Source organism: Lactuca serriola, chromosome 6 (assembly GCF_051521515.1).
Source record: "Lactuca serriola cultivar US96UC23 chromosome 6, Lser_US96UC23_V15, whole genome shotgun sequence".
NCBI lineage: Eukaryota > Viridiplantae > Streptophyta > Magnoliopsida > Asterales > Asteraceae > Lactuca > Lactuca serriola.
Genome location: NC_136413.1, coordinates 133,343,397 through 133,415,485, shown reverse-complemented (window position 1 = coordinate 133,415,485; position 72,089 = coordinate 133,343,397). Strand labels below are relative to the sequence as shown.

General features: G+C 36.6%; 3 protein-coding genes across 3 annotated transcripts; 2 read left to right on the top strand and 1 right to left on the bottom strand.

The window, feature by feature from the left end:
* Positions 1-3,415: 3,415 nt before the first annotated feature.
* LOC145056871 (beta-xylosidase/alpha-L-arabinofuranosidase 1-like) lies at positions 3,416-7,506 on the bottom strand. Its single transcript, XM_079004594.1, has 7 exons — positions 7,062-7,506; positions 6,699-6,986; positions 6,422-6,591; positions 5,182-5,279; positions 4,753-5,103; positions 4,254-4,664; positions 3,416-4,180 (listed from the first exon to the last, which is right to left on the bottom strand). The coding sequence occupies exons 1-7, from the start codon at positions 7,473-7,475 to the stop codon at positions 3,609-3,611; spliced, it is 2,304 nt and encodes a 767-aa protein (XP_078860720.1). The 5' UTR covers positions 7,476-7,506; the 3' UTR covers positions 3,416-3,608.
* A 37,984-nt stretch (positions 7,507-45,490) lies between these two features.
* LOC145056870 (RING-H2 finger protein ATL2-like) lies at positions 45,491-46,821 on the top strand. The gene has a single exon (XM_079004593.1). It carries the CDS (start codon positions 45,623-45,625, stop codon positions 46,526-46,528), a length of 906 nt encoding a protein of 301 aa, XP_078860719.1. The 5' UTR covers positions 45,491-45,622; the 3' UTR covers positions 46,529-46,821.
* Positions 46,822-50,081: 3,260 nt separating this feature from the next.
* LOC145060173 (uncharacterized) lies at positions 50,082-50,675 on the top strand. The gene has a single exon (XM_079007885.1). It carries the CDS (start codon positions 50,082-50,084, stop codon positions 50,673-50,675), a length of 594 nt encoding a protein of 197 aa, XP_078864011.1.
* The last annotated feature ends 21,414 nt before the right edge of the window (positions 50,676-72,089 follow it).

The following is a 72,089-nucleotide window of genomic DNA, read 5'->3' as shown; positions in this document are numbered from 1 at the left end:
GTGAAAATTCTTGGGGGAGCTGTTAGTAGAGATGCTAGTTTTATTAGCAGCTTAGCTATAAAGAGAGACGAAAATGTTGTGAATTTGATACGCCTTCTTCCACAATTGTCTGACCCCCAAAGTGAGCTTCTTCTGCTTCAGTCTTGTATGGATATTGTTAATCTTTTCTTTGGGCCAAGGATGTGCCAACCCATTCACTTGGAGAAGGTGGCATTATTCTTTGATAATGGGTTGTGCAGGGCGATTAAGGACATTGTGGTTTGTGGTGGCCCTTTTCTTTGGCGACTTAGAGTAGTGAATTGCTTCCCTACCCATTAGGCTAGTGGTTTGGGTTTATACTCGGTAGTAGAGACTACCTCATATGCTTTTGTTGCCTCAAGGATCCAATCTTGGGTATTGCAAGACCACATCTTACGGGATAGTGACATATATGGTATGGATTCTGATTATGATTGTGCCTTGGCTTCTCTTCGTAACAAGATTTCAGATATTGACCATAGCAGTTTCACTACTAAATACCCCCCCCCCCCCAATCCCAGAATACATTGGTGAGTGCCCTTTTCGTAACATTATCCAAGATATGGAAGTGCATCTCGACATGACGGCTCGGCAGAAAACAATTTTCCAGTGCTTATGTGCACCACATGCTCAAGATTTTCTTCTAGTTATCCCTATAAATGAGCTTGGCCAACATGTGTCTCATGTGGAGTATCATACTATCCTCAAATATTGACTCATGATACCAATATTCCTAACTGACGAGATATGTCTGGTGTGTCGCAAGGCATGTTCAAACTCTTTTGGAGAACATGCAGTTCACTGTAAAGAACTTCCGGTGTTCAAATACAGGCACGATATGGTTAGAGATGTTTTGTTTAACATATTTAAGCGTGCTAGGGTTTCCGCCAATAAAGAGGCATTTGTGAATTTCTTGACTGACCTGGCAGAAGGAATGTCAACCCTTAGACCGACTAACGTTTTGATTTTTATATGGTTTGAAAGAAACACGCATGTGTGGACCTTACAGGGGTATCCCCTCTCATGGGCTTGAGGGTTGAGGGGTTCACGGCGAGACAAGTTGCTTTTGAAGCTTCTACATACAAAGTCACCAAATATGAGAAATTGTGCATGGAAAATCAACAAGTATTTATATCATTTGCATTTGATACGTTTGATTTCCTCGCACCGGATGGGGGGGGGGGGGGGGGGGGCTTCTTATTAGAGTACAACGGATCATGCATAGCAATGTTATATCTCTTAGATCTATGGATGTAGTCTTCTAAAGAACTAGTTTTACCATACAAAAAGGCTTAGTTGTGCAACTTATTTCCTATTTGTCATCTCACTCGTTGTATGATGATAATTAATCTCTTTATGAAAAAAAAATTGTAGCATACAACATAATGTTGGTGTCTTATGTTTCATCCTTTGTGTGTGTCTGTGTGTTTCAGGACTTGGATCTTGTTTTATGATATTGTAATCTGTAACGAAGCTCAATGCAAGTGTGGCCCTTCTTTATCGCTAGAGCGACCACCGACCCCGTCTTCGGTAATGTTCTTGATTTTTTTCAAAACCACGGATTCTTCCACTTCTCTATTTTTAATTATAGGTAAGCATTCTTGACCTAAAGATTATCATAATATGATGTATAAAACACATCTATTTGCTCATGATTTAGGTAATGCTTGGAAAGGAACAACAACCCAAAAACCATGTGATGCTATCATGCTGCCTATCGCCACTTATTTTGACTTTTGACAATTTAAATCACAAAGAGGTAATTTGCAACTTTCATTTTGACAGCTATATGATGAGGTAACTAACCACTTTCTTTTAGTTTGGACTTGCTTTATTTTAATCAGGAAAACAAAATCTTTATAGAAAATTATTTTTTGGTAGTTTTTTTTTAAGTGGAGTGGGAGTGTATCACTGTGGAAATCGAAGAGAGGAACAAGAACTTTGTTGCCCTGAAAGCATAAAGATGCTTTGAAGAGGCTTTTTCCTTTGCTTTTTCGAACCCTAGCCCTAAGTATAAAGATGTTTCAAAGAGCAACAAAATCTTCCTTTTTATCCTAGCCTAAGTATACTAAACGTATCTTGATTTATTTATAATTTGTGTTTAAGAAAACTTTCTGCACTTTTGGTTGATTTTTTACTTTCCCTATGTAGATTTGGAGATCATCTCAAGTCTACAGAGTTCAAAGTTCATAAGATGATACACACCTGGTTCTTTTTCCATTCTATATCTTTGATTGGTTTTGACATGTCTTTTTTCATGCAATTGAGTTTATCTCTTGGTTCTATGTCTGTTCTTATTATGACCAAACTGGAAATAGCAAGGTCACAGGCTATTGGATTATTTTCATTGATTTTTGTATTAGTTTTTCTATGTAAAATGTATGTGGAGGAAAAATATGGATAAAAAATAAATGTCCATGTAAATTAATAGATGGAATATGATGATGCTTACATGGCCAATAAAGTCACAATGACTAAATCATATGGGTAGAAAAGAGATTTCATTTTGGTTGTAGTTTTTTTGCCATGTAATTTGCATAAAAGTTGAAGGATAGTCTCATATGGCATAAGGAAAGAAATGATAACAAGAAAGAGAGAGGGTGGGTATGGGCATGTGCTTTGGCCCCATGGCATATAAAAACCGTGTAGAATTATTTAAATAAAAATGTCAATAAAGTTTTTACAAAGGTTAAATATGTCATTAAGGACAATCTTCGTGATAGTTCAAATTCTTTGTTACCTATGAATATACACATTTACAGCATAAGGGCTTGCAACTTCAGTCTCATCATTTTGTGAATATCTTGCTTTGTAAGTTTTTTTTTTTTAATTTTTCCATTAGATATTATTTGGATAAATGATGTTCAAATGACATATAAAACTAGGAAAGAAAAATTAAATAAGGGCAAATTTGTAAAATGGTAAGACTAAATGGGAAGAGCCTCATTTCCCAAGTTTACTTTGCATTCACTCAACAAATCTGATATTTTTTAATTTTAAAAATTTTAAAAATGGAAAATTTGCAAAATGGTATGATTTAATGGCAAATTTGTAAATTTTGTCCTCGCAGCTCCAATATTTTTAATTGTTTTAATCTTGAAAGATGATTTGATTTTCTCTCGTTAGCATTTAGAAGGTGTGATCAAATCAAGAAAAAAAAATGTATATAATATTAACAATGGCTTTGCACATGGATGACATTGTCATGGTTGAATCGATTTTTAGAAGCACAATGTCATAATATAATAATTGATCAAGGAAAGAAATTTCAAATTGGACCAATATTGCCAAATTTTGGTGTTGTAACTACATAAGTTCCCAACCCTTCTAAGAATGATTACGCTGTTTTAGATCATATTATTCTTTTTCCTTGGCTTCTTATCGAAGAGACAAACTATTGAAAATAGAAATGTGCCACAGAAAAACAATTTAATCCATGGTCTTAGTAGTTTAGTGGGGTACAACTTAAGTATAACTACAATTTTGCCTTTGAATGCATTAATTCAATTTAATCCATCATTACAATTCTCTCTCATATCCTCTTTAATTTTCGTTCCATATCATAAATCATAAAAGCTAAAACACCCACATCAAATCTTTAGATTTAGAGAGTGTTGAAGATCTCCAACATGAAGAACATGTACTCCCAAAGGAACCTTCTTATTGCCATCTTCATCAACCACACTTAGATGGTTGCATACATCAACCTTGAAGCTAACCACTGTCCATTGTCGCGAAGCCAAGACCACCTTCTGAAAATCCAATAACTTCTTTTGAGGTGCATCATGGATGGTTGGAGGAGATGAGAACAAGAACACTATATGGCTTCCCTCCATGTTTCCCACATTCATTACCCTAAGCTTAACTTCAAATACTAAATTTCTACAAACATGTTCCAATGCATCGAGCGATTTACATTCAGATGACCAACAAACGTGACCTTCTTCTAGTGGGATTGACACAAACTTTGGCGCTTTAACTAGATGATGAGCATGTGAAGAATAGCTTAGTCCATGTCCAAATGGGTAAACTGTTTCTCCTTTGTAGAACCTGTAGGTGTAGCCAGGGTGACCTGTGGTTAGATCGGGTCTCATGTTCATGTTAGTCATGGCCACCTTCTCAGCAAAAGATTGTGGATACCATGTCATGGGTAGTCTTCCACCTACAAATATATGCAAAACCTCTAAAACTTCGAACAAAAAATTAGGGTTCATGTGAAAGATGACAAATCTTACTTGGATTAAATCGACCGAAAACAATGTCAGCTAAAGCAGCTCCACCAGCTTCACCAGGAAACCCGACCCATAAAATGCTTGTTACATTTGGATTATCCTTTGCAAACTGGATATCCATTCCTCCTCCCGACATTATAACAAGAATCACAGGTCCTCTAGACACGGATGCAACTTGTGAGACAAGAAAGCTTTGTTGACCAGGTAGGGTTATATCGATTCTATCTATAGTTTCAGCCTCTATAGAGAGATCCGAACCCATTACTAGAACAACCGCATCTGCTTCAGCTGCTACTTTCTTGGCCTCTGCGATTCGCACAATCAAGCAGGTCACATTTACACAACCTGGTTCGTATATGGTTTTAACTGATTCTGATAACCCTTGTAGAGGAGTTGTATATTGACATGGAACACCTGGATTCGATCAATACTCTGAACCTTTAGTAACACAACACAAAACCCTATTGAATGTAAATGGTCAATTGATATATTATGTATATACCTGCATAGTTGCCGATCATGGTTTCTGTGGCATTAGCATTGGGTCCGATTACAGCTAGAGACTTGATGGATGTCGACATGAGTGGCAATGATCCAGGCGTGTTTTTCAGCAGCACAATTCCTTGTCTAGCAGCTTCACGAGCTAGCTCCTGGTTAGTCGGGGTGCACACGTCTTTGGGACCTAGACTCCCATAAACTTGCTTACTTGGGTTACCATCGAAAAACCCGAGTCTCATAAGTGTCTCGAAGTTGTTGGAAACGGCTCTATCAACTACTGATTCTTTCACTAATCCAGCTTTTATAGCACCTTCTGTGTGGAATCTTAGTGAATTGCCACAGTTTAGGTCTACTCCTGAAAAGTTACTCGATGTGTTTGGTATGTTTCGTAACGTTTAATTATTTATGTACATGTACAACTTTTGTTAATTACCTGCATTTAAAGCATCAGCCGCGATTTCCTCTGGCGTTTTCTCCCAATGATGTGATGTAAGCATGACATCTAATGAATCGCAGTCAGAACTTATGTATCTGCAAAACGTTTATTTAACATATTTTTTAGAGTATGTAAAGTGACTGTTTTCCTTAGTAAAAAAGTAAAAGAAATCAAGACTCGAACATATAGACAACATATAGGCTTATGGGGATTCGAATAGATATGACAAATGACCTTCGGGAAAATGACTTAAAAGCCCAACGAAGTTTCCAAACCATTCAAAAAACCCCATCATGTTTTGTCTGTTCAAAAAAACCCAACGAACTTAACCTTTTGTCTAAAAAGTCCCAAAAAGTTCCAAAACATTCAAAAAATCCCAATTTTGTTTTGTTTAAGTTATGTTGGGTTTTTTTTAATAGTCAAAACATGATTAGAGTTTTTTAAACGTTTTGGAAACTTCGTTGGCCTAACAAGTCATTTTCCCGATACGGTAATAAGACACGTCATTTGTTTCTCTTATTTGACTTTCTAAAAAGTGTAACTTAGTTGGGCTTTTTACACAAAATGTTAAGTTTGTTGGGTTTTTTTGAACAGACAAAACATGATTGAGGTTTTTTGAACAGTTTGAAAACTTCGTTGGGCTTTTAAGTCATTTTCCCAATGACCTTCTATGGGGACTTCAATAATCCCACTGGGAGTGTGAGTACTTAGCCCCCAGAAAAATAAGAAATGGAGTTAGAAAAGTTTTATTGTTCTCAATTAATTTGAAGTTTGACCCCTCGATTTTTGAGAAGTTAATAAATTAAGAAGCTGTAAATTTTGGAGATAATCATAAGCCTTTTTTAAGCTTTATAAAGCCCCACAAGGCATCAACAATCCTGTATTTCACAAACAACCGACGTGGGACTTAATGTCGCGGGTCTTTTATTTCGTGTTGCTTTGAAAATACATAAAGCCTTGACACTTCTTGAATTTCTGTTGTCACAATATATACCTTATAATTTTACATGTTAAAATTAAAAATAATATAATGTTTTTTAAAAAAGTCAAAAGAATGTTCAATCAAAATTTGGTTTAAAAACACTGTCGATCACTAGTGAAATTCTGGGTCAGCCCATGAACATGACCCATTAGATAGACATTGTCATATTAGAGAAGACATATGTTGAGCCCCTAGGTGAGATAAACAAAAGAGCCTCAATGAGAGAGAAATAAAAGATTCGCATTTAAAAGTTACCCATTTAATTCCCATTTTCCCCGAATCACCCCTTTTAAAAGATCAGGATCACCACAGGTTGGCTTCCCGTTAACTGCGTTGTAAGAACACATAACACTTGCAACATTTCCATCCAAGACACAACTTTTAAATGGAGGTTGAAATGTATCCTCCATATCTTGCTTTGTAACCTTAAAGATCAAAACAAACAAAATGGTAAATATTCTTTATATAAAAATATACATATTTAAAACATTATAAATAACAAGGTCTTATTTTTTAAAAAAATAAAATGTACCACAGCATTGAAATGGTACCGATCGGTGCGATTCCAATTATCAACATCATATGCAGTGTAATGCTTACAACAAGCTCCAACTTTGAGTCGTTTTTTATCGCCATCATCTCTTTCTTGTAAACCTTGAACAAAAGCCACTGCGTATTTGCTTGTTAAAGTCGGGTCTTCTCCTGGAGTTTCCTGCCCTCTTCCCCATCTAGGGTCTCGAAAAATGTTTACATTCGGTGACCAAAATGTTAACCCCGCTAAACCCATATTGTACATGGCTCGTGCTTCAGTAGAAACCACCTACTAATCAAAGAATCATAACTAAAATAACAAAAATTTTGACAGTTTCTTTGTAGAATTAGAAAGATCGATCACCTCTCCAATGGTTCTAAACAAAGTTTCATTGAATGAGGCTGCGGTGAGGATGACTTGAGGGAAGCTGGTGGCTCCGGGGACCAGACTAGAGAAGAAGGTTGCGGGTCCGGTTTTAGAAACACCATGCAAAGCCTCGGACCACCACCCGTAGCCTGGTATCCCAAGACGATCAACACTAGTAGCGTTGTTAATCAAGTTTCCTATCTTCTCTTCCAAAGTCAATCTCTTTACAAGATCACTCACCCTCGTTTTTATATCCAATGAAGCATCACAGAACGAAAATTTCTTCAAGGTTGGATCTTTATCGATGTCGCAAGCAAAAAGAGGTGGATTCTGTGCCGCAGCATACATCCACTGTGATGATAAAACAGAAAGAATAAAGACAATGGCGAGAACATGAGGATTCACAGCCATATTGCTACTATTCTGGAGTGGAAGACAGAGAGTGAAGGAATGGCGGGTTTTTTATAGAAAGAATTGTTTGGTAGCCACCCGTGATGGAGTGAGATTAGGGTTCGCGACAGGCTGGTTTTCGTGTGATTCGCTCTCATCTGTTTCTTATATCTATCTTGTTACCTTAATAGATCAATTTGAGTGCGATAATAATGACGATCAGTATTCATAATACTCGGTAAGATCAATCTTTCAGAAAATTAAACGGCTTATTTAGAGTTCTTCGGATATCTAAAATGAATATTATCTATTTAAAGTCGATATGTAGCATGGTCTCTATGTATTGTTTGCAACCTTTTGTCATTGAATACATATATGTCGAGGATCACATGGTTTCTATATCTATTATTTTAAAAGAATATATATAGTAATAAAAATCATTATTCGTTTCCCTCCCAATGGTATTATTGCCTTCAAATACATAAAAAGCTTGTGTTGTCATGCAATTTATCTTTTGCTTTCATGCCATTTTTGTTAAATACAAAATGCATGAGGAAATAATGGCATATATTTCACGTGGTCTTGTTGGTATATGTTAAAGTAACTTAATTATATTATCGTAGGCATATATAATATGAAAGGAGGCCTCTACAGTTTATAAAAAGATTTAAAAAGAGCACACAACTATTATAAAACGTTAATAGCCCGTTTCTGAGTTCAACTTAACGAGAGAAAACAAATGAAATGAATGAAAGTGAAAGGAAAGTAAAAGAAATTAGTGTTCCCGAGTTTCATGAAAGGAAGGAATTTGAGGGAAATGAAATGATTACTTTTCCTCCTAACTTTCCTTCCGATTTGGACGGATTTGGAGAGAAAGAACAAAAAGTTTAACTTTACTTTTACTTCTTTCTGACTAGGAAACACGAAAGACAAATTTATTTTTTACTTTCTTTTCTCTCTCTCTTTATTTATTTATTTATTTATTATTTTTTTTTTTGCTAAAACTCGAGAACGAGGCATAAAAGTGGCCAATAAAGTTTTCAAAAGATCTCAAAAAGACTAATATAAAGAAGAAGAGTCGACCAAGGTATATATAAGGTGCTATCTATCTATGTCAAATCAACATGTTTTTGGTACATGTAAAGTGGAAATATATTTCGTCGGGGACACTACAAAAGGAATTTGACAAATTGGTTACATAGAAAGTAAAGGAGGGGACCTTTTAAGCATTTTGTTTGATGGTATATATATATAAATCATGTTCAAACCCAGAACCTTCAACATATTAAGACAACTGTGCTAACTGTTACACCTCGATCACTGCTGCAAACTCGGCCATAAACCTGACTGAGAAGTCACTCCACGTCATCGCATCAATAGCTGCATAATCTCCAATAGTATGTCCAACTTCCTCCCACCAATCACGTACTTTGTCCATCAGAAGACAGGAGGCGAGTCGGACATTGTCCCCCTCAGGACACCGGCTAGTACGAAAAGCGTTGGCAACATCTGTCAACCACTGGCTGCTTGCAATGGGGTCCTTAGCCCCATGATAGTCTGGAGCTCCACAGGCTCTGTGACATCCCCATTTTCACGGCCAGAAAAGCCCGATTTGTTTATGCTTTATTTTGGAAAACAGAGTATCATTTTAAAGAAAAATGTTGTGGAATTTGTTCCCAGAAAAAACATGATAAATACGTTATCAAAGCATTCCCGAAAAAATGTATTTTATTCATTTTAAAACATTGGGATGTCATTGTCAATACAGAAACATAAGCATAAACAGATCTTACATTCATTTACACTAGTGTTTTCAACCCACAATAATATAATTATTATGTTTAAACATCAAACAATTAACTCAATTACCCATCACTATTATCTTTTTTATTCCTAAGTATCTTCCCTATGAATAATCTATTCCTCATTATTTATTCCTAAGGAATAGGCAATAAGTCCATCGTTGCCAGGGTTTATTCAACAGGCACTAAGTCCATAGTTGCCAGGGTTCATCCAACGGGCGCTAAGTCCATAGCTGCAAGGGTGATCTTATTTATTGACAATATTATTTTTGGGAGTCCACCCACAATACGTGTCAATGGGTTTTTTTAGTACACCGGGTGAACGTCTCATTCACAACACCTACAGGTTGCGAGCCTGCTAGTGTTCCACCGGACTGTCTAGAATAGTCTGTGGTTGTCATCCATACTCTGCTAGATGACGGGGCCAACGATTGGGTAAAGGCTCCTTACATTTTTCACCTATCACCCTTATCTCATGATCTTTATCACCTTTCACCTCATCATCCAACTCATCTTTCATCTATCCGTCTTTACCTATCATAATTATAAGTATAAAATACATGTACAGTTTAAAACAATTAAAACATGTATATTTTTATTCATCCAGCAAAAATATTAAGTACACAAATAATATGCACACATAGCACGCAACTTATATTAAATACTTCATATCTATGTGTAAGATGAAAGTAACAACGCACTCACTTATCAAAGTGATAATTCCAAACTCGGGCAGCGCTTCGCTTCTAATGATTCTATTTTCCTTCGACGAAACCTAGCATTATTATCGCTAAGTCTTAGTCTAATCTTTATTGCGACTAATTATTAGTCTAGATTCATCATTAACTCGAATTCTACTTTCATGATCTATCAAGTAAGGAACAACCAGGTAGGATTATATCGGAGGTAGGGTCCGTTTGGTATACAAAGTATACTGTTTTGGAAATCTTACTTTAAACATCTCACTAAATCACAGCCTAGACATCATCCCCGTAAGTAGATCAATCAGTATAACGACTTAGAATCACTGATAAATCATGTTTATAAGTTCATAATAATGATAATGAAATTAAACATAAGTTATACTTAAAGTAGGGTAACCATAACTCACTTACCGGGGGGTTTAGCTAGGAACCGGGCTCTGCGGGCAGAACTTCCGAGCCGAAAAGCTCTTTTTCTCGGAACTGTCAGGCACTCCGAAGCTTTCTTTTAGCGCTAGGGGAGTTTCCTAGGGCTTTAGGGCAGCCAGTGGGGGTGGGAGGTTTAGAAAGAGTTTAGAGTGAGAAAGAAAGAGTGGAAGGTGTAAGAAATGAAGGCACCTTCGCATGCTATTTATAGGCTGAAATACTGGTCAACTCGTCGAGTTGGTGCCACATGTCACCCTCTGGTGGCAAGGCTTGGGGAGAAAGCAATGGCCCAGATTCAGCCACGTCAACCTCTTCGTAGCAGCACCCTGTCGACTTCTAAACCGCGTAACTTTCATAAACGATCTCGGTTTTGACGTTCTTTATATCCACACGTAGGTGGAGACATAATCTACAACTTTCATTTAGACTCAGTCGACTGACCGGTTTTAAATTTAATGGTATGAGAATATTACACTATTTACGACCGTGTAAAATTCATAACTTCTACATACGGACTCCGTTTTCAACTATCTTTTTATCGTTGAGCTCCAATTAATGATATATTCAATTCTCATTTAGGTTGTGTCAGCTAAAAATTTCTTGATCTAAAATTCGAATTCCGGGCTGTATACTACTATGCAAAATTTTAGAAAAATGATAACTTCCTCATACGAAGTCAAATTTTGACGTTCTTTTTATGCATGCTATCAGTTTAACATATACTACAACTTTCATTTAGGTATCTAAGGGTAAAAAGCAGTTTATAAAAAAATCACTTTTTACGATTCTCGGTGACGTGTCGGTTTTGTTGTAAAACTTCGACGGGTCATAACTTCTTCGTTATAACTCGGATTTCAGAGTTCTTTAGATGTACGGAACCCTTGTGACATATACTATAACTTAGTTAAGATTATTTAATCTAAATCATCTTATATTAAAAAGTCATTTTTGACGCTTATTGTCTCCAAATTGACTAGCCCGAATCTACGGGCGTTACAGGCTCTAAACTCTCTGAATGTCAACGTGTGCGCCCCCATCATGACCGTCATCTCAGTGCGGAACGCACCCACCTCTCTTTTGGATGTAACATGCAGAATTTCAGGTATGTTATCATATGGTTGAATTCTTGAGGTTTATGGAGTGACTCGACAAGTTGGGAGTCCAACTCGCCGAGTAGGGTCGAGTTGCTGTGTGGGATTTAATGAATGGACTCGACGAGTCTCGTTGAGTTGGTGCTGAGCAGAGAAACCCTAATTTCCTGGGGTTGGGGCCTATATATGGGAACTTATGCCCCTATTTACGCCTCATCAGTTACCCTACACCCCTGAGAGCAAACCCTAATTGCTATTTCAGCTAGAGAGTGAGAGAGAAGCTCATATTGTGGTTCTTGTGCATCATCTGAGGAAGAGGATGAGGTTATCAAGTAAGAAGCTGGAGGTGAGGCAGTTGGATCCAGTGATTTCCTGTCCAAGGCTCCTGAGGAAGGTATGAAGTCTTCACCTTTCTTCTTATTTTGGATAGATCTTATATCTATAGAGTTTTAGGGGTTTTGCCATCTTTTGTTTGGGTTTTTGAGTATAAATTATCAAAGAGTCTAGACCTCAGATCTGGACCTTGTAAGGTCCTTAGAGTCTAGTTGTCCCAGTTTATTCATCCATAGGAGGGTTTTAGGGCTTAATCACTCATGAAGGGCATGTATTAGCATTTTTGGAGCAATAACATCATGCATGAACGTAAAGATGGAAGCTTTACGTCACTATTAAGCCTTGAGATGGCAGATCTAGTATTTGGAGTGATAGATCTGCTTTAAATCGTTTAAATAGGCTTTGGGTCTGAATGAACTCTTTGAGTCGGTGAACCAGCTCGACGAGTTGGTTAGGGTTTGTCCAAAAGAAATGAATCGTGCGATGACTCGGCGAGTTGGAGGTCAACTCGACGAGCTGAACTGGACCTTCACGAGACTTCTGAGAATGTGAGTTGACTCGACGAGTTGCATGAGTGCACTCGACGAGTCGGGTCAAACATGGATTGTTGACTCGAGTTTGACTTCTGTTGACTATGGGGTTTGGTCAACATGAGTAATGGAGACCACGGAGGGGTAAAATGGTCTTTTACCTGATTCAAGAGTTAGAGAGAGAAAGAATAGCCCTCAATTATTAGGGTTGTGTAAAAGTGTATTAATTAGAGATATTCATCCCTTATGTTAGGCGGAGGCTAGCTCGAGATTCGGGTACGAGGTTATTTACTTGCTGCTTGTTAGGTAAGTCTTCTCACTATACATACCTAGAGTGGTAATCAGAGTTGTGTGACAGAGTATCTTATATGTTATTTGTGTACTATGATATAATGCATTATTTCTATGTGATTTATGTTATATATTATTCAGATTTTATAGAGTTAGGACCGGAAGGTCCACAGAGTTAGGACCAGAAGGTCCATAGAGTTAGGACCGGAGGGTCCACCAGAGTTGTGGGAATGGAGGGTCCCACTGAGACACATTGACCAGAGGGTCATATAGAATTATAGCCTCGAGTGCCTAATTTGTTGTATGTGGTATTTTAGGGAACTCATTAAGCTTCGTGCTTACTGTGTTATGTGTTATGTGTTATGTGTTTCAGGTTTTTCTCAAGATCACGGGAAGGCACCGGCTTGATTGTACACACCAATGGAAGAGTTATGTCTTTGAGGATCCTGGATTTTTAACTGAATAATTGTGGAGTTGCAAAGTGTAAATTAAATTAATGAGACTTTTATGAAATGTGTTACGAGGATTAAGTGATTTTAAATGAAAATTTTTGTTTTGAAAATTTACGGTGTTACAAGTTGGTATCAGAGCCTTGGTTTGAGGAATTCGGATGCACCTTCGGGTAGTCTGGACTCAAACTGAGGATTTGTGAAAAGTTTTCAAAAAGAAAATATTTTTCTAAAACGAGTAGGAGTTTCTAAGAGAAAAACAATAAGGAGTAATGTGTACAATCAGCCAGAGCCCGAACGATGATTTCCCAAAATACCCATACTTTTGAGTTATTATTGAGATATTTTGCATGTTAGATGATAGGCTATGTACTTCATATTTTAGGACTAGAGTGGCCAGATTTGTGATTCCTTAGCCTAGGAATTGTTGTTATTTGTGATGTGATTTGAGTATGTGCTAAGTAAGAGTATCCATCAGGAATCTTTTAGAGAGAAACCTTGAGTAGAGGAGTAATCTAGGAGAGATACCTAGATGAACATTGGAGGAGCCTATTGAGAGAGTAGTTAGATGCCCATGTGGGGTAGTGTTGCTTGAGTTCGGTGACACCTGTTGAGTGTGAGTAGAGCAAATAGAGTTGAAACATAGAGATGTTTTTACGTGCTGGTAGAGATTATTTGATGCCTGAATGTTGCTTGTTTCATGCTTTGTGGAGCTCTCGATGATGGGAGTCAGCTACCAAGAAAATATGACGATATTCAGGAGGTAGATGGTTGGCATCATATGGAGTTTTTCAGCAGCTGGTGGCGGAGGAGTGTGAGAACCTAGAAAAAAACCTAAGGAGTGACCTTAGTCAGATGAGTGCGCTGACAGAGTAAAGCATTTCGCTGGGGGGTGAACTCGCGTAACAGGATTGGTGATCGAGAAAGTTGAGAAGCTACTTGGGAACTTTGGGATGGTCCGTGTAGAATGTATGGGATGTTGGTTGGAAATTCGAAGATGAGAAGTCTGAGAATTCATTATTCCCAGATTGAGAGTCATGACAACTACGGGACGATTGAGATGACTGGTAGTGTGTCAGTATGAAATTTTAGATGACACGGTGGAGAGTCTTCGAGGATTTTATCTGAGATTCGGGATGTTTGGAGTTGCATGGTCTCTATTAGGAAGATCATCGAGTGTATGTGGTACTTTCCAATAGTGAGTGTGATGTGCCTGGTGAAGCAGTCTGTGGAATAGGTTGTTGTTGTACCCAAACTGGTGATGGTTCAAACCCTGAGTGGGGGAGAACCAAATATTTTATTGAGTGAATCAAGAATTTGTTCTAAGGCGGTTAGTGGACCAAATATAGTGATTTGTGGAATGGATGCATGAAACCAAGGTTATTGGGGGTCGAGGCGAGGTGCAAAACGAGATAGTTCATGTTGTACGTGTTCAGTGAAGGATGAGTGTCCCCACGGCAAGTGGCCGTTGGTCGAGGATCCTGTGGCGGCTAGAAATTCCTCGGGGTTCTGATGAAAAATTCAAGGTGTGAGGCTCGTAAGGATAATTTCGGCGATTGAGAATTCCTGGTTCAATGTATGGATTGCTATATGCTCTTTGGGAAGGGTAGGAGGTGATCGGGCAGCCAACTCACGGGTCGGTATGTGTAATCTTGCTTGGGTTTTCAGCAATAGAGGAAAGAGTTTCGGATGATCTTCAACATGTTCTGATTCATTAACGATTCCTCTGTGTTCCAATTGAGAGTTGGGATACTCTGAAGTTGCACGTTATGTGAAATTAGTTATCAGATTATGAGGGAATGCATTAATGTATCTGTGTATGATGCCGTAAGTAGGGGATCAGTGGTTGAGGCAGGACATCGTGATGTCCTATGATGGTGTGCTGAGGTATCCGATTATAATGCCCTGAATTTCGAATTATTTTTGAGTCTTGAGTTTGAGACGACAAGTGGTGCATCAAGTATCTATGGTTCCAGGGGGAGCCCTTTGGTCATTGACATCAAGTGGGATTATTTAAGAATATGGATTGCAGCGGGGAGAGGTGTTTTGTTATGACGGTTGTCGTCAGAAATAGTGATGCATAATTTGGATGAGTGTGAGCACCTATCTATGTTGGTCCGCGGAGCATAAGTTAGTGGACGCAATGTGGTGTTGACGTGAGGATGAGATTGTGGGGAAATAAGAGAGGGTGTTGTGATTCTACGGGAATCCGTAGTACTCACTAGTCAGCGAGAGGATGTTGTGATGCTACGGGGATCCGTAGTACTCACTAGTCAGTGAGAGAGTGTTGTGATGCTACGGGGAGCCGTAGTATTCACTAGTCAGCGATAGAGTGTTGTGATATTGTGGGGAGACGTAGTATTCACTAGTCAGCGAGAAAGTGTTGTGATACTATGGGGAGTCGTATTATACACTAGTCAGAGCATGATGCAGAAGAGTTTTAGGCTTGGGTAGCCCTAATATTTGAGTGTTTAGAAGCCTGGTGGTCGGACCAGGGGCGAGACTGGGGTCTCCTCATTGATCGGGAATCGTTGTAGTCTGAGTAAGGTGTGAGTATCACAATCAGAAGAAATTAGATAAGTGATGTACGCAGGGGTTGCGGGTCATGGGTCATGAGTTGAGTGGTTCATTGCGACGAGGGGTTCTAATTATGGGGCGGACCAGACTCTCGGGTTTTAGTTTAGCTCTGGTGGTGCGTTGGGCAGGTGAGATGAGATTCCATATTCAGAGATGGGTCCATGTTGAGGGGTATTGTTTTTCATTTGATGTCTTAGACCTAAGTAGGTCAGTGCTTTGGTACGGGAGGTACCGCGAGACGCATGGAACTAATGAGCAGTACACGATAGAGGTCGGGGGTGAGTTGATCTTCGGTTGGGATTGTAGTATTCGCTTGGGGTAAAGAGAACTTCGTGACTTGTGTGTTACAACGGGCTGAGATAATTGTTATGAGAAGGAAGTCGGCGAGACGTTCTAGGGCATGCTTTGGGTAACCTTTGGAGGTTCAACTGATGGGTTGGGAGTTGACATGGTGCTTAAGTGTTGAATGGAATATTAAGGAGGAAGCTGGAGCTTATGATTTTAGACGACAGAGGATATTTTTGAGTAAGCATGATTATTTTCTTGTCTCTGAGGACAGGGCGTTAAGAGTTCATTGATCCGATGGGTTTCGATTGCAGAGCAGTGAATGGGTCTCTGGTGTAATGTGACCCTTTTCGTTCCTTAGAGTATGATTTGGATCATTTAGTATGTCTGTTATGAGTGATCAGTAGCCGATTATCGGACCTTGTTTTGTGAGAATCGGAGGGGAAGTGAGTTATCGGGGTCTGTTATTCATGGAGTGAATAACATAGTAATATCTTCATAGGGCGCTCTGGCAGTGGGTCAGGCAACTAGAGTTTCCAGACTTTCGAAAGCCAGAAGGAGGTATCTTAGTGGCAGAGGGGTCGGTTTTGTTCCGGATTTAGGAGTTCTTGTTTAGATTCAGGTGTCCATGGAGAAGGATATCGGGTTTGGTACGAGATCCTTTCAGTGGTGCTTTTTGGGTTATAGGTTTCGAGCTATGTGTGGTTGAGGAGTGATTTCAAGGGCGAAATCTAATTCAAGTGGAGGAGCATTGTAACATCCATAATTTTAGGTATGTTATCGTATGGTTGAATTCTTGAGGTTTATGGAGTGACTCAACGAGTTGGGAGTCCAACTCGCCGAGTAGGGTCGAGTTGTCGTATGGGATTTAATGAATGGACTCAACGAGTTGGGAGACAGACTTGTCGAGTTGGTGCTGGGCAGAGAAACCCTAATTTCTCGGGGTTGGTGCCTATATAAGTGAACTTATGCCCCCATTTCCGCCTCATCAGTAACCCTACACCCTTGAGAGCAAACCCTAATTGCTATTTGAGTTAAAGAGTGAGAGAGAAGTTCATATTGTGGTTCTTGTGCATCATCTGAGGAAGAGGATGAGGTTATCAAGCAAGGAGCTGGAGGTGAGGCTGTTGGATCCAGTGATTTCCTGTCCAGAGCTCCTGAGGAAGGTATGAAGTCTTCACCTTTCTTCTTATTTTGGATAGATCTCATATCTATGGAGTTTTAGGGCTTTTTGCCATCTTTTGTTTGGGTTTTTAAGTAGATTTTATCAAAGAGTCTAGACCTCAGATCTAGACCTTGTGAGGTCCTTAGAGTCTAGGTGTCCCAGTTTATTCATCTATAGGAGGGTTTTGGGGCTTAATCACTCATGAAGGACATGTATTAACATTTTTGGAGCAATACATCTTGCATGAATGTAAAGATCGAAGCTTTACGTGACTATTGAGCCTTGAGATGACAGATCTAGTGTTTGGATTGATAGATCGTTTTTAAATCGTCTAAATGAGCTTTGGTTCTGAATGTACTCGCCGAGTCGGTGAGCCGACTCAACGAGTTGGTTAGGGTTTGTCCCGAAGAAATGAATTGTGTGATGTCTCGGCGAGTTGGAGGTCAACTCGATGAGCTGAGCTGGACCTTCACGAGACTTCTGAGAATGTGAGTGGACTCGACGAGTTGCATGAGTGCACTCGATGAGTCAGGTCAAACATGGACTATTGACTCGAGGTTGACTTTTGTTGACTCTGGGGTTTGGTCAACATGAGTAACTGAGACCATGGAGGGGTAAATTGGTCTTTTACCCGATTGAAGAGTTAGAGAGAGAAATAATATCCCTCAATTATTAGGTTCGTGTAAAAGAGTATTAATTAGAGATATTCATCCCTTATGTTAGGCGGAGGCTAGCTCGAGATTCGGGTACGAGGTTATTTACTTGCTGCTTGTCAGGTGAGTCTTCTCACTATACATACCTAGAGTGGTAATCAGAGTTGTGTGACAGAGTATCTTATATGTTATTTGTGTACTATGATATAATGCATTATTTCAATGTCATTTATTCTATGTATTATTCAGAGTTTACAGAGTTATGACCGGAAGGTCCATAGAGTTAGGACCGTAGGGTCTACCAGAGTTGTGGGACTGGAGGGTTACACTGAGACACATTGACCAGAGGGTCATACAGAGTTATAGCCTCGAATGGCTAATTTTTCGTATGTGGTATTTTAAGGAACTCATTAAGCTTCGTTCTTACCGTGTTATGTGTTATGTGTTTCAGGTTTTTTCTCAGGATCGCGGGAAGGCACCGGCTTGATTGTACACACCAGTGGAAGAGTTATGTTTTTGAGGATCCTGGATTTTTAACTAAATAATTATGGAGTTTCAAAGTGTAAATTAAATTAATGAGATTTTTATGAAACGTGTTACTAGGATTAAGTGATTTTAAATGAAAAAATTTTTGTTTTGAAAATTTACGGTGTTACATTGGATTAGGTGTCTAAGCCCATAACTATATTTGCTATGTACTTGACCCAAGAGTAGCATGGTCCTTTTGGGTTGCCTTCACCAAAGCAACTTGACTGGTTGAGTTATGGAGAAAGAGGTTGATTATTATTTATTAATATATTATGTGAATAATATATTAAAATAGAAATCATATTATTTAATTAATATTGGTCAAGAATTAATTTAGAATTAATTTTATGGTCAAAAGAGATTAATTAAATTAAGGGACTTTAATTATATGATAATTGCTAAATGGGTTGAGGATCCCTATAGATAGTGGTAGACAAAATCTTATTGGTAGCCCATACGGATGTCGTCCATGATAAGGATTCTGGAAGGATCTTATGGGCTGCTTAGAGCCTAAGAAACGAGATTAGGTCTTTGACTGAAACCCTAATTCTTCAGTTATATAAGGACCCCCTTGGCATCATATTTTCGGATACATGAAACCCTAGAAGGATCTTATAGCCGATTTTGAGCCTCTTCCTCTCTCTCATATTCTCCAACTTGCTTCTTGGTGTTTGTGATCGATTAGAGGTGTTAAACTTGTGATACAAAAGCTCTCAAAGGTTAAAGATCAAGCTATAATTGAAAGTTAACATCCTAACTTTGTTTTAGTTATGATTTTCGATTCAAAGTATGCTAGATTATGGTTTACAGGCTTTGGATGATTATTGCATGTATAAATAGAGAAAACTAGATCCAAAACTTTAGGGTTGCATGTGCACCATAGAATTGTTGTTATGCTCAAAACCCATTAGTGGTATCAGAGCCTAGGTTGTTTTTCTATTGTATTTGATGCTATACTTAATTGTTCAAAGCAAAAGTTTTTCGATTTTGCATCTGCCTGATGACCACGACGTGACATGGACTGCCATGACGTGGTAGCGGGTCAGAATGCATTTTCGAGTTTTTGACTTAATTTGATTTGGATAATTACCATATGTTATGTTGCAAATAAAAAAATCCGATTTTTTATTATGGTAATTGATATCCTAATCAAATTAGAAGATACTTGTCAGTTAATAAGATAATTACAAGTTTATATGATAAAATTAATTATTTGTATTTTTTATTTGAATTATCTTGTCATAAAGAAAGATTAGGTCAAATTTTGTGATAAATATTAATTATATGATTATTTAACTATTTTTCAAATTTGATCTAAAAGATATTTTGAAAAGTTTCAAAATTTGCCCTCAAGTTTTGGAATTTAAATTTTAATAAAAAAAGATTTAATTTTGAAAGATTTAAATTCTAAACCCTAGAGTTTTAGAAGTTTAAAATTATACCATTATACTATTATAATATTAAAAGATTAATTATTATATATATGTATAACACGAGTCAGTCTTATCGTTAGTAGACCTCATTCATGAAGTCGATCTATAAGGGGGGTATAAGGAAACTACCTATAAAATGGTGGTTGAATGAGTGTTCACTCTCACCCATCGCTTCCTTGATTGATGGAGGGTCGTTAGCCGAACGGGTAGGATAGGACAACTAATTCCTCATTAATAAGTATAATGATTATATAAAGTAACTAAATGTTTTATAAAATTCCTAATCTTAGTTACTTTAGGAAAAATGTGAAAATGTATGCTATTCCACGAAATTGCACTTTGCACCATGCCAAGTCGTTAGTGGAGTGTGTGTGGTTAACCGGCACACTAATTTGGGACTAGCAAAGGTGGCAAAGGGTAGCTCAATGTTTATCATAGATCAATGGAGCGTGTGTGGATAACCGGCACATTGATTAGACATCGAGAGTACCAAGCACATTTGCATGGTTATTCACACCATGTTTGTGATCCTCGGTATCGCAGTCACAAACTTAAAGGGCATAATCGAGATTTAAACATGTCGTTGAAAAGTTCAATGAATCTCAAAAGAATCTAAAATTTCCAATTCATTTAAAACTTAATATCTTTTTTCATTTTTCATGGTGGAAATTGGTAAATTGTCATTTACCTACCTTCAAATTATTTTCAATTAGATTACGACATCCATCTTCTGAATTGTAAATAATTGTGTTGGGTCCTAGCCCTAATTTTTCGTTTGGATATTAAATTGGGGATTCTTATCTAATCTAAACTTTGTCTCTTTTCTTTTTTAGATGTCTACTTCAAACAACAATGCTTCTGGCTCAAACCCTTCTGGCTCATTCTTACTCATGAACTTGTGTGGGAGGGTGATCTTTGATGGATCCAATTTTAATTCTTGGATTCGCAACATTCGCATGGTCACCCATTACGAGGACAAAGAGTATGTATTCGACAAGGAACTGAAGGAAATTGATCACAACACTACTACTCCCGAGGAAGTTTTTGCGTACGAAACTCATGAGAGAGATGCTACGAAGGTTCATTGCATCATGCTCGCAACAATGACTGCTGAACTTGAAAAGTCCTAGGATGACACTATCCATTCGAGAAGCACGAAGATTTGGTGGAGAGGTACCATCAAAGTGCTAGGCAGGAAAGGTATAAGATCATCGTTGCGATGATCACTACCAAAATGAAGGATGGAGAGTCCATCACGGCCCACTTGCAGAAAATGCAAAGGTTTATGGACCGCTTACTGAAGTTGAATGTCAACTTCGATGAGGAGCTGGCCATAGATATCATTCAACACTCGTTTCCTCCTTGTTATGACCAGTTTCGTATGACCTATAATATGAAAAAGGAGGAGCTCACTCTGAGCAAGCTTCAAGGCCCGCTAAGGACTGCTGAAAGTAGTCTAAAAGGCAAATCTGTTGCACCAACTCCGATTGTTGCTGCCCCTATCTTGGCTATTGGGCAAGGAAAAGGAAAGAAGAGGAAGGCTCCTTCTAAGAGCCACAAAGGAAAGTCCCACGATGATACCTCTTCTAGTGGAACCAAAGGTGGTCTTGCTGCTCCCTCTTCCAACCCGAAGGATGCAGAGTGCTTCCACTGCCACGACAAAGGGCATTGGAAATGAAGCTGCATGAAGTATTTGCAAGACATCAAGGATGGGAAGATAAACCCACCTTCGCAGGTATTTATACTATTCAATCTAATAACTCATCACATGCTATTTCTTAGGTCCTTGATACAGGATGTGGTTTTCACATTTGTTCTGATTTGCAAGGTCTAAGAAGAAGTAGGCATGTGGAGTATAGGAAGATGAACTTGATCATGGGGAATAGGAAAGTGTCGCTTGTCACCAAGATTGGAGTTTACTCTTTAGTGCTTAGTAGTGGGTTAGGTTTAGAGTAGTATAATTGTTGCTATTCGTCAGAAATGACACGAAACATTATTTCCTTTCATGGTTTGTATAAATAGGAAAACTGGTTCTGGTTTCGAACCGGTCCGGTTCTAAAGCTCATCCCTACCCTAAAGTGCTTGGCCAAGCCTGGATTGATTTTATTTGTTCAATTAGTCAGTCGTCTTAAATCGAGAAACAACATATATATATATATATATATATATATATATATATATATATAAAGATAATGATTATAATCCATGTCTTATGTCTATACGATATCTTGGAGGAATATATGATCCCTTATCTTAAGGACGCGTTGCTGATAAGATCAGAGTTCGACAGCGGCTTTTGAAAGCTATGATTGCAAATCAGATTCTGAAGTCGTACTTGCAATAATAGTTATTAGACTTACCCAAGTGGGAGACTGTTGGATTATGTGTCTAGGCCCATAACTATTTTTGGTTTGTACTTGATTTGATTATGAGCATGGTCCTTTTGGGTTGCCTTCACTCATGAAACTTGATAGGATGACAAGAGGAGAGATAGTAGAATTTATTATATAAATAATAAATTAGTACTTAAAATGGTTTTATTAATATATTACAAGATTAATATTTTATTTGAAAATCATATTATTAATTAGTAAATAATCAGAAATTAATCAAGTATTAATTTTAAGATTAAAAGAGACTGATTAATAATTGAGGGACTGTTATGCAAATCATTTATAGTTGCATAAATGGGCTGATGGACTCCATAGAGTGGAGTGGACGAAATTTATGTAGCAATAACAAGTTTAATCCTTCTTGATCTTGACTTCTGAAAGCCTAGTGAGCCTAGTGCCCTATGTGTTGCACCTCTAATGGAGTCACAAACACCCAATGCAAGTAGGATGACTTAGGAGAGAAGGATTTCGGCTAGGGTTTCTTTCTTGGATGCTTAGGCCGAAAATCCCTTGTATATGGTCCTATATATAGTTGTGGCTGCTAGGGTTTTTAGGTGGAAACCCTAATACCTAACTTAGTCAACAAGAAGCCCATGAACTCCTTCCTTAGAGCCCATGGACGAAATCTTATGGGCTTCCCCATAAATTTTGTCCACTCCACTCTATGGAGTCAATCAGCTCATTTATGCAACTATCAATGATTTGCATAACAGTCCCTCAATTATTAATCAGTCTCTTTTAATCTTAAAATTAATACTTGGTCAATTTCTAATTAATTACTAATTAATAATATGATTTTCAAATAATATATTAATCTTGTAATATATTAATAAAACCACTTTAAGTAGTAATTTATTATTCATATAATAAATTCTACTATCTCTCCTCTTGTCATCCTATCAAGTTGCATGAGTGAAGGCAACCCAAAAGGACCATGCTCATAATCAAATCAAGTACATACCAAAAATAGTTATGGGCTTTGACACCTAATCCAACAGTCTCCCACTTGGATAAGTCTAATAACTATTATTGCATGTACGACTTCAGAATATGATTAGCAATCGTAGCTTTCAAAAGCCACTATCGAACTCTGATCTTATCAACAACGCATCCTTAAGATAAGGGATCATATATTCCTCCATTCTCAAGATATCGTATAGACATAAGACATGGATTATAATCATTCTCTTTATCTATATGTTGTTTCCCAATTTAAGATGACTGACTAATTGAACAAATCAAATTAATCCAGGCTTGGCCAAGCGCTTTACGGTGTCATCACTAAATCATCAAGGGGCACACAGATATCGCTTTTATCCCACATTGGGTAAAAGGAATGGAAAATGTCAACTCATATGCTTTCACTATTTACTCATCAAATTACACACAATAATACGTTTTATAACATTAGGTTACTAATGTGTTTACATATTATCAATGTGCAACCGACTCATAAACAACGACTCGTATTTTCAAGAATATGAGGTATTATCGTCTCACAATCACTCGTGATAAAATCCATGAAGTGATTCACGTGAACGTAGGTTTAATCTAATACTGAAATCTTATTTCAGGAGCACTCTTGAACATTGCACCAGACTTTTGCTATGTCTAAACGTTTTAGACAATCTACAGTCGGATTCATGACAGTCTTACCTTATTACCTACTTCCAAAGTATGATTGACTATGGATGTTTGAATAACCTAGTTATTCGGGTGGTCAAAACATGTGAAATGAAGCACAAGAATAATCGAATCTAATATGTCCTCAAACTCTTGAGTATAAATAAAACACTTATTATTTAGTCACCATATTGATTACACATTATTCATTGTATAATGTTTCAGATACTCAACTTAATAATTGAATTAAAAACAATAGTTATCCCATGCTCGAAGCATGCACACTATGTTTGCATATGGTACTTACTTTGTGAAATAGATCAATTGTACACATTTCCAATGATGCTCATTTCACAATTCCTAATCCTTATCACAAGTGTAAGAATACCAAATTATTTCCACTATTAGAATGTGTTTGATTCTAACATTTTATGCAATTATCCTTTTATAATGTCATAACACCAAAGTCACCAAGACTTTGCCAATGAAATTACAAAGTGCTCTATTGGAGATTGTTACAAAACAACTCCATAGATATGATGTCTCACATTCAAAGTACATTCCTTTGAACATTCTTCTTGCATAAAAGTTTATAATCTACATAGATTCTTAATATCCAACTCCTATTATGGAAACATTTCCATATTTGCCATATGACAACTCATTCTTAATAAAATCCTATCTATTCATAATAATGTCAATATGGTCCATCCATTACTATACTTCCAATTGCCCACAAGTGACCAATCCTTGGCGAACCTTAGATTGTACTTAACAGTTGCTTAACTTACTTTAGTCATATCCGATTCTGGTCCTTTTCCCTCTTAACGCCCTAGGCATTAGGAATAGACAGAACGATCGAATATTACATCATATGTAATCGATCCTATACCTGAAGCATATAGGATATAATACATAATGTATTACATAAAGACATGATACTTTACCAGTCTCCTGCTATAACATTGTCATATAGTATTTCCTTATGTTGAACCTTTTCAACATAACATTCATATATGTCCTTTGAATAAATTTGATTAAAATTTCTTGATCTAATCTTTTAGATTTGAAGTGAAGTATAAGTTCCTCTCCCTTAATTTTAGAAAAAACAACTTTTCAACCTCTGTAACTTTGCGAATTGAAACTTTTCTTTTCAATAATTAATATTGCTAGCTCGCAACACTTAACATAATAAGCATGCTCCCACTAACATGATGATTATATTTTTACCAGCATAACACTTATGCTCCCACTAGCTTTGACATGTATTCAGAAATCATTTGGACTTTCTAGAAATCAATACTTATTGACTTCTTTACCAAAGTTCAGATTTCTAATACGAGATGTTTCGATAACCTTTATCTAAGCTCATACACCTTTTATTAGAAAGCTCATATGTGTGTTTCAGAACTAACAACAATAAGTCTTAAATGTTCAAACTATTTGCCACTTCTCACAATTCGAATTATGAAGAGGGATACCGTAATCATAATCGAATTTGAGAATGAAAATATCACAATTGATATCTCCTTAAAATCTTCTTGGTGAAAGCGTTTCCTCACAATCATTTTCATGAAATGGAGAGAAACCTTATCACTTAGATTTTATGGTGTATGTGTTCCTATCCATATGAATTTGCCATAATCTTAAGATAATGTTTGTGACAAATCCAAACTCATATGGATTGAACTTGTTCAATCTTAATTTCTTGCCTCCTGGCAAAACGAGTCCCTACCATTGCTTCCAAGTTGTTCAGCAGCTTACCCTTACAAATCAATGTACTTTCATTGATCAAGGTGCATTTCCTTTATGCATTCAAATGAGAACTCATAGATTTCACATGTATAGTTAACTTAACTAGAATGGCACAGAAACAAGAATATATCAACATGATTGGTTACAAACCTCAAGTCGTGTGCTAGTGATTATGAATAGGTTCTTTCTTGATTAGTTCTTGAAACTTTTCAAGAACATTAAGACTCCTACTGACCTCGTGACATAGAAGATTCTCTTGTCAAGAAGCATTCCTTGACAAACAAATATTCAAGAGATAGTGCAGGTTCCTATCAAGACAAACACTTTACATAATTGGTCTTAGTTGGTCTTTGTCTTATCCAAGTTATCACAACTTACCAATTTCAAATGCGCAAGAGTAAGAAACATTTTTACTCCATATTTGATGAGTGTTATAAACCTTCTTCAGATCATGTCACTCAAAACACAATCTTGGAGTATAACTCTAAGACTCGATTTTGGAATGAAGTATGACTCATCCTTACGATTTAACCATTTCAACAATTCCAAATTCCTATTCTTAGCCATACAAATGTACTAAGGTGTCCTTAGAGGATCAATTGTGATATGGTTTCATATTCATTAAGATGATCATAAAACACGATAGATAAGTACTCTCCTTTCCTTTCGGATTGGAGAAACTTTTATCTTTCTGCCTAATTGATTCTTCTTATTCGCTCTGATATACATTGAAAATTTTCAAGGTATTAGATTTATACTTAATCATATAAGCATAACTATGTTTACTAGACCTTTAGTAAATCATGACGAATAGTCTCATCGTTCTTTGGGGTGGACCTGACTAGTGCACAATAATGTGTACTAGATTCCCTAGTCCTTCACTTGACTCACATTTATATATGGACAAGGAATTAGTCTTAATTTCCTAAATTCGAAGGTTCTCATACATCATACAATACCAGTTGCATGATTCCAAGTTTCTGTCCAATTAAAACTTGGGTGATGAGAATCATTCCTTGTTTAGTAAATTTTCGACACCACCACAAATAACATAAATAAGAATCACATCCATTTTTAATATTGCTAACAATAGAAATATACAAACATCAATTTTCACAAATGTCATTGCAAGACAAAAAATCAAAATTTTCTTTATTTATAAAAGTGTGGAAACCCTGTCCTTACAACGCAATTACAAATGAAAACTATGTTACTAAATATTCCTAAGCAATCTATCATAACTTCTATGTAGCAGCTCAAAAATCCGATCATCGAACCATGCGATCGAAATTCATCTCTTCGTGATCAGATTCAACATACTTTTCCTTTAAGCTTCCTTTCTTTTCTTCGATCCTACAAAACATCAAAATGCAATCTTATCACATCATGTATTAGAATCTACAAATAGAAACTTAATAGAGTTAGATAGTGGATTTTACCTGAACCAAAGTCATACATCTAGACTCTCCCATCCTTGCGATCCTTTAGGTAGATATGGCAGCTTCGCAACCAATCCCCTTCTCTTGACAATAGAAACAAACAAACTCTTTTGGAACGACACATGGGACAATCTCATATTCAACCTTTCTCTTTACCATTTGGTCAAACGGTTTGACCTTGGCCAATCCATTTCTATTGGGAAGAGTAAGTTTTACTGGACTTCCAATGTTGCCATTGTCAATGTCCATGGAAGTTTGGGAGGTTGATCAACCAGTCAAATTTGCTTGGCCAGTGTGCCAAATCATTGATGATTTAGCAACAATAAGCAAATAAGTAAGATCAATGAGGGTCACGTCGTGGTCCATCATATAGTAATCTTTAATGAACTCACTATATGAGTCAGGAAGTGATTGAAGAACCAAGTCAATAGCCAGCTTCCTTAAGACATCGACACCTAACATTCCCAGCTTGTCAATGGTGACTTCATCTCCAAGACGTGTGTACACACAAACCTTCCATCTTCATGTTTGCTAGCCAACAGGGCTTGAGTGACCTTGAACTTTTTAAGTCTTCGAACATGTAGGTCATGTAGAATTATTGGAGGAGGTTGAGGAAGTGAAGAATGATTTCTCTTTCCATGATCAATCGTGGAACATCATCTTCATGTGGGAAGCTTTTTCCAAAGGATTCGGGAAGACCATACTTGTTAGAATTTGACATCTACAAAAGGGAGAAATTCAAGTTAGTTGATTTAAGTCCTTAATATAACACCCAAATGAAATATTAAGGCTAGGACCCAACATAATAATTTACAATTCGGAAGAGGGATGCCGTAATCCAATTGCAAACTATTTATCGGTAGGTAAATGACGATTTACCAATTCCACCATGAAAAACAAAAAAGAATATTAAGTTTTAAATGAATTGAAACTCCTATATTTTTCTGAGATTCATTGAAATTTTCAATGGCATGTTGAATCTCGATTAGGTCCTTCAAGTTTGTGACTGGGATACCAAGGATCACAAACAAGGTCTGAATAACCATGCAAATTAGCTTGGTACTCTCGAAGACATTTATCACCTAATCAATGTGCCGGTTAACCACACATGCTCCATTAATCTACGATAATCTATGAGCTACCCATTTCCATCCTTCATTGGTCCCATACTAGTGTGTCAGTTAACTACACATGCTCCACTAACAACCAATAAGGTGAAATGTGTAATTTCATGGATTAGCATCACATTCACATTTTTCCTAAAGTAAATAAGATTTGAGAATTTATAAAAGTGTTCGGTTACTTCATATTCCATTATACTTATAATGGAAGTTTATGTCCTATCCTACCCGTTCGGCTAATGACCCTCCACTAGTCAAGTGTGTGGTGGGTAAGAGTGGATACCCAATGGCGGTCATTTTACAGGCTGCTTCCTTAAACACCCATTATAGACCAGCTTCGTGAATGAGACCTACTAATGGTAAGACTAAATTTAACTAATACATATATAATATATTTGACTTTTAATTTTATATAGTATAAGGGTGTATTTTACACTTTTAAAATACTAGGTGGTTTAAACTATAAATTAGACTTTTAATTTAATTAAATTTAATCTATATTATTATGGATTTATTAATTCTCTCTTTTAATTAAACACTTAATTAATTTAATAAAATCCATAAGGGTGTAATTTGAACTATTCAAAAGATTAGGGTTTTAGAATTTAATATTTCAAAATTAATACCTTTCAATTATATTTTAAATTCCAAAACTTAAGGACAAATTTTGAAACTTTTCAAAATATTAGGGTTTAACTATTTAAATTTCAAAAACTAAAACTTTTAATTTCAAATTTTAAACTATAAAACTTAAAGGATGTAATTTAAAACTTTTTCAAAATTACTAGGTTAAATATTTGAATCAAAATAATCATATATTATCCATATTTAACGAAATCCACCAATTTTGATATGGATATCTTATACCAATCATAAAAATCAATTTTAGGCAAGAAAAACGAGTTTTGGTAATTATCCTAATAAAAAACTGGCCAAAAAATCGAAAATCCTCGCATCAGATCACTAGACTCGTCGAATCCTCTATGGAACTTGTCGAGTTCATGCAACTCGTCGAGTCCATACATGGCAGTTCACACAACAAAGATTTTGACTTTTTGATCCTTTGGCAGTTCACTTTTGCATCTATTCAATAGAAAAACGACCTAGGCTCTGATACCACTGTTGGGTTATGAGCATAACATCATTCCTATGGTGTATATGAAACCCTAATTACTTTGGATCTAGGTTTTTCTAATTAGTACATACAACTATGAACACCAAAGCAATAACCCTATGACTAGCATACATATATCGAAAATCACATATGATTAGGGTTAGAATCTTTATCTCTTGTTATGTAGCAATAACAAGTTTAATCCTTCTTGATCTTGACTTCTGAAAGTCTAGTACCCCAAGTGTTGCACCTTTAATGGATTCACAAGTACCCAATGCAAGGAGGATGACTTAGGAGAGAAGGATTTCGGCTAAGGTTTCTTTCTTGGATGCTTAGGCCGAAAACCCTTGTATAGGGTCCTATATATAGCTGTGGTTGCTAGAGTATTCAGTTGGAAACCCTAATACCTAACTTAGTCAACAAGAAGCCCATGAACTCCTTCCTTAGAGCCCATGGACGAAATCTTATGGGCTTCCCCATAAATTTCGTCCACTCCACTCTATGGAGTCAATCAGCTCATTTATGCAACTATCAATGATTTGCATAACAGTCCCTCAATTACTAATCAGTCTCTTTTAATCTTAAAATTAATACTTGATTAATTTCTGATTAATTACTAATTAATAATATGATTTCCAAATAATATTTTAATCTTGTAATATATTAATCAAACCATTTTAAGTACTAATTTATTATTCATATAATAAATTCTACTCTCTCTCTCTTATTGTCATCCTATCAAGTTGCATGGGTGAAGGCAACCCAAAAGGACCATGCTGATAATCAAATCAAGTACATACCAAAAATAGTTATGGGTTTAGACACCTAATCCAACAATTGGTTCTATTAACTCTTTCTTGAATGGTACTTTCTATTTTGAAGCATTACCTTGTAATGGAATGTATGAAATTGTGATGGGTGTAGACAACTTAGGAAATAATGTGTTGCATACCGATTCGTCCAATGGTTTGGACAAAGCATGTTTGTGGCATTGTCTTCTTGGACATGTCAACAAGACGCACATAGCCCAACTCCAAAAGAATGGAGTGTTGGAGTTATTCGACCTTAGGGACGATGACACGTGCGAGTCTTGTTTACTTGGAAAGATGACCAAGTCACCCTTCACTAGTACTTGTGAAAGGGGTGAGGGTTTATTGGATCTCATACATACGGATGTATGTAGGCCCTTTAGATCCATCGTAAGAGATGCCAACAGCTTCTATGTGACTTTTACCAATGATTATAGAAAATATGGGTATATCTACTTAATCAAGCATAAGTTAGAAACCTTTGAAAAGTTCAAAGAGTTTAAGAAAGAAGTGGAGAATCAGCTGAGTATGAAGATAAAGATGCTTTGATCTGATCGAGGTGGTGAGTATCTTAGTATCGAGTTCCACGACTATCTCAAGGAATGTGGAATTGTTTCACAACTAACGCCACTAAGGACACTGCTATTGAATGGTGTGGCTGAGAGGTGCAATCGAACCTTGTTGGACATGGTTCGTTCCATGACGAGTCAAGCTTTGTTACCTATCTCATTCTGGGGGTATGCCTGATAGACTACCGCCCATATCCTTAATCTAGTCCCAACTTAGAAGGTTGACAAAACACCTCATAATATGTGGACAAGGAAGGTTCCCTTGTTAGCACATATCAAGGTTTGGGATTGCTAGGCTTTCATAAGACGAGAGACTCACTACAAACTTGAACCTCGTAGTAAGCGTTGTATTTTCATCGGCTATCCACAAAAGTCCTTTGGATATCTCTTATAGACCGAGTGACAATGTTGTCTTCGTTGCAAGGAGAGGGGTTTTCTGAGAGAGAACTCATATGCCAAGAGGATAGTAGGAGGCAAATTGATCTTGAAGAGCTTCAAGAATCAAACGATGAAGGAACCTCTAACACTGGCGCTCAACCCAAGGAGGAAACTCCTGTTGAACCGATTGACAAGTCCTTACCTCTCAGACGTTCCAGTAGAGTTAGTGTTCTACCTGTATATATGGTTTCCATATAATTTCTGAGGGTGATACGTTTATCAGTGATAGTACACTAATAAATTTAGATGAATCTATCAACTGTAAGGAAGCCATGGCAGGACCAAAGTCTGTAAAATGGAAAGAGGCTATGGACAGCGAGATTCAGTCCATGTATGACAATAAAGTTTGGAACTTGATTGACAATGTACCAGGTCGTAAGACGGTCGGGTGCAAGTGGATCTTCAAGAAGAAGACCAACATGGATGGGAAAGTACACACATATAAGACGTGATTGGTTGCGAAGGGCTTTACTCAAACTCCCTGAGTTGACTATGATGAGACCTTCTCACCAGTAGCGAAGATTAAATCTATAAGGGTTATGCTATCCATAGTTTCATTTCATGATTATGAAATATGGCAGATGGATGTCAAAACCGCTTTCCATAATGGGAAGTTGTCTGAATATGTTTACATGTGTCAGCCAGAGGGTTTTGTCGATGCAAAATACCCTAATAGAGAATGTAAGCTTGAGAAATCCATCTATGGATTGAAGCAAGCATCTCGCAAATGGAATCTTTGTTTCGATGAGAAAGTCAAAGAGTTTGGTTTTTTCAAGAAACAAGGATGAGTCCTATGTAAAAGTCAAAGCCATTGGGAGTATAGTTAGCTTTCTCGTTTTGTATATGGATGACATACTAATCATAGGAAACAATGTCCCAACTTTTTAGGAGGTTAAGTCCTAGCTTGGGAAGTGCTTCACTATGAAGGACCTCGGAGAAGCTGCTTATATTCTAGGGATAAGGATATTGAGAAATAGGAGTAAGAGACTAATAGGACTTAGTCAAAGTACTTACTTTGATAAAGTGTTGAAATGTTTCAGCATGGAGAATTCCAAGAAAAGGGAGTTACCAATCCAAAGCAATACCAAGTTGAGTAAGACTCAAAGCTCGAGTACCGAAGCTGAGATAGCAGAAATGAGTCGAGTACCTTATGCTTCCACTGTTGGCTCGGTCATGTATGCTATGACGTGTACTCTCCCTGATGTGGCCTTCGCTTTGAGTATGGTCAGTAGATATTAAGGGAACCCTGGTAGAGCTCATTGGATTACGGTGAAGAACATTCTTAAGTACCTGCGGAGGACTAAGGACTGGGTTCTTATCCTCAGTGGGAGTGATGACTTAAGAGTGCGAGGGTATAGTGATGCCAGTTTTTAGACTGACCAAGATAATTTCCGCTCTCAGTCGGACTGTGTCTTTACTCTGAATGGAGGAGCAATGACTTGGAAAAGTTCTAAGCATGAGATCGTATCTGATTCAACGTGTGAATCGGAGTACATAGCAACAAGCAAAGCATCGAAGGAGGCAATATGACTAAAGAACTTCATGGGAGACCTTGGAGTTGTGCCGGCCATAAAGGAGCCTGTGGAATTTTTTTGTGACAACGAGGGTGCGGTCGCCTTAACCAAGGTACCGAGGATCATGGTAGATCCAGGCACATCGACAAAAAATATCACTTTATTAGACATCAGGTAGAAGAGGGACTCCTCGTAGTGAAGATGGTATCGTCAGAGGAGAACCCAACAGATCCCCTTACGAAGGAACTGAGTAGGGTTAAGCACTTACTGCATGCTAGGAGCATCGGACTGAAGGATGATATTAGTTTTACTGATTAGATAGCTTGTAGAAACTTGTAATAGATAAAATGTAACTGACATTTGATGATTAAATAAAGGTGTTTTATTTATAAGTAAAGTTACAGTCTTACGTTAGTTGTTTACTATTGTTTCACTTTGCATGTTTTGACTTCCTAAATAATAAGATTATTTAAAATTTCCACATTCGAACATACATTGGAAGTAAGTATGAAAGAAGACCGACATTAATTGGCTTGTAGATTGTCTAAGCGTTTAGACATAACTAAGGTTTGCTTCAACGTTCATGAGTGCTCCTGAAATAAGATTTATGTATTGGATTAAACCCGTGCTCACATGAATCACTTCATGGAATTTAATCACAAGTGATTGTGAGACAATAATATCATATAGTCTTTAAACCTATAAATATAAGTTGTTGTTTATGAGTTGGTTGTGCATTGATATTGTGTAAACGCATCAGTAACTTAATGTTATAAAACGTATTGTTGTGTATGATTTGATGAGTAAATAGTACAAGCGTATAAGTCGAAGTTTATCTTTTCCTTTTATCCTAAGAGGTTAAAAGCGATATCTTAGGCCCCTCGATGATTTGGTTTGACTTATGTGTCGGGCCTGGTCAGGACTAAATTGATGTGTTTAATTAAGTTCTATGTCAGAAAAATCAAAAATTGGGAAACAAACTGTTGGACAGTAAGTATGACTACGTTCCATGTATTTGTCCGCACGATATCTTGAGAACAGAGGACTATACGATCCCTTATCTAAAGGAGGTGTCAGAGTTCGACAACGACTTTTGAGAGCTATGATTGCTAATCGGATTTCGAAGTCGTACTTGCATTTATAGTTATTAGAATTATTCAAGTGGGAGACTGTTGGATTAGGTGTCTAAGCCCATAACTATATTTGGTATGTACATGACCTGATAGTAGCATGGTCCTTTTGGGTTACCTTCAACAAAGTAACTTGACTGGATGAATTATGGAGAAAGAGGTTGATTATGATTTATTAATATATTATGTGAATAATATATTAAAAGAGAAATCATATTATTTAGTTAATATTGGTCAATAATTAATTTAGTGGTCAAAAGAGATTAATTAAATTAAGGGACCGATATTGTAATTATATGATAATTGCTAAATGGGTTGAGGATCCCTATGGATATGGGTGGGCGAAATCTTATGGGTAGCCCATAAGGATTTTGTCCATGATAAGGATTATGGAAGGATCTTATGGATTGCTTAGAGCCTAAGAAACCGGATTAGGTCTTTGACTGAAACCCTAATTCTTCAGCTATATAAGGACCCCCTTGGCGTCATAGTTTCAGCTACATGAAACCCTAGAAGGATCTTAGAGCCGATTTTGAGCCTCCTCCTCTATCTCTCTCTCTCTCACATTCTCCAACTTGCTTCTTGGTGTTTGTAATCGATTAGAGGTATTACACTTGTGATACTAAAGCTCTCAATTGTTAAAGATCAAGCTACAATTGAAAGGTAACATACTAACTTTGTTTTAGTTATGATTTTCGATTCAAAGTATGCTAGATTAAGGTTTACAAGCTTTGGATGATTATTTCATGTACAAATAGAAAAAACTAGATCCAAAGCTTTAGGGTTTGCATGTGCACAATAGGATTGTTGTTATGCTCAAAACCCATCACTCTCGTCCAAAATCTCCAAAATGCCCTCCTTGACCGTACCAAAGATCACAGGAGTCTAGTCCATAATACTACGTGTAATATCCGCTGAAATAAACTCTCTCATCTGCTTATCGAGCTGCTCGGCTCCAGAGCCCGAGCTTGATCCCTCATCAGTGCCTGAACCGCCAACTAGTCTAGTTTGTAGTGTCACCATACTGCAACATAACATAACAACCGTAAGAATACTCATCACTATCGAGGGATCACACACGCATTACAAGTTTCCTGGTTTTTATCTCAACCCTTCTTGACTCGAGTACGGATACTTTGCTTTCAGTAGTACGAGCCCATACTACCTTCCACATCTATCCGTACTTTCCTCAAGGATTGCCTCGACTCCACCAAGTCCCTTTTCACTACTATTGATCCTAACACTAATCTCATCCTAGGCTTGCCCTAGGGAAATCTCCGCCCCACCCAATCCTCAGCTACTGAAGGATTCCCCATCAATGTTAACTTGCTACCTCATGAATATAGCCACATGCAACAAAGATCAGATAATCCTTCGAGTAAAAAGACTCATCCCTATAACGGTTGGACTCATACAAGAGCTGCGCAATATGGTCAACTCTATCACTTTGAGATTATCCGGCTTGTGCCCCATGTGACTTAGCATATTCACTTAGTAACTAACCCACATCGCTAGGAGTCCCACAAAGCACAAAGCAAGGAGCGTTCATACATTGGAAAATCTAACCAACATTATACAATCAAACCATTCTTTCCTCTAATTAGGAATATGTACTAGCATGAAATTCAAAGACTTATACAATCAGGCATAATTTAAATAGGCTACCCTACCACTGGCTGATCAATTCTAGCATGCAAATCTACAAGCTCATATAAGTATACAAAGGCATCTGTCCTAGATCCTTATCTCTAATCTAGCATGCAATTCTCATAAACATATCATAACATAACTTGTATGGGTAATTTGGGAGTACTTGAGCTCAACTGATTGCATGCACCACACCCTTTTCTCTTTTCAAAATTCTTTTCTCTTTTCAAATTTCTTTTTTTTTATAAAAAATGATTTTCTTCTGAAAATTTTCATATCAAATCCTTAGTTTGAGTTCAGACACACCCGAGAGTGTGCCCGAATCCCTCAAACCAAGGCTCTGTTACCAACTTGAAACATTCAAAAAATACGATCCAAAAATTTCATTTTAAATCATTAATAAAACCATAAATATCATTCATCATATAAAAATCATAAGTCGTGAATCTCAAAAATACCATAACATGTGTCAAATATATCAGAGTATAAACTGTTGGAATAGTGTCTAAGCCTGTAACTATATTTGGTATGTACTTGACCCGATTGTGCATGGTCCTTTTGGGTTGCCTTCACCAAAGCAACTTGACAAGGTAATTTAAGGAGAAAGAGAGAATATTATGGTTTATTAATATATTATAAGAATAATATATTAAAGGAGAAATCATACTTATTTAATTAGTATTGGTCATAAATTAATTAGGAATTAATTTGGTGACTAAAAGTGATTAATTAAATAAAGGGGCATAAACTGTCAAATGTATGATAGTTAAGTTTTGGGCTAAGAAAACCTTATGGACTTAAGGGGGAACGAAATTATGATGGGGATCCATCATATTTTCTTCCAAGGCCTTATTCCAGAAGGTTCCTTGGGCTGCTTGGTGGTTAAGTTGTCCATTAGGGTTTAGACTGAAACCCTACCAGCCTGCAAGTATAAATAAGACCTATAGGCTATGCATATCGGCTACACATGCTTCTAAGAGAACCCTAGGGTCGATTTCAGCACTTCTCATCCTCTCTCATATTTCCTTCTTGCTTGTGGGGTTTGTGAACCATTAGAGGAGTTACAGTTGTGACTCTAAGCTCAAGATCAAGAAGATTACAAGGATTTCAAGCTACTTGAAAGAGGTAAAACACTTAAATCTGTTTTCTTTATGATAATTTCGAATTATATATGATAGATCTAGGTTTGTAAGTCTTGGATTCAAAGCATGTACAATAGAGAAACCTAGATCCAAGCATTAGGGTTTGTATGAAAACATAGGATTGTTCTTATGCATAAAACACATCATAAACATCCCGGGCTGAACAAATGGTGTGTGCACTGCAGTCATCCTGAGCTCTTCCCATTGCTACTGGAAGTACCTGAAACCAAAATTGAAAACTGTAAGCACGAAGCTTAGTGAGTCTCCCCAAGCTACCACATACCATACACATAATCACATAATCATATAGACTGGGCTCCCGCCCCTTCCTCAGGTCTCGCCCGACATCAGACAGTGTCCGACATCAGGCCCCGCCTGGCATCGAGCACCGCTCGATATATAGATTTGTTTCTTTCCAGGCCCCGCCTGTCTCTGGGCCCCGTCCTCTATACACATACAGACAATAACATAATTGTGCTATCACATAAAGAATCATACAAAGAACTATTTATTCTCGTCTTAAGGCCTCGCCTATCATGGGCCCCGCCCCTACTCTGCTAATAATGAGATATAGAACTCCGTCCACACTTAGCTAGTGATGAGATACGGGACCTCGCCCACACTAACCTCCCTACCAGGCACATACAAGTATCACAAAGACAACAAGTATAAATAAACACACATTCCTTGATCGGGTACCACCCGACATCGAACCTTAGTTCGGAAACATACATGTAAACATTCCTCGGGCCCCGCCCGACATCGTACTGAAATCCCGAAGCATACAAACATTCCTTGGGCTTTCCCCGACATCGGAACTTAGTCCAGAACATACTAACATACATAAACGGACCGACATTGGTGCCTTCGACCCGTTCCTATAGGATAAAACTCACCTCTCAAAGCTGAATGCAGAATCTCACGATGAGGAATTTCTAACAACTGCTCTGACGACTCCCCGAGCTGTCATTACCAACATAATACTTAGTCAAAATCCAATAATCCCTTAGATATCATTCCATACCCAAAACCCCTTCACGGTCAACCTTGGTCAAAGTCAAAGTCAACACCCCGGTCAAAGTCAACATTCTGGTCAAAGTCAATGTTCTGGGTTGACTCAACTCATCGAGTTCTATAAATCAGGAACCCTGAAATCATAATCCAACTATTCGAGTCATCCCCTTAACTCGCCGAGCTCCCTTGCTACTCGTAGTCGTGGTAAAGCAAGTCAACTTGTTGAGTCCCTCCTCAGACTCGTCGAGTTCTACCTGGTACAAAATCGGGACAAATCGTTCTAACTCGTCGAGTTCCTCTATGGACTCAACGAGTTCCTTAGTCAGTTTGGGCCATCTTAATGGATTAAGCCCCTACTCTTCAGATCTGAGCTTCATACTTCACATATATAATGAAAATATCCTTTTGAGGGTAAAGTTTCCAACATTACCCGTTAATACCCTTACTTAATGGGTTTAGCTCAAACCCTAACTCTTTAGGACCTAGATCTTGGTTCACAAGCCATCACCCACCAAGCTAAAGCATACAAACTAAGATTTGGATCCTAGACACTACATAAACACGTAAATCTTCCACCTTTCTCTCCATGCATGGCCCTTTAAGCTTAAAAGGCCAAAATGTCACTCTGTATCTTGCATGGGGTTTCAATGGCCATAAAGTTTGCACCTTTATGCCATGAAACCCCTCAATGGTTCCAGATCTGATGGTGTACTAACTTGAGACGTCCATATACCAAAGATCAAGCTTCTTGGACCAAAAACCCAATAAAATGATAATAAAGAGATCTAAGAAGCTACTAAGCAAGTTTGAGACTTAATTACCAGAAAGTGATGAGAATGAAATGGAGTCTCTGGATCTACTAGCTTCTTCTTGAATCCCCAAGCTTCTCCTTCCTTCACAAGCTTCAAAACACACCAAGTTTCTCTAAAGGATGGCTCACAACACTCAAACTAGCATTAGGGTTTCTGGACTCAGGGTTTGGATAATGGAAGCTAGAAACCCTAGAGTTTAGGATATATAAATAGGGTGTAAAATCCCGGATTTAGGGTTTCCCAAACCCAGTATAACTCGTCGAGTTGGTCTTCCAAAAACACGCGTGACAACATTCCTACACGTGGACTGGGAATTACTGGGGATTGTGCCACCTGCGCCGACCATATCATTCGGGCTATGACCATAACTCTGATACCACTTGTTAGGATCACTACTAGCCCAACCATGTTCAACATAGAAGGACAATGAGGTTGCTTTTTCTAAAATCAATTTGTGATAAAGGGGATTACCCATTGCCTTATATGCTAGCATATAGTTTCTCTTTTTACCAATGTGGGATTGGGTTTACATCCCAACATGTATTAAGCACCGAAAACCAAGTGTAAATACCAAGTGTAAATATATGGGGAATGGAAAAAACAACCACTAATGTGGTAGATCCAATCCTATTAATCGGTGATTTTTTTAATTTATTCTTGATTTGAGTATTTTTAACATGTTTTAACACAATAAAAACCCGAAATATATGTTAGCTTTGAATACAATACTAAAAAAATATGTCTTCCAAGCGAACACACAACAAATCTGAAACGCATATTTCAGTCAAGAATACAACGAATCGGGCCAGAACACAAAGAACTCTCCTGCAACAGTGTCTGTGATGTTTATTTTTAGCTCTAATAGAGAAAAACCAAAACTTATTAATAGTAAATTATGATATAAGACCATTATACATTATCATTTTAACAACTAGACGAATCGAAACATATTCGACGTAGGGGTTAACATAAACTTCTTAAAGACAAAATTGCAAAAATGGTCCCTGTGGTATGCATTTTTTTGGGGTTTTAGTCCAAACCATGACTTTTTTGGATTGGTGGTTCTTTTGAGGTAGTTTCGTTGCATTTTTGGTCCCTCGGTAAATTGAAATGACTGTAATTCCCTTGGGTAATTATTTTCTATTTCTAAATTCATTTTTTAAATTTTTAATAATTATTTATTCATTTTAATAATTAAAAAAATGAAAAGGCTCTCTCTCTTCTCTTTCTCTCTCTCTCTCTCTCTCTCTCTCTCTCTCTCTCTCTTTCTCTCTCTTTCCCACTTTGTTGCTTTTCATCAGAACTCACGTCGGATAAAAAATTACATACAAAACCCAAGTAGAAGATAGTGAATTCAAATTCATTTATGACTTGGAAGTTCTCTCCCTCTCTGTTTCTCGCTCCCTGTATCTCACCCTACGAAGGATTTTATGGGCTTCGAATCAGTGAGTTTCAGAAGGCGATCGAAGATTGTGAAGGCAATCGAACCTCCACAGAGTCCGATCAAAACCCTCCTCCCCTAACCCCTCTAATCTTTTCTCATCTCGAGTCAATGATTTGATGGATCTAATGGATGCTTATGGTGGAGGTGGTGGATTTGTATCTTTGTTGCAAGTTTTCTGGTCTAGAAATGGTAAAGAAGACTAGGTGGGGAAAAAGATGGAGTGGGGTTGTTTGAGGACCAGATTGAGCTCAATTCATACAGGGATAACACATGTAAAGATTGATGGTGACGATCTCTAACAAATCTTACATTGTAGAAAGAAAAACAAGCACTATTATTATCTTCTTTCTCATGTGAAGATTGTTCTTGCTGCATTTTCTTGTACTCTTAAACCATTCATAGCTATAAAGTTAAAAGAATGGGGAATTGAATGATGTAAGATTTCTTAGGTTAGGTTTTGACTGGTATAGATGGCTTCAAATCGTCCATTTTAGGTGAAGGGTATTGACGAAGATTTCTTTGATAAATTGGTCGATGATTACGATGATGGTTATAAGGTCACTCCATTATCCTCAGAAATGACCAAATTAGCTGATGGGAACGATTATGATGATGCTAAATCTTTTGCTAATTTAGGTATTATTGATGTTGGCACTGGACTCGAAGATTTGGGGAAAGTATGTGTTGAGGTGCTTTGAGAAGCACAAACAAGCAGGAGGTGTAAATACCCCTAAATTAATATGTCATCGAATCCCTCTCAGGTCCCCAAACCGAAGATTATCATACAAGTATCTGGTAATGACTTGGTGGATTCTAAGGATTCCTATAAGGGGTAAACATCTTTCTTTGAAATCTAAAAAAGAGGAAAGAAATAATGGTGTTAATAAGGAGTATGGTGGGTTGCTCCAGAAATGAAAATAAGTGTTTGTTCTTGAGTTCTTGAAAACTCAGAAATATTGGGTCGATAGTATGGAGAGAGAGAGAGAGAGAGAGAGAGAGAGAGACCACTTATTTTTTATTTTTTTTAAATAAATAAATGAATATAAGATTTCAGAAAAATAAAAAATAAATACTCCAAGAGCATTACAGTCATTTCAATTTACCGAGGGACCAAAAACGTAACGAAACTACCTCAAAAAGACCACCAATCCAAAAAAATCATTGTTTGGACTAAAACCCCAAAAAATACATACCACATGGACCATTTTTACAATTTTGTCCTTCTTAAAAGAAATCGATATTAATGAAAACATTAAATAAATGGGATATTATCTTTATATCATGTCTTATCAATTGACCATAATATAATAAATCTACTTTATTGCATGTGAGATTTCATATTGAATATACGTCAATATTGTTTACGTTGGAATATCGTGTTGCAGAAAAATTGGTAATTTTATTTTTATTAATCACTTTTTTTAGTTGTTAGTTTAATAATAACCCTATTATTATACATTAATTAAAAATTTGTTATGATTAATATTGTTTTGTAGTTTTTGACTTTTAGTTACCACTAATTTTTTTTATTTTGGAGTTTTGCCCTCTTTAATGTTTAATATTTTTTATTTTAGTTTTAGTTTTAATGTTTTTATTATATTATATTTAGAATTAAACTTATTTTTTAATCTGACTTATGTGAATATAGTTTAATTTAAAATAAATATAAATAAATAACTAATAAGAGAGTTGTTTACTCGGTTTAGCAAGTGAACAAAAACACAAAATCACCCCGTAACGCTATGACCCGCAAGTCAAGAGAGTGGACAATTGGACACGGAAGTAAATGCATCATTGACCAATTTTTTAATGGGTTTCCATTTGTACCCCTACCCGCTTCACTCTCTCATAAAAGGTTATACTTAATAAAATTCATATTTTTGATAAACTAAAATAAAATGACAAATTAAGACAATTGTCTCAAATTAGTTAAGATTTTTTTTGTTCATTATTTGTTATTAAACACTTTTTTTATTTGATTAATTTATTATGATAAATTAAAACAGATTGATAGTTAAGTTAGGTCATTTTTTTTAATTGTTCATAGTAGATGATGATATAAATGATTGAATCACATCATGTTGAAATATATGTTTTATACCATTCATACGCTTCACATACTATTATTATTATTATTATTATTATTATTATTATTATTATTATTATTATTATTAGGAGTATTTCAACAGCGACAAAAAATATTGTTAATGACTATTTTTCAAAAGTACTTTTGAAATTCAAAGGAAGTTCGTAACTTTGGTCTATTTCAAAAATAATAAAACTTATTGTCAATGATTTTTTTTTTTTTTGAAAAGGTGTTTGGTTTATAATTTCAAATTTTTGCAAAGACTGAGTTAATAACTTGATAAGGTAACTACTTATGTTTTGATCACTCTTTTATAGATGATTACGGTTAAAATTACTTCAACTATTTAAACAAAAACATCATTTTGAAAGTTCATAATAGGTTTAGTAAGTTACGGCGATTTTGTATACAGACATTTGAACGTTTTGAGTTTTTCTTTTGACAAAACTGTAAGATTGGTCCCTGTGGTATTCAAAAACTTTGGATAGGGTCCAAAAAGTTTCCAACTTGCACCGAACGTCCAAAATCAAGGTTTTTCTGGGTTTTTGGTCCTTGATGCACTTGAAAAGTCAATTTTACCCTTTTCATTTCTTTTTTCTATTTTATTTATTTATTTTGGTATTTAAATAATTAAAAATCAAAAATAAAATCTCTTTATCTCTCTCACACACACACAAATATTAATATGAATCTCAAGAACACTCGTTTTTTCCTGAGTTCAAGAACAAGAGCATCACATTCACGAACCCATAAATCATTTCTTTCAGATATGATGAATGCCCTTCACCACCACTTGAATCGATTTCTGCTATGAAATCCAAACCTAAACTTGATCTGAAGCGATTTCTTATCTGAAACTGCTGCGCAAACTTGATCTTAAACACCAGATGAAGATATCAAGTACTGATTTGTGTGTACGTGTGGGTTTTTAAAATATTCCCTAGATGATTAGACAACCATCGAGATGATCAGAGGGGGTATGGGAAAGGAGAAATAGAGGTGGCGACAGATAAGGATTCGAGAGCAAAACCAACGCCCTGAATCACCCATTTCTGCCTCTGTTGGTAGTGAATGTATACCCCTCTGTCAATCTCTTTCCACAGCCAAATTCAACAACAAATGAATTATCGATAGGTCTTCCGCTCATGTCCCTATAACTGACTTTGGGGTGAATCAGATTTTAGAACCTCTAATTGTGAAAAAACGTGAGATTGCTTTTTAGGGTTCTTAAGAAGAAAGGGGTGAGAGTTTGACTAGAAATATGTGGAGAGAGAGAGAGAGAGAGAGAGAGAATGAGGGACCAATTTCATCAAAGATTCTCTATTTTCAATCGACAATTCGCAAAACTAACAATACTTGATAGCGTACCTAACGACAGGAGTTGTGGTTGTGTATGTTCCTTACTTCTCAATTTCTTTAAGGAATCGAAGACGAGATGGTTGTTGAATGAGGCGTGTGATGCAACGCTGAGGAGATAAGAATCAGACCATACACAAATGAGACGGTGAAGTGTGAGGTTTGGGACGATATCGGTGGATCGAAGGACTTTCATGGTGGCGGGACATGTATTATGGCTGGAATCGAGCAATTCCTGGATGCTGGCACAATCATAGGTGAAGAACACACATAAAATTGTTTAGAGAGAGAGAGGGGGGTAGGTGAGATTTTATTTTTTATTTTTAATTATTTAAATACCAAAATAAATAAAGAAAATAGAAAAAAGAAATGAAAAGGGTAAAATCGACTTTTCAAGTGTATCAGGACCAAAAACCCAGAAAAAACCTTGATTTTGGACCTTCGGTGCAAGTTGAAAACTTGTTGGACCCTATCCAAAGTTTTTTGAATACCACAGGGACCAATCTTACAGTTTTGTCTTTTCTTTTTTACACAAATTATCACTAGAATGATCTTCCGTTAAAAGCATGAGTCAAATGATTTTGAATATGGGTGTTTGATTGATTTTGGTTATCTACATGCGAATTAAAATAGTTTATGCTACATTTAAATATGATATGAACCATCCGAATTAAAATTCCAATGGATGAGTGCCATTGAGAAAATAAATAGCATTAACAATAGATCATAGAGTTAATTGTCATGTTATCTTAATCTAACTGTCCCTCTTAATAAATGAAAGTTTTTTTGCCACATGTCATCTTCTCCTTAATTTGGACACTTAACATTTTCTAGAATTTTTGAATTTTCTATTTTCCACTTGTCATTTTATTGTAATTTTCATTTTATTAAATTAAAATTCCACATTTAATATGTAAGGTAATATATATGTAAAATATTTATTAGAAAATGATTTATATATGTAATTTATTCAATATATTAAAGTCTCAATAATTTTAATAATTAATTTTTTTTTTCATTTTTCTTATAAATTCAATTTCCCAAATTGTTAAAATTTCATATTTAATTTTTTTTAAATAAACCCATGTAATACATGAGTCTCACACCTAGTAATAAAAAAAATAAATGATAATAGTTTGTTTCTCTTAAAATTTATAAAAATAATTGTTGATAGACAATTAAGTTTGTCAACTAGTTTGTTCCAAATTATTCATGATGTAAAATATTTGAGTGATTGGATAAAACGGATTTTATTTTAACAATCTGAATGAGACGACATAATTTAATTTAGATCAAATCTAAATTATTATTTTGAATTTTATATCGGTTTGGACCAAAATCCAATTTTTTATTCAATAAATAAACTATTTATGCATATTTCTTTTAGTAAAGTGACAATATGGTAGCATTTCGAACTGGATTAATTGTTGAAGATGTCTTTTTTTTTTTTTTTTTTTTTTTTTTTTTTTTTTTTTTTTTTGACGTGTTAACTATCAAAAAGTGACCTTTTAAAACCTATCTAATTAAATTGTAATTCAATTAAGAACAAATTTTAATTAAATTTGAACTAATAAGATCTATATTTTAAGAAACCTAAATCAAGTTCAAAATGGTGTTTTTTTTTTTTTTTTTCTATAAACAACACTACAATGGTAAATCTTATAAAAGAAAGTGAAACATGCACACACAACATATTTAAATAATGGGTGTTGCTAACAAAACACCATTTAGACACCCTATTGACACTTTTAAAAAATCAACAAATAATTAATTGTTTATAATCAGTTTTTTCGGAAAACAATGCAATTTCAGTTAATAAAAATATTTAAAAAATTAATTAGGATGTATATAAGTTCTTAATCATTGGAAGAGTAGTGAATAAACGGCTAAAATAGATATCAATGATCAGAATTACTTTTTTCGAACAACAGTCGAAATAATTTTAATTTATAATTCAGATAAAAGATTAAAAATGATTAACTATGTACAAGAAAAAAGTCAAAAACATAATTAGTTACCTAGTATTAGCCATTAATTCGTTTCCAAAACGGTTTTTCATCATAAAAACTACTGCGCAACTTATAATACAATTTAGCATTTGACCAAATTCCCAATCTGAAAATCATTTTCTATCATTTTTATAAAGATAGCCAACAATTAAATAAAATGATCATCTTTATCAACTTCAACAATTCGTAAGATATTTTTACAAAAGGCAAAAGCTAAAACAGAAATCAAAAGAAAAAGAAATATAGAAAGGCATAAGGGTAAATACGTAATTTTGAAGTTCCCGCGTCAAACTATGGCGTCTACCCACCGAATCTATTTCAACGAAAGCTGCTTCCTGAACAGCTTCAACAAATCCTCAACGAACCAACCTCGAAGTTTCCCTCTTCTTCCTCATAAATCCCCTCACTTTCCCACTCCCTTTTCATCTCTGTCCTTTTATATCTTTCCCCTTTAAACCACCGCCAAACATATCTCCGATAACTACCTCCATGTCTGCGACAGGACCTACTGTTGGTTCTCCAGTTAAGCCCCAATGGGGTTTTGATGGGGAAGAAGAAGACTCCTCGAAAAACTACGCTCTCAGTGGCAAAATCATGCTTTCTTCAATAATTGTCCTCTTCGTGGTCGTCGTTTTCTTGGTTCTTCTCCACCTATACGCACGATGGTACCTCCTCCGCCTCCGCCGCCGTAACGAAACCCGACGTAGTAATCGCCGCAATCGTTCCACCCGTGTTGTCTTCTACGTAGACTCGAATAGCACTATTGGTATGCCCACCGGTGGGCTTGATGCATCTGTGTTGAAGGGACTCCCTTTGTTTGTGTACTCGTCGGAAACTAACAAAGATATGCCGGAATGTGCCGTGTGTTTGTCCGAGTTTGAAGAGGGTGAAAAAGGTCGGATTTTGCCAAAATGTAGACATAGCTTTCACACGGAGTGTATTGACATGTGGTTTCATAGTAACTCAACGTGCCCGCTTTGCCGCTCGCCGGTGGAGCCTTCTGAATCGGAAATGACGGTGTCAGTTGAGCTACCGGCGACTGTAGCCGAACCCAGTTCAAGCACTTCAATTAGCTCCCCGGTTCAACGTATCGGGGATCATACAGAAACGCCGTCGTTGGCAGATCGAAGAAAGGGAATCGACGTCAGAATAGATGTGCCTAGTCGGAGCGAGTTACAGGCGGATAATGAGTTCCGATTGCCGTCGCCGAGTCAGGGTTTCAGATCTCCGGGAAGCAGATTAATGGCTTTGAAGAGGATAATCAGTATGAGTAGAAAATCGCCAGCGGTTTCTCCGTCGTCAGGCGTCGGACCTAGTTGTTTGACGGTGACCGAATCAGATCTCGAGTCAGCGTCTCCTGAGTCAACTCGGATAGGGACCGATGATCTTAGATGAAACCTACGAAAGTGGATATCGTTGGCGGCTATGGTAAAACCATATACAGCCGTCTGATTAGACACGTGGCACAATCTCAAATAGAGCATGTTGGTCTTTGATCAGACACGTGGCGCATATTCTCGGTTGTTGATTTTCCCAAGAACGTAGACTTGTAGATATTTATGGATTTATTATTTATTTTATTTTATTTATTCTCCCATCTTTTATATAAATTTAAAATATCCGAATGGAATACAAAGTGTAAACAAGTAATTCAAATCGAATCATACCATATATCTCATGTTTCTATCGTTTTTCGTCTTTTAGATGTAAATCGTTGAATTATGTCATTTCCTTTACATCAATTAAACGAGTTTTCCATTAACACATATTTCCCCACCAACCTATGCATACATATACATTAGGTGTATTTAAAAAATATATAAATTAATCACGTAATTTGGAAATTTATTCATGACGTTATGCTACAGTACTAGTAGAATAAGTTTGATCATGAGAGGTCATAGCCTAATGTTTCGGTGATTTTTGGTCTTCATAAAAAAGACACATTCTATACTAGTACAATTACCAAAATAAAGTATGTGAGATAAAGTACATCTCACATGCTATTAGAAATATATATGCTTTTATAATTTTGAGTGTTCCTTAGACTGTTATGGTGAGATTGCCTTCCCATAGCCTGGTTATAACAAGGAGAACACCGCCCCACCCTTACGGTATGGTAAAATGCGTTGTAACGACAATGACAGACAACACTATTTTCCAACCAATCTCTCTCTCTCTCTCTCTCTCTAGTTATAACATGGGATCACCACCTCCATTTCATGTTATAATATAATGGTGTTGGCTTGATATGTGAAATTACAAGTTTTGGATGTTATAACATCCACCCATACCGAGTAGACTTATTAATTCCAAAGTTGGAGTTGTTGATTTGTAGTCCTTAAAGTGCAGAGTCTTAGTTTAGGCGGTTTGGCCTAGACGGTCGTTGTTGGTACCGCCATAGTGAGGGTTCAAAATGAGTGGGGTACCGCAAAATCGAAGTTTAGCAGAGTAGAATTCCCATATCTGTGTTCTTTGTGTTTTCTGTCTTTTATATTTTTTGACCATTAACTAGTCAATTAGAAAAAAAAAACATTTTATGTACCTAATCTAAGTTTTTTCTCAAATCTTTTTACAACTACACTTTTATAAGTTTTAAAAAATGCATTTTTAATATTACTTTATTTTTAATCTTTTCTACATTTGTTTTAAAAACTTAATCAATTTCCACAAAATAACATAGTGCATCCATAATTGTGAGTTCAGTTGAAGAGTTTAATAAGATAACAAGTCTATTTGTTATTCAATTGATTGAACTCTACCACAGTGAGATATCAATTTGACATTCAGTGGATTTAAAGTACGACCATTATATTCTTCAATGAGAAAAAAAAAAGAAAATTTTAATTCTTAAATATATAGTATAAATTAATTTTTGTAATTTTCTATTAAACTTTATAGAGCTAAATACATTGTAGAATTATTTTTGACAGAGTTGTATGAAATATAACAAAATGATATGGCTTTCCATTGAAATATATGAAGTTCAATATATTATGGATACCATTAGTTTTACATATTTCTATGTATGAATGTTCTTAAAGAGTTATATATATATATATATATATATATATATATATATATATATATATATATATATATATATATATATATATTACAAATAATTAATAGAATTGATGATTAAAAAATATATGTCAGTGAGACCAAATTAAAAATATATATATTAGTGAGAGACCAATCGATGAATGATGATAAAAAAATTGCAAATGATTGGTACTAAAGTTATTAGGTTATTAGGAGTAGGGGTCGTCAGCCTCGCCAAGACACGCCAAACACCGCCCCTAGCCTGCGTTAAGGGTCTCGCCAAAGATGCTTGCCAAGCTTCTAAAGAGAGAGAGACAAAATATAAGGGAGAAAAGTGTCTTGGTTGGATTTTTTTTTTCTTTTAAAAATCAATTCTCTTAAATGGTTTCATCATAACATCCCAACTCTTACGAGATAAGTTTACGTGACATGAAAAAGTCTCAAAATTGTTAATATGGTAATGTGTTAAAAGATGTTACACTCCTAATTATTAAAGAAAAATAAAAAAAATAAAAATTAAAATAATCGTAAAGATAATCTAGGAGATTGAACTCGGGGATCGGTTGAAAAATGATATCGATGGAAATAGCCCTTCCAATCGTCTTGGTTTACACACAAGCGGTAGCTTGCAATAGATAAAACCTTCATATAGAAATATTTAATTATTATTTAATTTTTAGTTAATTTAAGTAAGAAATATGAAAAACAAAGGAAATACTTAAATAATTCTTTCTAGAGAAATAATCGATGAAAAGTAAGGATGCCAAGAGGGTGTACGGGTCAGAGATTGCATCTCTCGACCCCCGTCTCCACTCTCGAAATTCTCCCGTTACCCCACCCCATCTCTGCCCACGAAATCTCTTGCTTCCCCACCCCACCTCCACCACCGCCCCCATTTTGGCTGTCTTTTTTGGGCTAAAGAAACTATTTTTTTGGGTTAACAGAAGGTTTTTTTTTTTCTTTTTTTTTTTCCTGCTAAAATAAGCTGTATTTTGGGTAAAAAAATACTTATTTATAGCATAATTTTACATGTTAAAAACAAAAATATTATAATATCTCAAAAACATTATACTAACAACTTAAAACATATATTTTGTTGAATTTTGGAAGCTCAAAATCTATTTATTATTTATTATATTTGTATAATTAATATATATATATATATATATATATATATATATATATATATATATATTAATATAAATAATGTATTAACGGGGGCCCTATTTGGGGTTTGGGACGGGACTCCCATCCCTATCCCCGCTCCCAAATTTAAAACGAGGGTTGGCCTTGCCCCCACCCTTGATTTTTTAAGAAATATCCCCCATAGGGGATCGGAGTACCATTAGATTTTTTGACATCCATAATGTAAAGGTAAATCTAATGGATCATCCATAGCTTTAACCAAATCATTAATTAAATATGTTAGTGGTCTCGATATTTTCTTATTTTGTATAGCCTTGTATTTTTATATGGGCCCATTTGTGTGAGGCTTATCTTGTATTATGTATATAAAGTCTTTTAATGAATGAGAAGAGGTCATATGAAAATCATTTGATTACATGGTATCAAAGCCAAACTAAACCCTAGCTGTCGACATTCTCTCATTGACGTCGGCTGCCCTTCTTCTTCTCATTATGCTTTCTTTCTTCCTATCCATACAATGGTTTTCTCATCTGTTTCATCTACTGCCCCTCCTTTTGATAAACCTTATGGCATTACCAATATCAAAGCCTACATGTTGTTTACTCTTGATATTGAGCACATGAACTACGATGCATGGTGCGATGTCTTTGAAACTCACTTTATTGTTTTCGGTGTTGCTGAACACATTAGTCCTCTAGATGATAAAAGTGTTGTTGTTGACAAGAAAGAGTAGGAACGTGTAGATGCTCTTGTTAACATGTGGATCTTTGGTACAATCACTCAAAGCTTAACACAATCTTCTCACAAGAAGAATCAAATTGCATTTGATTTGTGGGACTCCTTGGAAAACTTGTTTCGTGACAATAAAGATGCAAAAGCAATGTCGTTGGATCAACAACTTTGCAACATCACGCAAGGCGACTCCATAATCAATGCCTACTACACCCGGATTAAAAATCTCATTGATCTACTTGAGAATATTGAATTTTTTGTTCCTGAAAAGAATACAGTCAACTATGCCATTAATGGTCTTAACCCGCGTTTTGATGATATAGCTAGTATTCTTCGTCATCGCAATCAATTCCCTACGTTGCTGGAAACCCGATCCATCCTAGCTCTCGAAGAACAGACCATGAATCAGCTTCAAAACAGGTTAGTTACAAGTACACATCATGACAATTCATTATCTCCTACTATCCTGAATGTTCAGCATACAAATAATAATCACAATTCACGTGATTTTCATGGCAATAACAACTCCCGAGGTGGACGTTATGGGACTCAAAACATCCGTGGTGGTAGAAATAACCATGGTGGTGGTCATGGAAATCAATACAACAACAAAAATTAGCAAGCAACCCCTTTCAAGTACGGATCATGTACTTTCAGTAGTAAGGGCCCAATACTACCTTCCACACATATCCATACTTTCCTAAAGGACTGCCTTGAATCCTCTAAGTTACTCCCTCAACATAAATCACTCTCTAATTCTGCTAAACTACACGTTCAGCATGATAACATACTTCCTAGATTCTCCCAGGATTACCTTCACACCTCTCTCCGCCATCAGCTACAGAAGAAACTCCTGGTAATACCCACTAACTACCTTACAAATATAATTACATGAAACATGAACTAGATAATTCTTTGACAGCAAAGTCTCATACTACAACTGTTGGGATCAAACAAGAGCTACGCAATAGAGTTAAACCTAACCTTCAAAAATTATCTAATTTCTATAACATGTAACCTAGTATATTTGCTTGATAGTTAATTAATATTAGTGGAGGTTCCTAAAAGCACAAAGCAAGTAGCATTCAAGCATCAAGTTCTAAACCAGTGCACTACCTAATCAGGCCACTCCAACCAATCCTCTAAAATCCATACTAGCATGCAGTTCTAAAGGTTCGTATAAAAGGCATACAAAGGCATCTCTCATAGCATCCTATCATGCAATCGTGAGCATATCTTTAACCCTAATCTAGCATGCTATACATATATACACATACTGAAACAAATAAACATGTATTGGTATTTTGGGAAATACTTACTTGAGCTCGGTTGATTGCACACATCACACCCCCTTTTCTTTATAAATTTTTTATAGAAAATTCGTTTTCTTATAAAAATATTACCAATTCCTTAGTTTGAGTTCATACACACCCGAGAGTGTTTGCAGATCCCTCAAACCAAGGCTCTGATACCAACTTGTAACATCCCAAAAATACAACGTAAATTTTTTGTTTTTAAACCAAAAAAAAACCACCAATCATTCATTTCAAAACCCATCAAAGTATGAAAATGTATAAAATAGTTATTAGACTACAAATCATATCATAAATACGAAATCTTGACGGATACGATGCAATCACATCGAGCTCTTCCCCTTGGAACCGGACGTACCTGAAATCATAAACATAAAATTATAAGCACAGATCTTAGTGAATCCCCCAAAATACCACATACAATACAAGTATCGGGCCACTCCCATCATTTATCCGGTCCTGCCTGGTATTCATCAGGCCACGCCCAGCATCGGGCCTCGCCTGATATACATATAAATACTTACAAGAGTCACAAAGACAACTAACATCCTACATACATAAACCATTGGGTTGATATTGGTTCCTTCGACCCACAAGTCTACTGAGGAGACTCACCACTCAGACGATAATCAACTGCTACTGCTCTTACTTCCGAATCACAGGTGCTATAATCTACCTAGAAATTCATACAAGGTAAACCCTTAGTCCACCTTCCGAAACTAAGAGGTGACCAAAAGTACACTTAGATCAAGGAGTCAGTGGTCAAAGACAAAGTCAAAATGCAATCAGCAACTCTCCACGCATTAGCCTTCCTTGGCAAGTTGTGGGCACGAAACGACAAATCAGTCGACTGATTCCTAGTTGCCAACCGTGGCGACCTAGTGTCACACCGTGGGGACCAGTCTGAATGGCTTATTCTAGTTAAGTTGCTTTTAACTCATTTTCAAGGGATCAAAAGCCCAAAGGACACAAGCCTAAACTCTCTAGAAGAGTATTCCTTTACCTTAAGACCCATAAAGTTGGCTGCTGCTTTATGGACATGCATGTCCAATGCATGTCTCTTCCATTTTAAGTCTAAAAGAGTGATAAAGAGGCTTCAAACTCATGTATAGAATAACATTTTCCATGGAACATCAGATATATAACATATGATCTCAAAGAGACCTTTAGGATCCATAAATTTGCCAACTTTATGGAATCCTTCCATTCTAACTTGGGTACACAAGAAGAAAATGGGACAAAACCTTAGATCTATCATCATAGAAGCATAAAGCAAGGAGCTTGGACACTTATAAAGGTCTAGAGATTCCTAAAGAGATCTTCACTCCGACCAAGAAGCACCACAATCCTTTCCAACGCCTCTTCTTCCTTCAAAAGCAACCAAAATCACCAAAATGGACTCACAACTCACAAGAAGGAATTTGGGTTAGGGTTTTTGAAGCTTGAGGGTGACGGAGGCTGAGGATGAACAAAAAATATCCTCCTCATTCCTTTAAATAGGGTGTAAACCCCGAATATTAGGGTTTCATTAAGATCAGCTGCCACACTGTGACACTTATGGCCATGCTGTGACGGGTCTTTAAATTCACGTGATCCTTGAAAATATCGCCACACCGTGGTGAGGCTCCACCACGCCGTGGCCACCCAAAAGGAAAATTTAAAATATTAAGGATTAACTCTTACTTTAAATGAGTGTTACAACATCTGATTCCAAGAAATAAGTCCATGCATCACCCTTCGACTTCAAGCAACAAGTCGTCATGGCCAATGCCTAAATTGTTCGATTCAACGTATTAAGAAATACCCATCTCAATGAATAATGGTTAAGGTTTGACATCCATTTATATTTTTATTGTTGTTAACTTTGAACACAATCTGATAATCGATGATGTAACACTCTAAATTTTCAAATAAATTTTTCACTTTTAAAACCACACAACACATAGTTTCATATTTCTCAAACCCAAATTTATAAGTTGTTCAAAACACAAGACATCAAAATGTTTGACGATATCCCAGAATTTTCAAAACATAATCTCAAGCTGGTGTGTACAATCATGCCGACGCCTTCCCACGATCCTGAGAGGTACCTGAAACACATCTCACACAACACTGTAAGCTCGAAGCTTAGTAAGTTCCCTAAAATACCACCCAAAAATAATTAGCCTCTCATGGCTATATATCAATAGGGACCCTCTGGTCATGTATCTCAGTGAAGACCCTCCGGTCTCACAACTCGGGTTAGACCCTCCAGTCCAGTATCTCAGTCAGGACCCTACGGTCTCACAACTTGGTTTGGACCCTCCGGTCCTAACTCAACAAGGCATAGAATAATATACAACATAAATCACAAAGACAAAATGCATGATATTACATAACTCAGTATAAACACATAAGACCCTCCGGTCAATGACTCAAATAAGACCCTCGGGTCACACAGTATTACCACTCAGGTAAGTATAGTGAGAAGACTTACCTCGTAAGTAAGCAAGTATGTCTCGTACTCAACGGTAAGCCTAGACTTCGCCTACATATATCATAATCATTTCTAATTAACAATTTATAACAACAACTCCAACGATGTTAAAATATTCCTTTACTAACTCTCGGAAAGGGTGAAAGACCATTTTACCCCTCCATGGTCTCCTAAGTCCATAACTTGACCAAACCCTAAAAGTCAACAAAAGTCAACCATTAAGTCAACAGTCCATGTTGACCCAACTCATCAAGGGCATCTATGCTACTCATCGAGTTCCTTCGTTTCTCTGAAATATCGGGAAAATCCTACTCAACTCGCCGAGTTGTCTCACCAACTCGCTGAGTTTGTAATGCGTCCAAATTATCGGGGGGAAAACCCTAACCAACTCGTCGAGTTGGCTCACCAACTCGCCGAGTTCCTTCAAGCCATCCTCTCATTCAGATGTCTTTAAGAAAGACTCAGGCCTAAAACTCTAGATCTAGCCTCCTAAGGCTGAAACACCACAAAAATCTGCAAGCTTTACGTCCATGCATGGCATCTAGGGCTAAGCTTGCCAAACCAAAGCTCAACAAAGGATTTAAGGTATGGAAGTTGGCCAAAACTGGATAAAGTTCGAGTCTTTAGGCCTAAAGGGCATAATAATGTCTAGATCTGAAGTCCTAGCTTCAAGGTAAGCTCAAAGATAATAAGGACCCAAGGGAAATGCTAAAAAATGGCCATAACTCTCTAATGGAGAGATCTAACAAACAAGTGATCAAGTTAGTGGGCTTTTACCTCCAAATGGCCGCTAAAAATGAAAGAATGTTGGATCCAAGGACTCATTCTCGTTCCAAGTTTTTTGCTCCTCAAGCTCCTTCAAAGAATGCACCCAAAACACACTCTTAGCCTCTCTTTCTCTCTCTCTCTCTCTCTCTCTCTCTCACACACACACACACACAGATGATAATAGCTCGATTAGGGTTTCTCTTAGGGTGTTAAGGTGATGAGGGAGGTGGGGTAAAGGATGTAAGGTCCTTTAAATAGGATGCAAACCCTGAAAATTAGAGTTTTCTCGCTCAGATGCTACTCGTCGAGTTGGGTCCTCCAACTCGTCGAGTTGACTCTAAAACCCACGTGGCAATCTCAATTTCTACTCGACGAGTTGGGGGCCTCCAACTCGTCGAGTTTCCTTGTTAAAATGAATATAAATTAACTAAATATTATATCCGGGAGTCGAGATGTTACAGATGAATAATTGTTAAAGATTTGATATTTCTATTGAATAGTTTATTAATTATTAATTTTGATATGTCTAAACTGAATTGACGTCTTGGAAAACAAAAGTATACATGAATATATATAATTAAACGAATGACAATATTTATCGATTTATTGATAAGTTAACTGTATTATTAGTAATTTTTCATATTCAAACTTTCAAGATCCAATTTATAAAAGTTAAGTTATACAATCTTAATCTCGTTTCAAATAATAAAAGTTAATTACTAAAATGGTTATAAAAAATCAATTACTAACATGGTTAAAAACAACAAAAAAACGGAAACACTAGCAAATAAAAGCCATGTTTTCCATTGCATAAGCAACAACTTTAATTCCTTGTTCCATTTTCATTCATTCTTGCAATTTTATTTATTGCAAACATTTTCTGAATTTTAAAACTAATTTAGTATTTTGACCATTTGGCCCTTTCATAATGAGTTTCGTTCTTTTGCTTTGTTTTATTCTAGAGTAATGAAACTTATTTGATTTACCTAATGAATGTTATTTAAACTTTCAAATATTCTTTCATAATGGCAAAAATATTAGAATGCGGAAAGCCAATATTTTGTCATAATAAGGAAGAGCAACATTCTTTGGGTTCTTATACAAAATTCTTTGGTTATGATCATGTGGTATAAATTATATCAGAATCACAAATTTATGATAAAAATACCCTTGCAAAATTTAGTGTCACTAAAGTTTGTAAGGGTATTTTGTCATATGGTTTGATATTATGTATTTTTTTTGGTAGAGACATGAGCATTGCATATATTAGATGATGAAGATAAATGTGTTCTCACAGAATGTTATTCTTACACAACGTAATTCTCGAGTGATGTTAATGTCACATAATGTCATTCTCATAAGAATGGTTGGAATCAAGTTGACTATGGACTATTGAAAAAGATCAAGTGCATTTGTTCAAAGTTTGTATATTTAAGCATGCTATGTCTTTTAAGAATTTATTTCATTATTATGATATTCTGTTAGAATATGTATAATTGTATTAAAATGCATAAGACTATTATTTTGTAAGAATATGTATGAATCCACATTCAAATCTTCATGAATATACAAGGATCTTGTTATTTTTCAACTAATGGTTCAAGAATGTTGTCTTTCTTCAAGAAGTTTATTCAATCAAAATATGTATTATGTCAAAAATATGTATCTTGACATTCTTATAGAATATCATTCTAACAGAATAAAGCTGGGTATAATAAAAAATTATGTTAGAATTAAAATTGAACTAATTAAAAAAAATCAGAATTTTTTTAAATCAAGAATATTAATTATCCCTAAAAATGTAGAATTTTTCTTTTTTAAATTTATCTCCATTGACTAAAACACCCTTATAGTGAAATTAGATGGTTTCTTCAATTATTTTTAATTCCACAATAATTTTTAATCACTTTCTTAAAATAACTAAATTGATTGGTTCACAATTAACCCTACATCAATACAGTAGATAGTTAGAATACTATATATATATATATATATATATATATATATATATATATATATATATATATATATATGATTCTTAATATAGAGTAATCATCCATTGTATTATTAATGGTGTATGGTGGTTAGTCCATACATAGAAGTGGCACGACCACATTAGGAAATAGCTAACCATCATAGTAAGCCCATAACTGCTAGATCAGTTACCTTTAGCAACCCAAATCAATTGAGTAGTCGACAAAGCAATATTCTGTACCAAGAAAATTATACATACAAATCCTTTGCAACATCTCGGGAAACACATAAAAGGCAATACTATTATATTGAAGGGTACTACCTTCACACCCTATGCATAAATGCATATTCCGGTCAATGAACAAAGAACCCGTACTCCTTTGTTAGTATATAAAGACCTCAAAACACACTGGTAAGGGCATAAATCTTCTCTTAATAAGCTATTTTGTAACACTCATAGTTGACAACTAACGAAGGCATTAGAGAGCACTACTGAGGTCCATCCCTCGATATCACTTTCTATCCTAACATTTGTCTACTTTTGCAGTGTGTATTCCTATTTCTGCATTAGAAGAGCAGATGACCAGATTACTATCAGGAATCTAGTAAGATACATAACAACATTGTGCCATCCATAATAATCAGGCAAGATAATCAATAAAACTTGCACCCTTTGTCTGACTTACATTTTAGTCCAATTACCCTAATCCCATCATTCGCTCCAAATATCGCAACAACACTGATCATACCACCGAAAATAATCCCATCTTAACCAACTACACATAATCCTCCTTGGGAAATGTGCAGACTGTAGAAGGATTGAACATATAATCACCCATAAAAGGAAGAAAATGAGACAAACTACGTGTGTCATAGTAGAAACTGAAATAAGTTTGATGTGTATTTTAATGTAGTAGTTTTCATTTATAATATAGTTTTGATAAGCAAGGGTATCGAACTCAAGGGGAACGATAATGAATTAACATTAGAATATGTGATTATAGGTCATACTAAATAAAAGAAAGCAGTAGGGGGGAGGGTGTTATTATTAAATCTCAAACAAATCAATAACTAAACTAACTAGATACACTGGTTGGAAGCGAATCGCTTAGGGTACTTTGGTTCAAATTGGATAACATCTCAAAATCATGGATAATTACTTTAGTGCAATCGTTATTTACTCATTATTCACTAGTTCTTAAATTGATTCATGTATTTGGTCCATACACGAATACTAATGACTCTAAGGACTTTTGATTTCATCATGCCATTAATTATCCCTAAATTCATTATCCAATTTGTATCATGCAAGATTCGATTTTTATTAATCCTAAAGGTAATTAGAATTAAGTCTTGCTAAGAATGGTTATCTAAAACATGCACATACATTAAAGTTCATGACTTTATTAACCTCCCTAGGATTTGATCCAACACTAGTCACAATTATTTTATGGTAATAAAACAACTATGATTCAAGAACATATAACTAGACTGTTCTTCTAATCACATAGACTCAACAATAGGTAATAAAGTAACAAGCTTTAACGCATATATATCTTCAATCAAACTTGAAACAATAAATTAAATAAGAACAAACGATCGAAATAGCAATTTAATCCAAAATCTCATGATTCATCTTATCTAAAGCGCAAAGCAAAAGGTTTTAACAACTAAATTCAGAAAGTATAAACAAAAGGAACACAATTGAAATACTAATCGTGACAAGAAAAGAAAACCGAAATATTCTCATCATGAATCTGCCCTCGAATCCTTCATATCTTTGCTCCAGATCAGCTTACCGGCCCTCCAACCACCTTCTAGACTCTCATAATTATATCTCCCATGTTTATTTTTTTCGTAAAAATCGAATGCGATTGTAAGATATATCATTAGGGTTACTTTTTGGATCTTTTTATACTTTTCAGCGTCACCACGACATGGTGAAAGACTTGCCACATTGTGGCATTGAGTTTTTTTGTTGGCTCTGAAGTCGTAAAATGCCTTAGGAAAAAAATGCAAAAATATTAGGATTTACATAGGGCATGATGCGCCTCATAAGAGAGTGCGACGCATTTTTAAGCTAGCTTTCCGGATTTGTTCATTTTCCATCTGTTTTAGCTCCTTTTGATTTCTTTTGCATCCCAAGTCTGATTTTAACTATAATTGATCATTTCAAAGCATATTAAGCATCATATATCTTAAAATATGACATTTTTATTCATATATATATATATATATATTAAGATAATGACCTAAAATATATAGTTAAATAATATCATATCAAAATACTATGTATTATTCTTTTGCTTATCCTTAAACAAACTGGATTCATTATGATTTCATTCAATATCGCACATCAAAACCTTGCTCACAAACACCACATAGAGTAACCCAATTTGAATTTGCCAATTATGTCTTACAATAATGCATATATTTGTTTCTAGATCCTAACTACTTCCCAAGTTCTAAATACTAATGTAATGCCTGGTTCCTAGTATGTATTTAATTTATAATTTATTCTAATTTATAGAACAACTCGGCGAGTTGGGATCCCCAAACTCGTTGAGTAGAGATCAAAAGGGCCACGCATTTTAGGTGACCTACTCGATGAGTTGAGAGGCGTCAACTCGAAGAGTAGGCTGGCAGATGTGAAACACTAATTTTTGGGGTTTGCACCCTATTTAAACACCTTAACCCCAAGGTGTTGGCCTCATTTCCAGCATCCACTGTCCGAAACCCTAATCTATTGTGAGTGTTTGTGAGCCATTTTAAGTGTTTTAGTGTGTGTATTGAAGCCATTGGAAGAAGTAAAAGCTTGAGGACTTAAGAAGGAGCTTATAGATCCAGAATCCTTGGCTCATCCATGACATTTTGCTGGTATAAAGCTTGAACCTTGTCTTGTGGTCATTTAGACCTGTATTTTGGAGTTCCTTGCTTGTTTTTGGTCGAAATGATATGATTCTTGGGATTTGGGCGTCCAAAGTGGAGAACATTTCAGACCTAAGGTCTTGAGGGGTTTTCATGGCATAAAGGTGACAACTTTATGGCCATGGAAGTCCCCTGTAACCTTATTTTTGGAAAGGGAACTTCCCTAACGAGGGTGTCCGGGCCAGCTTTCGCGCACCGACTAATCCCCTGCTGCAAACATGAGGCTTTGCCTCATGCCCTGGAGTCACTGCAGGCAAACCTCCATGGCCACAAGGGCTTAGTAGTGCCTGGATTTGAACATGGGTCAATAGGTTATCCACCATATCTTCCACATGCCTTACCAAGTCACCACAACCCAAGTGGTTCCTCTGTAACCTTTAGACCACCATTTTGGCCTTTTGGAGCTAATGGCCATGCATATAGAGAAAGCTGAGACTTTACGTGATATTTTTGTCCTTAGAGTCCAGATCCAGGACCCCATGATCTATCTTTTAGTTTTGTTGGTGATTGGATTAAGACCTTGGCCTTTTTGGGTTAGGGTTTGAGCTTAACCCTTTTGGAAAGGTATTAATGGGTAAAGTTGGAAACTTTACCCTTCTAGAGGCATTTCCAGTTTAGATCTGGAGTATGGGGTGTAGATTTGAAGAATAAGGGTTTAATACATTAAGAAGGGCTAACAGACTGAAGAACTCGACGAGTTGAGTCGAAGTGCCCCGATTATATTAAAAGGGAAGAACTCGGTGAGTTGGAGGAAAACTCGATTGGTTGCATCTCGATTTCACGATTTTACGATTTATGGGAACTTGGTGAGTTGAAGGGCAAACTCGACGAGTTGGGTCAACTCGGAGCATTGACTTTGACTTTAACCTAGACTTTACTTTGACTATAGTTTACCTTAAAGGTTTCTGAGTATGAAATGGTATCTAAGGGGTTGTTTTGGTTCAGGGAGTGAGTAGAGCTGATTCTGGGCAGAGACGTTTCAGCTACCATCCAACATTTGAGGTGATTTTCCTCCTGGATTGAATGGGTCGAAGGCACCAATGTCGGCCCGTGTATATTATGTGTGCTGATTAGTAGCTAAGTATGGTCAGGGTCCGTATCTTAGCATTACTTGAGTATGGATATGGAATGGATTGGTAGATTTGCTTATACTTGTTGTCTGTGTTATACTTGTATGTGTTTCTTAGTTAGTTGAGTGTGGGCGGGGCCCGAATCTCACTATTAGCTGAGTGTGGGTGGGGCCTGTATCTCCTAGATAGCTAAGTGTGGGTGGGGCCCGTATCTCACTAAGCATGGGCGTGGCATGTATTTCATAGGGCGGGGCCCGTTATTTGACTGTGGGCGAGCCCCGTATCTCCTAGTTGCATGTTATGTGAATGATATGTGGTAGTTTAGGGGAACTTCACTAAGCTTCGTGCTTACGGTTTTTAGTTTTGGTTTCAGGGATATCCGGTAGCAAAGGGAAGAGCTCGGGATGAATGCTTGCACACACCATGATGTTTAGCATTGGATGTTTACTATGACATATTTTGTCGGATTAGTGTCTAAGTCCATAACTATATTTGGTATGTACTTGACCCGGTTGTAGCATGGTTCTTTTGGGTTGCCTTCACCAGAGCAACTTGACTAGATGATTAATGGAGAAAGTGGTTATTATGTTTTATTAATATATTATATGAATAATAGATTAAAGGAGAAATCATATTTGTTTAATTCATATTGACCAAGAATTAATTTTGTAAACAAAAGAGATTAATTAAACTTTGAGGACTAAATTGTAATTATTGGATAGTTACAAAGTAGGTTGAGAAACCCTAGGGATAGGGTGGACAAAATCCTTATGGATAAGCCGTAAGATTTCGTCCAAGGTAGGGATCCAGAAGGTTCTTTAGGGCTACCTGGTGGCTAAGTAATTGGATAAGGACTCTAACTGAAACCCTAATCTCACACCTATATAAAGGACCCCTATGCGTCACATTTCGGCTACCACTTGAACCATAGAGATCCAAGAGCCGATTTTGAGCCTTTCCTCTCTCTCCAAGATCCTCTAATTGCTTTGGTGTTTGTGATTCATTAGAGGCACAACATTTAGGGTGCTAAGATTCTCAAAAGCTCAAGATCTTCAAGCAGCAATCAAAGGTAACACCTATACTTGTTTATTTGTGTTGATTCAAGTTTTGTTGTATGCTAGATTAGGGTTTGCAAGTCTTGGACAAATTATTCATGTACAATTAGAAAAACTAGATCCAAGCAATTAGGGTTTACATGAACACCATATGAATGTTGTTTTGCTCATAACCCATCAGTTGTATCAGAGCCTAGATAATTTTTGTTTTGTATTTGATGCATTGGTAACTTGTTCAAGCTCAAAATTCGAAAAATCATGCCTTTGACTGCTTGACTCGTCGAGTCACCAGATGAACTCGGTGAGTCAGGGCCACTAGGCGAGTCCAGGTCTGTGACTCGGCGAGTCGGCTCGTCTGGTGGTTGGTTTTTTGGGATTTTGACTCTTTTTGGATTGGGATAATTACCAAAAGTGTTTTTTATTGATCAAATCTAACTTTTATTATATTGGTATGATTATCTTAACCCAAATAGAAGATAATTGTTATAAATAAGATAATTACTTGTTTTATAAGATAAATTTAATTATTTGTATTTTTGATTTGAATTATCTTGTAAGGAAATTAAATTAGGTCAAATTATGTGATAAATATTAATTATATGATTAGTTAGTTATTTTTCAAATTTGATCTAATGTTTTGAAAAGTTTCAAAACTTGCCCTCAAGTTTTGGAATTTAAACTTTGATTAAAAGTTTAATTTTGAAACATTTAAATTCTAAAACACCTAGAGTTTTAGAAGTTAAAATTCAATCCTTATACCATAGTAATGTTAAAAGATTACTTATTATATATGTATAAGAATATGGCTAGTCATACCGTTAGTAGACCTTATTCACGAAGTCGATCTATAAAGGGGGGGGGGGGGTATAAGGTTGCTGCCTATAAAATGGCAGTTTAATCGGTGTCCACTCTCACCCACCGCTTCCTTGATTGGTGGAGGGTCGTTAGCCGAACGGGTAGGATAGGACAACTAATTCTTCATTAAAAGTATAATGACTAATAAAGTAACTAAATATTTTTTTATATGGATTCCCAATCCTAGTTACTTTAGGAAAAATGTGAAATGATGTTATTCCATGAAATTACACTTTGTACCCCTGCCAAGTCGTTAGTGGAGTGTGCGTGGATAACCAGCACACTAATATGGACTAGCAATGGTGGCAAAGTGTGACTCGATGTTTATCATAGATCAATGGAGCGTGTGTGGTTAACCGACACATTGATTAGGTGGTAAATGACATCGAGGGTACCAAGTATATTTGCATGGTTATTCACACCTTGTTTGCGATCCTCGTTATCCCAGTCACAAACTTGAAGGGCATATCGAGATTTAAACATGGCATTGAAAAATTCAATGAATCTCAAAAGATCTAGGATTTTCAATACATTTGAAACTTAATTCCTTTTTCGTTTTTCATGGTGGAAATTAGTGAATCGTCGTTCACTTACCTTCAAATTATTTGTTGTTTAGATTACGACATCCCTTTTCTAAATTGTGAATAATTGTGTTGGGTCCTAGCCCTAAATTCTCATTTAGGTGTTTAATTGGGGATTCTTATCTAATCAAACTTTGTCTCTTTTTCTTTTCAAATGTTTAATTTAAAGAACAACGGTTCTAGCTCATCCCCTGCTGGCTCATTCTCACTCATGAATTTGTGTAGGAGGGTATTTTTGATGGAACCAATTTAAATGATTGGATCTGTAATATCAGCATGGTCACCCGCTATGAGGACAAGGAGTATGTTCTCAACAAGGAGTTGAAGGAGGTTGATATCAACGCTGCTACTCCTAAATAGATTGCTGCGTTTGAAGTTCACGAGCGAGATTCTACGAAAGTTCAATGCATCATGCTCGCGACAATGACTGCCGAACTCCAAAAATCCTATGAGGACTACTACCCCTATGAGATGCATCAAGATTTGATGGATAGGTAGCATCAAAGCGCAAGGCAGAAAAGGTACGAGATCATCACCTCGATGATCACTACCAAAATAAAGGATGGAAAGTTCATCACGGCCCAACTGAAGAGAATGCAGAGGTATGTGGATCGCTTGCTGAAGTTAAATGTTAACTTCGATGAGGATCTGGCCATAGATATCATACTTCACTCCTTACCTCCTTGTTACAACCAGTTCCGCATGACCTACCACATGAACAAGGATGAGGTCACTCTAAGCAAGCTTCAAGGCCTGCTAAGGACTGCTGAGAGTAGTCTGAAAGACAAATCTGCTGCATCAACTCCTGCTGCTACCGCCCCCGTCTTGGCTATTGGGAAAGGGAAGGGTAAGAAGAGGAAGGCTCCTTTTAAGAGCCACCGTAAGGGGAAGTCCCAATATGGCACCTCTATTAGTGGAACCAAGGTTGGTCCCACTACACCCTCCTCGAACCCAAAGGATGCTGATTGCTTCTACTACCATGACAAAGGGAATTGGAAACCAAGTTGCCCGAAGTATTTGCAAGATATCAAGGATAGGAAGATAAAGCCGTCCTTCGCAGGTATTTATACTATTCATTCTAACAACTCATCAAATGCTATGTCTTGGGTCCTTGATACAGGATGTGGTTTTCACATTTGTTCTGATTTATAGGGCCTAAGAAGAAGTAGGGATGTGGAGCATGGGAAGATAAACTTGATCATGGGGAATAGGAAAGCGTCACCTGTCACCAAGATTGGAGTTTACTCTTTAGTGCTTAGTAGTGGGTTAGGTCTAGATTTTAATAATTTTTGTTACTTGTCAGAAATGACACGAAACATGATTTCTTTTAAAGTTTTATAGAAACAAGGTTTTAGATTTTCATTTGATAATGAAAAAGGTTCTATTAATGCTTTCTTTAAAGGTACTTTCTATTTTGAAGCATTGCCTTGTAATGGAATATATGAAACTTTGATGATTATAGACAACTTAGGAAATGATGGATTGTATATCGATTCTTCCAATAGTTTAGATAAAGCATGCTTGTGACATTGTCATCTTGGACATGTCAACAAGAAGCGCATAGCCCAACTCCAAAAGGATGGAGTGTTGGAGTCATTCAACCTTATGGACGATGACGTGTGTGAGTCTTGTTTACTTGGAAAGATGACTAGGTCACCCTTCACTAGCACTTGTGGAAAGGGTGAGGGTTTATTGGATTTCATACACTCCAATGTGTGTGGGCCCTTTAGATCCACACAAGGGATGCGAACCGCTTCTATGTGACTTTCACCGATGATTATAGAAGATATGGGTATATCTACTTAATCAGACACAAGTCAGAAACCTTTGAAAAGTTTAAAGAGTTTAAGCAAGAAGTGGAGAATTAGTTGGGCAGGAAAATGAAGATGCTTCGATTCGATCGAGGTGGTGAGTACCTTAGTCTTGAATTCCACGACTACCTCAAGGAATGCAGAATCGTTTCGCAATTGATGCCACCTAGGACACCACAGTTAAATGGTGTGCCTGAAAGGCGTAATCGAACCTTGTTGGACATGGTTCGTTCCATGATGACTCGTGCTTCGCTACCTATCTCATTTTGGGGGTATGCGTTAAAGACTACCACCCATATCCTTAATCTAGTGCCTACTAAGAAGGTTGCCAAAACACCTCACGAGATGTGGACAGGGAAAGCTCCCTCTCATTGGCACATATCAAGGTTTGGGGTTGCAAGGATTTCTTAAGACAAGAGACTCACGACAAGCTCGAACCTCATAGTGAGCGGTGTATTTTCATTGGCTATCCACAAAAGTCCTTTGGCTATCTTTTCTATAGATCAAGTGGCAATTTTGTCTTCATTGCGAGGAGAGGGTATTCCGAGAGCGAGAACTCATAAGCCAAGAGGGAAGTGGGAGGAATATTGATCTTGAAGAGATTCAAGAATCAAGCGATGAAGGAACCTCTAACGCTGGCGATCAACCCGAGGAGGAAACTCCTGTTAAACCGAGTGACGAGTCCTTACCTCTTAGACGTTCTAGTAGAGTTAGTGTCCCGCCTGTGTTGTATGGTTTTCACATAACAAGTGAAGGTGATATGTTTATTAGTGATAGTACACTAGTAAATTTGGATGAACCTAATAGCTACAAGGAAGCCATGGTGGGCCTGGAGTCTATAAGTGGAAAGAGGCTATGGACAGCAAGATTCAGTCCATGTATGAAAATCAAGTTTAGAACTTGGTTGAAAATGTACCAGGTCATAAGACGGTCGGGTGAAAGTGGATCTTCAAGAAGAAGACTGACATGGATGGGAAAGTACACACTTATAATGCACGATTGGTTGCGAAGGGATTTACTCAAACTCCTGGAGTTGACTATGATGAGACCTTCTTGCCATTTGCGAAGATAAAGTCTATTAGGGTTATGCTAGCCATAGTTGCGTTTCATGATTATGAAATATGGCAGATGGATGTCAAAACCACTTTCCTTAATGGGAAGTTGGTTGAAGACGTTTACATGAGTCAGCCAGAGGGTTTTGTCGATGCGAAGCACCCTAATAGAGTGTGTAAGCTTGAGAAATCAATTTATGGATTGAAGCAAGCGTCTCGCAGATGGAATCTTTGTTTCGATGAGAAAGTTAAAGAGTTTGGTTTCTTGCGAAGCGAGGATGAGTGGTGTGCATATGTTAAAGTCAGTGGGAGTATAGTTAGCTTCCTCGTATTGTATGTTGATGATATACTACTCATAGGAAATGACATCCCGACCCTGCAGGAGGTTAAGTCCTGGCTTGGGAAGTGTTTCGGTATGAAGGACCTCGGAGAGGCTGCCTGTACTCTAGGAATAAGGATAGTGAGAAACAGGAGTAAGAGACTAATAGGACTTAGTCATAATACCTACTTGGAAAAGGTACTAAAATGTTTTAGTATGGAGAATTCCAAGAAAGGGGAGTTACCAATCCAAAGCAATACCAAGCTGAGTAAGACTCAAAGTCCGAGTACCGAAGCCGAGATAGCAGAGATGAGTCGAGTACCTTACGCTTTCGCAATTGGCTTGATCATGTATGCTATGACTTGTAGTCTCCCTGATGTGGCCGTCACTTTGAGCATGGTAAACAGATATCAATGGAACCCTGGTAGAGCACATTGGACTGCAGTTAATAATATTCTTAAGTACCTTCGGAGGATCAAGGAATGGTTTCTTATCCTCGGTGGGAATGATGACTTAAGGGTGTGAGGGTATAGTGACACCAATTTTTAGACCGACCGAGACAACTTCCGCTCTCAGTCGGACTGGGTGTTTACCCTAAATGAAGGAGCAGTGCAGTGACTTGGAAAAGTTCCAAGCAGGAGACCGTATCTGATTCAACATACGAATCAGAGTACATAGCAGCAAGCGAAGCGTCGAAGGAGGCAATATGGTTGAAGAAATTCATCAGAGACCTTGGAGTTATGCCAGCCATAAAGGAGCCTATGGACATTTTTTGTGATAATGAAGGTGCAGTTGTCTTAACCAAGGAACCGAGGGATCATGGCAGATCCAGACATATCAACAGCAAATATAATTTTATTAGACATTGGGTAGAGGAGGGACTCCTCGTAGTGAAGAGGGTATCGTCAGAAGAGAACCCATCAGATCCCCTCACGAAGGGACTGGGTAGGGTTAAGCACTTGCAGCACGCTAGGAGCATTGGGCTGAAGGACGATGTTAGTTTTAGTGTTTAGATAGCTTTTAGAAACTTGGAATAAAAAATTGTAATTAAAATTTGATGATGAAATAAAGCTGTTTTATTTATGAGTAAAGTTACTGTCTTGTGTTAATTATTTACTATTGTTTTACTTTGCATGTTTTGACTTCCTAAATAATAAGATTATTTAAATTGTCCATAGTCGTTCATATGTTGGAAGAATATATGAAAAAAGACTGTCATGAATTGGTTTGTAGACTGTCTAAAGTGTATTAGACATAGCAAAAGTTTGCTGCAACGTTCATGAGTACTTATGAAATAAGAATTTGAGTATTGGATTAAACCCGCACTCACTTGAATCACTTCATGGAATTAATCGCGAGTGATTGTGAGATGATAATATCATATAGTCTTTAAACCTAGATATATGGTTTATTGTTTGAGAGTTGGTTGTGCATTGATAATGCGTAAACACATTAGTAACTTGATGTTATAAAACGCATTGTTGTGTATAATGAGTAAATGGTAAATGTATATAAGTCGAAGTTTATCTATTACTTTGATCATATGAGGGTAAAAGCGGTATCTTGGGCCCCTCGATGATTTGGTTTGAATTATGTGTCGGGCCCGGTAAGGACTGAATTGATGTGTTTGATTAAGTTCTATTTCAGACAGATCAGAGATCGAGAAACAAATTGATTGACAGTATGTATGACTATGTTCCATGTGATTATCCACACGATATCTTGAGAATGGAGGACTATATGATCCCTTATCTAAAGGACGTGTCAGACTTCGACATCGGCTTTTGAGAGCTACAATTGCTAATCGGATTTTGAACTCGTACTTGCATTTATTGTTATTAGACTTATCCAGGTGGGAGGCTGTTGGATTAGTGTCTAAATCCATAACTATATTTGGTATGTACTTGACCCGGTTGTAGCATGGTCCTTTTGGGTTTGCCTTCACCGGAGCAACTTAACTGAATGATTAATGGAGAAAGAGTATATTATGGTTTATTAATATATTATATGAATAATATATTAAAGGAGAAATCATATTTGTTTAATGCATATTGGTCAAGAATTAATTAAGAATTATTTGTAAACAAAAGAGATTAATTAAACTTTGAGGACTAAATTGTAATTATTGGATAGTTGCAAAGTAGGTTGAGAAACCCTAGGGATAGGGTGGACGAAATCCTTATGGATAGACCGTAAGATTTCGTCCAAGGTAGGGATCCAGAAGGTTCTTATGGGCTGCTTGGTGGCTAAGTAATTGGATAAGGACTATGACTGAAACCCTAATCTCACACCTATATAAAGGACCCCTATGCTTCATATTTCGGCTACCACTTGAACCCTAGAGATCCAAGAGCCGATTTTGAGCCTTTCCCCTCTCTCCAAGATCCTCCAATTGCTTTGGTGTTTGTGATTCATTAGAGGTACAACATTTGGGGTGCTAAGATTCTCAAAAGCTCAAGATCTTCAAGCGGAAATCAAAGGTAACACTTATACTTGTTTATTTATGTTGATTCAAGTTTTCTTGTATGCTAGATTAGGGTTTGAAAGTCTTGGACAATTATGCATGTACAATTAGGAAAACTAGATCCAAGTAATTAGGGTTTGCATGAACACCATAGGAATGTTGTTTCGCTCATAACCCATCATATTTGACATATGTTTTTGATATGGATACTCTGATTGTGATGTTTTGGATATTTTGACTTATGTTTTTGACAAATGTCTTAACAACTATGGTTTTATTTAATAATTAAAATGAAATTTTTGGTTTTGAAATTTGAGATGTTTCAACTAACAGTCCTAATTTTGAACAACATTCATTTCTGCATCCCTCCAAATACATCATTAGAAAATTTTCTTGACCCCAAGGTATTTTTGTTAAGTTCCCAAGCATACATATGATAAAAATAACCTTGACAGAAAAATTACAACTTGACTACTAAGCCCTTGGCTTTTAGCAATTCGTTTTATTTCTTCACTTTCTCAAGATATTCATACTTTTCAAGCTTTTATTCACTTAACAACTTTTGCAACTTTTTTTTTCTTTTCAAAATTTCTCTCACTTTTTTTTCCTTTTTAACAAAATTTTTCATTTTTTCTTTTTTATAGCTCACATTTTTTTCTCAAATAAAAACTTAAGGGAAAAACATACATTTAAGCTTGGAACTTAACCTTAACCTTTATTAATTAAATATATTAGTCTAATATGTAATGACTACTGTAACACTTGAATATCTGATATGAAGTTGATTCCAAGTTGTTTAAGTTTATCTTTAGGACATGGCGTGTTGAAGCCTCAACACAACATGTCAAGATGGTTTTGGCCGCAGATTTTAATGAACCAACATGGCGTGTTGGGGTGCCTCAACTCATTGTGTTGGCAGATGAGAAGGAAACATTAATTTTTAGGGTGTTACACCCTATTTAAAGACCTTAAGTCCCTTTGGCTGGCCTTCTTATCAGCCTCCATTATTATCAAAACCCTAAAAGGATTTCTAGCCTCCATTGTCAAGCATTTGAGCCTTGGAAGAAAGTTTGGTGTTAATTCTGTGCATTATGAAGGAGTGGGAAGATCTTGAATTTTCTAGCTTGGAGAACGAAGTCTTGGATCCAGAACCACTATCCATTTTGCAAGGAGTTTGAGGTATCAAGTTCTTATCTTGATCGGTAGATTCTCTCTCTTTTAGGCTAAATTGTTATGTTTATGCCATGGTTTGGATGGATGTTGGGATTAGAATGTCACAAAGCCTTATTCTTTAAGATATGGGGTTTTCATGGACTCCTTTGGCAAAAAGGTGCAAGCTTTAAAAGATTCTAGGCCTTATGTATGCATTAAGTCCCTTATTAAGCCCTTCTTGAGCATTTGAGCTTCTCCTAGGTATGCATGAATGTAAAGTTGGCAACTTTACATGGTCTTCCGGCACTAGGGTGTGAGGTTTTCATTTTGGGGCTTTATCTTTGAAGATTAAGTGCTTAATGGTTGAGACCTCACTCTTTTAAGTTTAGGGTTTGGGTTTAGACCCATTTCGGTGGTTCGTAGGGATAAAGTTGGAAACTTTACCCTTTTAGATCTCATTTTGGTTGAGATCTAAGCTTTGGAGTACTTGGATTCGATGAAGATAACTTAATGTATTAAGTTGTTGGGTACTAGTCGAACTCGACGTGTTGGCTTGGTTTTCCCCGATTCGAAGTTGATGGAGAAACACGACGTGTCAAAGGACAACTCGGCATGTTGGGTTAATATGGATTGTTGATCTTGACTTTTGAGTTTTGTCTTTGACTAAGTTTGTCCTAAGGGGGTACTTGAGGTAATCAGAATTGTAACTAAGGAAATTATGGGCTTAGGATAAGGCCCATATGGGGTTGGGCCCAATTTGAAAATTTAGGCCATTAGTAGGCTTTATTGGATCTTTTGTTTTTGGGCTTCAATTTTGTTTCATGTTGGGTAAAGGGTAAAATGGTCATTTTACCCCAAGTATGGATGGCGGACTTTAGAATTGAACCGAATTGCTAATTGGGTGCTATTTTCATCTGATATGTCCGAGGTGTCGTCAGGCAACAACTAGGGATTTCTTTTAGTGAGCTTCTACATTCGAGGTGAGTCTCCTCGCTGTTCTATGGGTCGAAGGCACCAATGCTGAGCCATTAGGTTTATGCATTGTAGGAAGACCTGGGGGATATCCCTCGGCATCTTGTATGGAAGACTAGGAGGCGGCTCCTGGCAAACTGCATGCAAAACTAGAGTCTGAACTTTGGCAATTATTGGTTAAGTAGTTGTAAATTGTATGCTAGTTGTCTTTGTGATATGTAACAACCCAAAAATATTGGGAAAAATTTTCATTTTTCAATACAGTCAAGGAACATATATCTTTAAATCCAAACATTCCAAAAACATGATTATTTAAAAATATTCATCAGAGTTCGTCCCAAAATCATATATTGGGGAAACACGGGTGTGTGCGCTGCGATCAAGCTGAGCCCTTCCTTTTCAAAACAACGATACTTGAAACCATAAACAAAACTGTAAGCATGAAGCTTAGTGAGTTCCCCAGAGCATACCCCACATAATCCAAATAACCACATAAATCATATTAATCACATAGGCCATATCAATCATATAAGCCATAACAATCATATAAGGGAGCCATGGAAAACCTCCTAGGCCTTATACACATAATCACATAAATCATATCAACTACACAAGCCATGTATATAAACATATAAGGAAGCCATGGAAACCCTCCAAGGTCTTACTCCGGGTGCCACTAGAACCCTTCGTGGTCTTAAAGCAGATGGCATGGGAGCCCCTACATGGTCTTAGATCACTGCCATGGGAACCCCCACATGGTCTTAGCCTGGAATGCCATGGGAACCCTCACATGGACTTATATACAACTGCCTCGGGAACCCCTCCGATGTCTTCCATGCAAGTATCAATAAGACAACTAGCATACCAAATACCACACAATCAACTAGCATACCGCATATAACTAATTCCCATGGGAACCACCACATGGTCTTCATATAAATACATAATGTATCAATAGCACATCTGCAATAATCATCACAACTAGATAAATGGGCCAGCCTTGGTGGCTTATACCCATTGGTATGGTGAGGAGATTCACCTCGCACTGCTGAAGTCCCGCGGATAAAACTCTCGTTGTTGGTTGATAGATTCCAGAACGAGCTGATGTACTCCATTTGTGGAGGAGGGAGACGGCGGAGAGGCAGTGGGCCAGTAAAACATCACTGCAATAGCAGAGGTTCCATGGTGTGTTCCTCGACGGTCTATCCTCGTCGGCAACTAGGTAGCAACAGTTTCATGTTCA

What these genes read in the sequence shown, in the direction of transcription:
- LOC145056871 (XM_079004594.1), bottom strand. Translation starts at nt 7,475, where the DNA reads ATGGCTGTGAATCCTCATGTTCTCGCCATTGTCTTTATTCTTTCTGTT. An exon ending in GGTACCATTTCAATGCTGTG is followed by an intron (nt 6,592 to 6,698) that starts GTACATTTTATT and finishes TTGATCTTTAAG; the next exon opens with GTTACAAAGCAAGATATGGA. An exon ending in TTTCGGTCGATTTAATCCAA is followed by an intron (nt 4,181 to 4,253) that starts GTAAGATTTGTC and finishes ATATATTTGTAG; the next exon opens with GTGGAAGACTACCCATGACA.
- LOC145056870 (XM_079004593.1), top strand. Translation starts at nt 45,623, where the DNA reads ATGTCTGCGACAGGACCTACTGTTGGTTCTCCAGTTAAGCCCCAATGG.
- LOC145060173 (XM_079007885.1), top strand. Translation starts at nt 50,082, where the DNA reads ATGTGGATCTTTGGTACAATCACTCAAAGCTTAACACAATCTTCTCAC.